Source organism: Primulina huaijiensis, chromosome 11, assembly GCF_012295235.1.
Source record: "Primulina huaijiensis isolate GDHJ02 chromosome 11, ASM1229523v2, whole genome shotgun sequence".
NCBI lineage: Eukaryota > Viridiplantae > Streptophyta > Magnoliopsida > Lamiales > Gesneriaceae > Primulina > Primulina huaijiensis.
Genome location: NC_133316.1, coordinates 1759623 through 1829437, shown reverse-complemented (window position 1 = coordinate 1829437; position 69815 = coordinate 1759623). Strand labels below are relative to the sequence as shown.

The following is a 69815-nucleotide window of genomic DNA, read 5'->3' as shown; positions in this document are numbered from 1 at the left end:
GTTCCGATGATGTTTAAATCATCAACATATACAGCAATAATTACACATCCGGATGTTGTTTTCTTAATGAAAACACAAGGGGATATTGAATTATTTACATATCCCTTTTTCATCAAGTGATCACTTAGCCTATTATACCACATTATGCCGGATTGCTTCAACACATATAATGATCTTAGTAATTTCACATAATAACATTCTCTGGGTTTTGAACTTTGTGCTTCAGGCATCTTAAATCCTTCAGGGATTTTCATATATATATTACTATCAAGTGATCCATATAAGTAGGCTGTAACAACATCCATAAGACGCATTTCTAAATTTTCAGATACTGCCAAGCTAATCAAATACCGAAACGTAATTGCATCCATCACAGGAGAATACGTTTCTTCATAATCAATTCCAGGCCTTTGAGAAAAACCTTGTGCAACAAGTCGAGCTTTATATCTTACTATTTCATTTTTCTCATTTCGCTTTCGAATAAAAACCCATTTGTATCCAACAGGTTTTACACCTTCAGGTGTAAGGACTATAGGTCCAAAAACATTACGTTTATTTAGCGAATCCAATTCAACCTGGATGGCATCTTTCCATTTTATCCAATCCTGCCGATTTTTACATTCACCAAAAGATTTTGGTTCATGATCTTCATTATCATTTATGATGTCGATTGCCACATTATAAGAAAATATATCATCAATTTCTTCTATATCTTTTCGGTTCCATATTTTTCCAGTATTAATATAATTGATAGAGATTTCATGATTCTCGTCAGTTTGTGGTTCTGACAAAACATTTTCATCATCATGTGTTTCTTCAGGAACATCATTCTCTATTTTGTGATCATTATGTGTTTCTTCAGGAACATCATTCTCTATTTTGTGATCATTGTGTTTCTCTATGAATTTTCTTTTTCGAGGATTTTTATCCTTGGAACCAACTGGCCTTCCACGCTTCAGGCGTTTAATGACATCATGACTATCTTCAATTTGTTTCTTCGGAATTTCAATTCGAGCAGGGGCATTTGCAGCATGTATATATGATTTAGTTACCCCTTTTGTGTCTGCAAATGCATCTGGTATTTGATTTGCTATTCTTTGCAAGTGCACAATTTGCTGTACATCTTTTTCACATTGTTTTGTTCTTGGATCCAGATGTAACAATGATGATACATACCATGTAATTTCTTTTTCGGTATGTTTCTGTTCTCCCCCTAACATTGGGAAGATTTCCTCATTAAAATGACAATCAGCAAAACGTGCTGTGAACACGTCGCCTGTCTGTGGTTCAAGATATCGAATGATCGATGGACTATCATAACCAATATAAATTCCAATCTTTCTTTGAGGTCCCATTTTCTTTCGTTGAGGTGGTGCAATAGGCACATACACCATACATCCAAAAATTCTCAGATGAGAAATGTCTGGTTCTTTACCAAATGCAAGCTGCAATGGGGAGTATTTATGATATGCACTTGGTCTGATGCGAATTAATGAAGCAGCATGTAAAATTGCATGTCCCCATATAGAAATAGGGAGCTTTGTTTTCATAATCATTGGTCTAGCAATCATTTGCAGACGTTTAATCAATGATTCAGCCAATCCATTTTGAGTATGTACATGAGCAACAGGATGCTCAACAATGATTCCCATAGACATACAATAATCATTGAAAGTCTGGGAAGTAAATTCACCAGCATTATCAAGTCTAATTTTCTTGATTGTATAATCGGGAAATTGATTCCTCAATTTTATTATTTGAGCAAGTAATCTTGCAAATGCAACATTTCGAGTTGACAATAAACATACATGTGACCATCTGCTGGAGGCATCAATCAATACCATAAAGTATCTGAATGGTCCACATGGTGGATGGATTGGTCCACAAATATCACCCTGAATACGTTCAAGAAACATTGGTGATTCAGTTTGGATTTTGGCTGGTGATGGTCTTATAATAAGTTTTCCAAGAGAACATGCTTTACATTGAAACTTATTATTCTGAAAGATCTTCTGGTCTTTCAATGGATGACCATGTGTATTTTCTATAATTCTTCGCATCATTGTTGAACCAGGATGTCCTAATCGATCATGCCAATTGGTTAATATTGAAGAATTATCAATTACCATGTTTGATTCAATGGGACGTATATGTGTATAATGCAATCCAGTAGGGAGCATTGGTAGTTTTTCAATCACATATTTCTTTCCTGATTTATATGTGGTAAGACACATATATTTCTCATTCCCTTCATTCATTGTTTGAGTATCATACCCATGGGAATATATATCATTAAAACTCAACAAATTTCTTTTCGATTGTGGTGAATATAAAGCATCATTGATCAAAAATTTTGTACCATTAGGTAACAAAAATTGTGCTTTACCACATCCTTTAATCAAGTCTACAGGACCTGATATTGTATTCACCGTTGTTTTTGTTGGTTTTAGTTCCAAGAAATATCTTTTATCTCGGAGGATAGTGTGCGTTGTACCACTATCGGGTATGCAAACTTCAGCTTTGCTCATAGCATTTTCCATATTTGAACTTCAAAAAATATGCAATGAAAAAAAATTAATGACAATACATATTTAAATATAACACATATCATAATTGTACAATAAAACATTATCATATAAATACATGAAAAATAAATTATTGTACATTTATATTCTACCACTATATTGTTCATTTTCAGAGAAATCATTGAGAAAATCTGCAGCATCAATATTGTTCATTTCTATCCCACCAACATATTGATCATTTCCAGAGAAATCATTCATAAAATCAGCAGCATCAAAATGAGTTGAATCACTCAAACGGTCACTTCGCTCAGTGAAGTTGGTCTCCTTTTCTTTCCCCTTTATCGATTCTTTATAAAGTTTGCAAAGATGCTCAGGGGCTCGACAAATACGAGACCAATGTCCTGGAGTGCCGCATCTGAAACAAGAACTTTCAAATCTTTTCGAGTGATTTTCATTAACACTCATGTTTTCTTGATGCCTTTTCTGTGGATGGTTTGGGACGTTATTTTGAGATGAGTTATAGAAATAACTATCTCGATTATTTTCAAAACCACGGCCGCGTCCACGACCACGACCACTTCCTCGTCCACGTCCACGTCCACGACCTCGACCTCGACCTCGACCTCGACCAAAACCTTGTCTTTGAATTTGATTTTGGTTTCCAGGTTTAAATTCATTTTTACTTACAGCATTTACTTCTGGAAATGCTGTTGATCCAGTGGGTCGGGACTGATGATTTCTCATTAATAGCTCGTTGTTCTTTTCCGCCACAAGAAGACAGGCGATGAGTTCAGAATATCTCGCAAATCCACGCACTCTATATTGTTGCTGTAGTGTTATATTTGATGCGTGAAACGTGGAAAATGTTTTTTCAAGCATTTCCGATTCTGTAACCTCATGTCCACAAAATTTTAACTGCGAGATTATTCTATACATCGCTGAATTGTAATCACTGACTTTTTTAAAGTCTTGGAATCTTAACATATTCCATTCATCACGGGCGGTCGGAAGTATAACTTCCCTTATATGTTCAAATCTCTCTTTTAATCCTTTCCACAGAGCCATGGGATCTTTTTCGATGAGATATTCACATTTTAAACCTTCATCAAGGTGTCGTCGTAAAAATATTATAGCTTTTGCTTTTTCTTGTGATGAAGATATACCATTTTCTTTAATGGTCTCGCTTAGACCCAATGACTCAAGATGCATTTCTACATCAAGAGTCCATGGCATATAGTTTTTCCCAGTAATATCAAGAGCGATGAATTCGAGCTTTGCCAAGTTTGCCATGGTGGTACTAAAAATTACGATGCATTTTATTAGTTAATGAATATTGCAATACAAAGTAATGGATAAACAACAAGTACAAGTATTCGTAAAAATAAAGAAAACACACGAGGAGGATATTCTCCGATAAATACAAGACTGGTGAGTATGATAACCAAAATAATTAAAAATAACCTCGTGAAAGCCATCTTCTTTTTTTCTTCGAAAATTTGATGAAGAATAATTTTTAGAGAAGAAGAGAAAGTTGGAGTGATTGAATGTATTTGTGAGATTGTATTTATAGAGCAAAAACTAGCCGTTTTGTTACCGTTTATTACCGTTGGTGTATAAGAAAATAAATGTATGTATTTGTATAATTTTATGGTAATAATATGGTGTATATAGTATTAGTCATATTTAAATAATTATGCNAAGTAAAAATTTACGGTAAAAAGTAAAAATCTCAAACTCTCAAAATTATCACACTACACACTTTATAATATTTTTCTCTCAACTCAATTGTGATTTTCTTCACAAATGAGAGATCTATTTATAGAAAATTTTTACAAATAATCCAAAAATAAAATACATCATTACCTACATCATCACACACTAATTTTCAACATTCAACACCTAATTTTACCTCATTTTCAACATTCAACATTCCCATTTTCAACACAAATATTTAACACATTTTTAAATAATTTTTCAACAGCACACATATTTTATTTATATATATAAATATTATTTATTGTTTATTTGTTTTTATATAATTTTTAATGTTTAAATAATAATTAAATTAAATACGTTAAAAGTGATTTATCAAATATGTAAGAATTAGATGAGAGAAATAAGGAGAATGATTTATGATATGTGTTAAAAAAATATGATAAAATTGAAAAGATTTTTGGTGTGATATGCCATACTAAATTGAAAAGATTTTTGGTGTGATATGCCATACTAAATTGATTAGTGACATCAAACTTTATAGAGTAGGTGTCTTGTGAGATGGTTTCACGAATCTTTATCTGTGAGAAGGGTCAACCCTACTGATATTCACAATAAAAAATAATACTCTTAGCATAAAAAGTAATATTTTTTCATGGTTCACAATAAAAAGTAATACTCTTACAATAAAAAGTGTTGTATATGTTATTATTATTTTTAATTTGATCAAATAATACTAAATAATTAATACAAAATTATTTTCAATTTAGAAGAGTTAAACGATTTAAATGAAAGGTTTTATTTAGATTTTTTCTATGTAAAATATGGAGTGACTTGAGGAGGTTTTAGTAAGGATGTCAATTCGGATAGGTTGGGTCGGGTTGAGCAATAGTACTATTCAATAATTGCTCAACCCGATTAACTTGATTTTGAATTTTTTTAAAAAGAAAATTAAAATTAAAAAAAAATAAAATTTTAATTTAAACACATAATAACAAAATATCCCTGATATATATGATTTAAATTTGAAAGTCTAATTGTAGAAAATTAAAATATATTTACTAAATCAAAAAAAAATTTGTTTAAAAAATAAAAAATGTTCAAAATAAATATTAAATTATGAAAATTTATGATGTAAATATACAATAAATATTTTTTCAGACATACAATATATAAAAATGTAAGCAATATTTATTAATGATATTATTTTGAAAAAAATTTTAAAATTTTCGGGTCAACTCGGGTTGACCCGAATCCAACCCAACCCGATCATTTTTTTCGGGTCAGCTATCGGATCCAACCCGAACCCGAAAAACCCAAACCCAAACATGATTTTTTTCGGGTTGGATCGTGTCGGATGGTGGGTCTTGTATAATTTTGACACCCCTAGTTTTTAGTAGGGTAAGAAAGGTAATTGTGGAATTAAATATTTTTGTGTCATTTAATGTAGTTACTCTAAGGGTCTCACATTTAATAATATAGTATAAATAATTATATGTTTCAAATTTAATAATAATAATATAATAATAATAATAATAATAATAATAATAATAATAAAATAATAATAATAATAATATAGATATTTTTCAATTTAATGATCTAAACACAATAATTTTTATTTTTTTCAATTTAATGATTTTACATATATTTTAAATTAGGAATTATCAAAATTTTGATAACGCAAAGTCCAATTAAACAAAACAATTGAAACGAATTAGAATTTATTTGCTCAATTAATTTAGTCAAATTACTATACCATTCACCATAAATGCCGCTCAGCATTCTTTTAATTTTAGGTTGCGTTTCCATTCATGGATTTCAAATCAATAATTCCAAATGTAATTTTTTAGTTTTGGAAAAAAAATACCATAAAATTCAAACTTGCTCACCCCTTACATGTTTATATAGTGTTTTATATTGATTATTATGAATTTCAAGTTCACCCGATAATGGAGATATTTGAAATACATTCTACTTTGTGTAACTAATATGTAAAATAAGTAATGTGTGTATTAAAGATTTCATCTATCGTTTCATTTCATTGTTGACGATAAAACTATAATAAAAATTCATTTATTTTAAATCCATTCAACCAAACGTAATCTTAAAGTAGTTTACAAAAGATAGAGTAGGTCTCTTGTGAGACAGTCTTATGGATCTTTATCTGTGAGATGAGTCAATCCTACCGATATTCACAATAAAAAGTAATATTCTTAGCATAAAAAGTAATACTTTTTCATGGTTCACAATAAAAAGTAATGAAATAATATTTTTTCATGGATGACCCAAATAAGAGATTTGTCTCACAAAATACGACTCATGAGACCGTCTCACCCAAGTTTTTGCCCAAAAGATAAATGCATTTAATTTCAAACTTGCAATAAATTTGAGAAAGTCATTATTATTATAAATGCAATATTTGACAAAATATATTGGTATCATTAAATTAAATATTACTAAAAATTTTATAAAAAAAAAACGACATGTAAGAGATTCATCCAATATAAATATTCCGTTAGAGAATTCAATTAGTGTTCTAGGATTAAAGAAAACTAAACATATATAATTTCAGTATTCGGCAGGGAAATGGCAAGGCTTTGGCAATCGTTTTTTGTTCTGACGATCTATGTTTTCCTCATTTCAGGTCGATTCGAACTCGATTATTTTTTTTATGTCGCTTAATGATTTAATATAAAATGGAAAAAAATAGATTTTTTTAATAAGATCTTATATTTGACATAAATCGTGTTCATTTTATATTATATATATAGTTTGAATGATTGTTTCACGGGACTTTTTTTGTGTTATTATGTTTCACGGATTTTTTTTTGATTGAAAAGTAGAATGTTATAATCGGGTTTCGAACCTGAGATCTCATCTCAAACTTAAAACTTCGGCGTCGAATGAGCTACAAGTCATCGGTTCAACAAGCTATTTGAATACATCAAAACGTGTTATATATTGAAAATATTTCCAAACTTTTTTAATCCATTTTCTGGGTAAGTGCATTTAAGGCAATGACATTAATCAAAGAGTATGCAAAAGTTTGGTCAATAGTTAGGAGTTTGATACCTCCTATCAACATCTTCTAGGTAAACTTGTCACACAAGGTTTGCCATTGTGGTTTACCTGGATACTGTAGTTTGCAGACTATTGCGTTAGTCCGTGGGCTTACCCAGTGCACATTGAAGTATAGCGACTATGGGTTATCGCGTCATAAAAAAAATTATAATGTACATGTATCAAGGAAAATCATGTATAATTGTTTTTTATTTTTTTATGATTTTGTTTCTATGTTGTTTATAGTTCAAGTTTAGTCCGTTATCTTTTGTTTAAACTCCCAGTTTTGATCCTTGTTTGGGCTTAGTGTTGATATTGATGCCCATGTGACACTCATGTGTACTATGTCACGTCACCGATCCAAATAAAAAAAATGACTAAAATACTGAAAAATTGAAAAATATAAGACTAATACGCAATTTGACAACATATATGATTAAAACACACAAGACTGACGTTTTCCATGACTGTAATAGCATTTATTTATTTTTCACACTATTTTTTTTTTTTTTTCGAAATACAGGATGTTGGGCCGACGAGCAAAGGCCGATATGCCTTAACATTATCGAGCAGCCTTGTGATGTAAATGATTTTCACTCTTGCACGAGCGTTTGCCAACAGCGTGCGGGAAGTCTTCTGGTCAGAGCATTCTGCAGATCCCATGGATTAAGCGGAGGAGGAACAACTACCAATTGTAGTTGCTGGTTCTTCTGTCCCCAGTCACATTAAATATACATACATACATACACACATATATATAAATGTTGAAATAATTCACTTAATAATTGTGATAAATTGTTGTTGCCAATCAATAATAATTATGAAATAATTGGTGTTATTCTATATATATTTTAAGAGTAGGTTTCTTGTGAGAAGGTCTCACGAATCTTTATCTGTGAGACGGGTCATCCCTACCGATATTCACAATAAAAAGTAATACTCTTAACATAAAAAATAATATTTTTTTCATGGATGACCTAAATAAGATATCTGTCTCACAAAATACGACATGTGAGACCGTCTCACAAAAGTTTTTGCCATAATTTAATATTACACTCCTTTCCAGCTGCTTGCTTATCTTGTTCCATGTATATAACTTCACCATGCAACCTGTTAAAATGTTAACTGTTTAAATTATAAAGTAGAGAAAATTACAAATTTGTTATTGTATAATTGTCTCTTTCCGATATTGATAATTTATGTTGTCACTCAAGTGTGGAGCCGAGACAACACTAATGTGACACTCAAGTCTGTAGCGATATATCAACAGTCATGATGAAAAATGATTAAAAATTTAAAAAAATTGAAAGAAGTTAGACGAAGATCCAAATTTTACAGCATAAGCGATTAACGTTACAAAGAAACAAATATAAAGAACCAAAATCGCAATTTTTACCCTAAATTATATGGTATCGTCAAAATTCTTTATTAACTACCTCATGTTATGTACGTATATCTTTGGACTTAAACCTGACATACAGCAACATAGATATTACAAATTTGTGAAATTTATTTTATTTTTACTTTTTAATGAAATTTGAATTCTTGTTTAATTAGGAGTAATCATTAAATATTCACACACACAAAAATGAATCGAGAAAACTGAAATAAATCAATATGAAGGCTTATAATATTCACAGACGTCTGCTGAAACCTCGAAGCACATACCGGTGGGGACGAATCTGTTTTAAGAAAACTGTACACGGTACAGGTCTCGGTTTGGTTTTGTTTTCCTTTGCACAATAATCATGTTGTTAATAACACACTTATTTTGGTTAATGTTTTATTTTTACGAGTTCGTTTCTACGCTACTGTTATTAGCATTTTAACTAACACTTTTTTGCTCGTTCCACTTCACGCTATAAAAATTTTAAGCATATCCAAAAAAATGCATGTTTTTTCAATAAAATATAAAGCCTAATGATGTATAATGTACATCAAAATTACATAAAAATATGATGCCCTAGATTGTCAAATTTCATCATTTCATACCAAAGACATGATAGCTCTTTCAACAAATAGTCAAAATTCCACAACATTTTCATTCCAAATGAAAAAATGACATGTTCTAGCATTGTGATCCAAAATCGCCATCATCGAGGTTTCTAAGCATCCTATAAAAGACACATCCGATTTACAATAGTAATTAACTACTACTCCATGTAATAATAGTATTTACATAATCTAAATTTATACAACACAGACTTGGAAAAGTTATAGTTTGAATTTTGTATCAAATTTTGACTGAATTCGTTAAAGTTGTTATGTAATCCGTGTTCCTTTATAATCATTTTTATGGGTATGATATCAAATAATTTTTTTATGTACATTTACAATAAAAAATAATATTTTACTTCTCGTGTGTATTAGAGAACTCAATGTTGGTGTTGGATGTGCAATTTGAAATGACTAAGGCATAGGAGTAGGAAGGATTTCTTGAGTTCCGATAATTGAAGATTCATCTCTCGCATGTTGAGAGCTTTTGACCACACATGTAGGATTTTTCGCCTTCTTTTCTTAAAAAAAAATATTATTCCAAATAATATTGAGGTTAAGGTGTTATCATTCAAAATAATGTAAAATCAAATATACCACAACATAACTAAAATATAAAATTGAGATAAAGTGGTACATCTTCTTTTCTTCCCTTTTGAATCCCAACGACTTGTCATACAAGAGTTTTTAACTTTCTTTGATTTAACAAAAAAAGGGGATCACTCACAAACATTTGATCCTTGTCATGACTATCTTCACCACCAACTATCTTGATGTGAATTCTTGTATCCATGAAAAGCAAATACGACTTGATGCAATCATGCTCTCAATTTAATAAATAAGAAAAAGAATTAGTGTAGTTTTGTCCCGGTCTTCGAAACAAGTAACACATGATATATACCTCCAGGGACGGATCCAGGAATATGAGTTGAGGGGGGCTTGAAGAAAATTATGAGAAGTTATTGTGGACTATTTGTTTTTCTTTCTTTACGTTATGCTGGAAAACCACCCTCGATTTGCTCTCACCCATAGAAATGGGCTGCGCTGGACTAANAAAAAAAAAAAAAAAAAAAAAAAAAAAAAAAAAAAAAAAAAGTGGGCTGGGCTACAGTCCAGTATAGCCCTCACATACATCCGTCTCTGTATACCTCTAAACAACGTGGTTTAGTAACAAATAGCACAAATAAAATAACTGATTTCAAGATAACCTTCAAAGAACTCATATTTGACAATGCTTGTGAAGAACAATCGACAAACACGACAAAGTATTAAACTTTGATTTGACGAATACACAAAGATGTAAACAAAGCGAAAGCTTTTGGAGAGAAAATATTCTTCAATATACCAATAAACTGAATAATAATGCTTACGACTTTGTTTATATATAATAAAGGCAACAAATTATGTAAATCTCGCAAGTTAGGGTTTTCTTCTTAAAATCAGAGTCGTGGCGCGCAGGTGCGCTATGAAATTGTGTTGTTGCGCGCATACTGCCATTCGTGCATTCCTTGGGTAGACCCAGAAACGCAGCTACACAATATTAGCGCGTTGGTGAGCAAAGTAGCGTGCTGATGTGCGTGCCCCGCTGCTTGGCGTGCACGTACAATACTTTTCTCGGGAACATGGCTACGGGTTCATACTGCGCAAGTGCGCGCCAATTGTTCTCTCCCAAGTCATTTTGCACTCAAATGATTGATAGTTTGATACAATCCCACTAAGTGCTTCCTTGAACTCCTTTAATCACTTGAATATCCTTGATGCTTCATCTTTAAGCACCATCAAGGTCGTACTTTCGAGACAACAACATTTCTTGAAATGCCTTCCAATTATTAGCATGTAATGCTTGAACAGATTCATCTCATACTCTCCTTTAAGATTTTTCATCAAATCTTTGCCACCTACACTAAAATAAAAAAAATTTAGTAGCACAAAGAATTGGTATTACTATCATTATTAAATTTTTATAGTTGCGAGATTAATTTTTTCGTGACATATTATATGAGAGTAGATTTAATACAAAACTATTTTGCTTATATATGCTTTGTTCGTTTACAAAAGTTTCATTTGAATATGCTTCCTTTGATATATGTTACTTTGAAATATACCATGTCTTGACACTATGAGAATTAAACTGAAAATGAGATGAAATTCCAAAGTTATGGCTCTGATACGATAGAATACAATTGTTGGTATGGTCTCGCCCCTTTAACGATTGTATTAAATCTACTCTCATATAAAATGAGATGAAATTCCAAAGTTATTATTATAGTTTTAAAATTAATTTCCATGATATATTATATGAGAGTAGATTTAAGATATGATTATAATTAATAAAAATAATTTGGTTTTTAAAAACTATTCAAATAAGAGCTTTTCAAATAAGTTGGGATACCCTAACTTTTTTTAAAACAATTTATTTTGACCTTTTGTAAAAAATTTATAAAAAACTTTATAAAAATAATTTTTAGAGTAGTCACAAAAATAACCATATCCCCTCGATTTAGAATAATACAAAATGATATTATAAAACATCCGGAAATTTAAAAAATAACCAGTGTTTTAAATTTTAATTGCCAAAAACTCTTATAAAAATCTCCAACAAGATTTATGGTATTAATTTATTCTTTTAGCAGATTCGGAATTAATTTCAGTTAAAATAATATTTTTTTAGGAATTAAAATAATACGTTTATTTATATGATTTCATATTTATTCAGTTTCCATATCTATTCTACTCGTAATCAAGCGACGAGATTTTCCTCCGTAAATAACAACGCCAAACACACACACACACATATATATACACACTATGGTTTACACTTTGGCTCTATACAAAAAAAAATTGCTTGTACAATACATTGATAATTAGAATCAGAAGTATTCATTTAATGATCTAATGGCAAACCTATCGGCATCTTGCTTGGTTTCAGTTATTTGCTTCATTTTAATTTCAGGTATCGACTTTTTATTTACTCTTGATCTTTCACTCGAAGTTGCTATCACTTATGAAGCGCAAAGTACTTTAATTTCATCACAAAAAGTTTTGCGAAACGGTCTCACGAGTTAATTTTGTGTGACAGATCTCCTATTTGGGTAATTCATGAAAAAATATTATTTTTTATGTGAAAATTATTACTTATTATTGTTAATATGAGCATGATTGACATGTCTCAAATATAAACACGTAATCCTTTGATATTTTAGAGACAAATGTTTTTACTGATTTTTAGAATTGATTTCCTAATGTATGTAGGTTGTTGGGGTAAATGGGAGACTTGCCACATGGATATACTATATTCCTGTGCTTCCTCAAGTCCGGGTTCGTGTGTAACTACATGTGCTAACGCTGTAGGTGGACTCGACCTTTTGATCGAGGCTGAATGCGTGAGGCGAGAAGGATCGAGCCGTGGAGCTAATGTATTTTATTGTGCTTGTTACTATTATTGTCGACAAGCTTTGTCGAGTGATACAGATACCCAGAAGTTGGTCATAACTGAGAAGAACAATTCTCGGGTCTAAGTTGTTCGACATTGTAATTTTAGCACCACACATTTGCTTTAATTGTTGGTAAATTCTCAGACGAATTCTAATTTCATTAATGAGAAGTAATAGTTCAATTTATCTAAATGATAAATTTTACATACATATAGTTTGAAAACAATGCTTAAATTTATAACCTTCTCTCCATATCTATTTGAAAAATGACATTCTTTAACAAAAAACCATGATAAACCGTTGCAAATGGTAATTAATGAACTAAATCTTTTTCTTGAATCTTATACACCATTTGATCATAAGTTGTCGAATATCGGCATCCATTCGAGTGCCAACTCCTCCCCAAACCAACATGTGACTCAAATCTTCAAGTGATTCACCCCTCACCTCGTACACTTTCTTGAAACCAAGCCTCGTGTAAAACTTCACAAGCTGCGATTTAGTATCGAACACATTATCATCTTTAAGTACAATACGCAGATTTGAATAAAGAATTCAAAGAAGTCGGTATCTCATGCAGGCATGCTTAACGGACCGGTTCGGGCCGGAACCGGTCCGATAAGCCCGGAACCGGATCCGGTATGTGAGAACCGGACCCGAAACCAAACACAATCCATTAATTTGTGGGTTGAACCGGTTCAGTATTTTCTGAACCGGTTCAACCGGTTCCGGATCCGATTCCAAACCGGTTCCGGGACGTATCCGGAACCGGACCCGGATCCGACAATCGAATTTTAAAAAAAAAAAAAAAGAAAAAAGGCACTTGGGCCAACGGCTGCACATTTGCAGCAGCCAACATTTCAGTAGCCGTTTTTCAACGGCTACTGAAATGGTTTAAATTTTTTTTTTTAAATTTGGCCCCCAATTTTGGGGTCAAATTGCAATATATATTTATTTTTTAACCCTCAAAATCACCTATAAATACAAGTCATTTTTCATATTTCACATATCAATTTTCTCTCAACTTCTCATTTCTCTACAATCAATATATTTCTTTGCTATCATTTCTCCAAATATATTCAATAATTGTGTTATAATTTTATCTATAATCCATATTATTTTTATTGTTATTTATTTAATATTTCGCAATTTACTCATACAAATATTCGAATTTCAATGGCATCGTCTTCAAACCGTCGTGGTGGTCGTGACGAATACGCTCCCGATTTTGGTGAACATTTTGGCTACATCCCCGACTTTGATGAAGTTGAACCTGGTCACGAGGATGAAGAAGCCATGGAACTCCCCAACAAAGATGTAGGGACGCCATCGTCTACTCGAGCAAGCAACACAATGTCAACGAGCACGACGACAGCCCGTGCAAAGCGAAGCAAAGTTTGGGATCACTTTGATATTGAACAACAAGGTACGAATAACTCTTTTGCCGTTTGTAAAATTTGCAAAACGAGGTATTCTTACAAAACGGGTGGTGGTTCCGGTGGTACCGGTACTTTGAAAAAACATTTAGTTAAGGTACATAAACTTGACCCTGATACGCTACAACCATTTGGTAGGGAACCAATACAACAACAAATTAATCCTTTTAGTGGTAAAGCTTTTACAATTACAAAAGAAATTTCTCGGAAAGCTATCGTAAAGTTTGTTACCAAATGTTGTCAACCTTTTATAATAGCTGAACAAGAAGGTTTTGTTGAATTTACTAGTACTATTCAACCTGGTTTTCATAATATTTCTAGGCACACACTTAAAAAATATTGTTTTGATATTTACAAAGAATATAAAGAAACACTAAAATCGCATCTTTCAAATATTTCTTGTAGAGTTAGTTTGACAACTGATATTTGGACTAATTTAAAATATGAATCATATCTTGTTGTTACATGTCATTGGATTGACGAAACTTGGACTATGCAAAAAAGAATTTTAGCGCTAGATCATTTAGAATCGTCTCACAACGCATACACTATAGCTAGATATGTTTTAAATGTTGTTAAGATTTATGGCATACAAAATAAAATANTTTGAATATTATGCTAAATTTCTTGGGAAGAATGTTGACGATCAAAAGAAGTCAATCATGCATTCTCTCCAAGAATTGTTTGATTTGTATGCTAGTGAACAATGTGATGAACCGAGTGCGCAGTCGGAGGAGATGCCGACATATAAGAGCAAAAGTGGAGCACTGAACTTCTTTCAAAGTTTGAAACGACAAAAGTTCAAAGGAAAATCGGTGACAACAACCAATTACAATGAGATCCAAATTTATCTAAGTCAATATATTGAGACTACGGATAATTTCGATGTTCTTGATTGGTGGAAAGTAAATTCTAAACTTTATCCAGTGTTATCTGCAATTGCAAGAGATGTCCTACCCATTCAAAGTTCAAGTGTAGCTTCCGAATCAGCATTTTCAGTATGTGGAAGAATAATTGGTGACCAAAGAACTCATTTAAAGCCAGAAACATTTTCCATGCTAACGTGCCTACAAGATTGGTTTGCAACAGAAAAAAAGAATAGGACCTCTGGCGCGATCGACGAATTCCAAAGCTCAAGCTCTGACGAAGATCCAGAATATTCTAAATATATTTTAATAAATCGTGATGAATTTTAGATTAACAATTGTAAAAGTAAATGTTTAAGTTATCCTGTTAAAATTTTTTTATGTAATCATAATCATTTGCAATCAAAATTCTAAATAAAAAATTCTCCATTAATATGACTAATTTTAATTATATAGTAAAATATAATAAATTAAAGTTCGGAACCGGTTTGAACCGAACCGGAACCGGTTTATTAAAAGCCGAACAGGTCTTGGTTCGGATTGGTTCCAAGTATTTGAACTTGGAACCGGAACCGGTTCGGAACCGGTTCCTAACCGGTTCGGACCGGTTCCAAGTTCACCGGACCGAGAACCGGTAGGAACCGGTCCGAAACCGGTCCGGTGGAACCGATAAGCATGCATGATCTCATGGTCCTAAGACAAAAACTCGTGTGAGACAGTCTCATGGGTTCGTATTTTGTGAGACGGATATTTTATTTGGGTCATCCATGAAAAAGTATTACTTTTTATTGTGAATATCGGTAGGGTTGACCTGTCTCAAGATAAAGATTCGTGAAACTATCTCACAAAAGAGATACTCTGTCCTAAATATTTGATTGAGCACAACAGAAGCAAGAAAGATGAATCATTACTTAAATGAGAGAATAAAATTAAATTATGCACATGATCACTTGAAGGGTATTTTATTTATTCGAAACAAACTTTGATTCTTAAAAAAAAAACATGAATTTTTTGGTTGGCTGGCAATTTTTTAGAGGTCAAAAGATAACCTTGGAGTGGTACAAATCGGTGTCATTGATAGCAAGCAATTCAGCTGTGCTGCAACCACACTCGTATCCATGTCTGATCGCAACTGCTCCAAGGAACAATCCGATCCCGAATATCGATTTCTCCATTCCAATTGTCTCCTTTCGAAGCTTCATGGAATCCAAATGCAGAATCTTCCCTCTAAACCAAACTCTAACCACCCCATCAGCCCTGCCCAGATCCCTGTTCGTCAGCAAACTCGTTGCTGTGATTCTGAAAAAGGGTCCAAATGTTTGCAGCTGAAGGTCGAGATTCTGTACTCTTGATGCCTCAATGATTTCGGACATTGTTGGCAACTCAATCTCATGATTATTGGTGTTCCGATATCGGTTTTGGGTCGAGCTGGATTTGGTTCGGATATGGGGTCGGCCTGGATTGCATTTTTGAATTGGAAATTGTGTGTTTTGGATTGAGATTAGGGTTTTTTGTGGAGGAAAAGGGGAAACGGGATGGTTCAGAGGATTTGTTATCCGCATGGATTGGATTTCACATGTTAGGATGGCTGCGGGACTTACTTCTTGCAAAGTATTTATTAATATCTTATTATGAAATAAATATATAATTTATAAGTAAAATGTGAATTTATTATGTATTGAGGTGTGATGTTTTTAGTTATTTATTTTTTATTGAACATTTTTATACTTTTGTAATTATATTTTCATAATATTTATATATATATATATATATATTTTTAAATGATTAATATCATTATTAAATACATGTGTATGTGACGAAAAAATTAATCACGCAATTACAAAAATTTAATAATGACAGTAATCATTTAATTACATGATTTTGAGAGAAATGACGAAATATCATGACATAATTATAAGATTGTAATTAATTAAATAAAAAAATGTAAAACTAAAAATGTCACAATCCAATATGTATGTAATTAAAAGGCAAAAACTTGTATGAGACGGTCTCACGGGTCGTATTTGTGAGACGGATCTCTTATTTGGATGAAAAAGTATTACTTTTTATGCTAAGAGTATTACTTTTTATTATGAATATGGGTATGGTTGACTCGTTTCACATATTAAGATCCTTGAGACGGTCTCACATGAGACCCACTCTAATTAAAATTGATATTTTGCCTAATTTGTATTTTAAATTATAGCTGCATATAAGGGTGAGCAAGATTTCGGTTAAACCGAATTAATCGACCGAACTGAGCTAATTTGAAAATTCGGTTCGGTTATTTCAGAAATTCGATTTTCAAATTTAAAAAAATTCGTTTATATTGGTTAATTCGGCTCGGTTACGGTTTTCAAAATTTTGAAATTGGTTAACTGAATTAACCGATATAATAAATATTATTATTTAATAAATTTTTATTATTTATCAATTTTTATATATTTTTTAATTTTTAATTTTAAAATCAACCATAATTATAATCTATGATCTTGTTCTCAGTTCTCTAACCGAATTTCTAATTCTCACTTTTCTATTCTCCATTTGTGTAGAATGTAGTGTTCAAGAAAAATTATATATATAATTAAAGTTAAATCAGAAATTTTTTTTTAAAATCGGTTGAATTAACCGATTTTAATTCGGTTCGATTTTCATCGGTTATGAAAATTAATTCGGTCGGTTCGGTTATGTCTAAATATTTCGGTTCGGTTATGGCTAATTCGGTTCGGTTACCCGAATGCTCACCCCTAGCTGCATATTAGCCACAATATTGTTGGATTAATGTCTTTAGACCCAAAAAAATTATATTTTTGGTCCTATAATTTACATTTTTCACTTTTGTTTGTGTTAAAAATATCATCTTGTTCTCTGGTCAAAGACTTGGTTGGACGCGAGATCTACTCTATTAAGAGCGGTACATATGTAAATCTTTATTTTTAGTCATATAGTTTAAATGTTTTTTTATTTTTTGTCATGTTAACGATGTTTTTTGCATTTTTAATCGTTTAACTTGCATGGTTTATTTTCTTTTTTAATCCTTTAACTTGCATGTTCTTTTCTCTTTTTCATCTTTTTTTACCAGAGTATGTCGGAAATTGTTTATGTAGCGAACATGGCTGCTTACATAAATTTTTGAAAGAAATATGCATGTGTCGTGTTTTTTTAGAATATTATTTCAAGGAAACACAATGGATTCGGGTTTAAAAAAGACCAAAAATAAAATTTTTAAAAAAAAACATGCAAATTACATTGTTAAAAATGCAAACTCACCTTTAACATGACCAAAAATAAAAAAAAAAATGCAAGTTACTGGAGTAAAAACGCAAATTCATAGTAAACAGAACCTAAAATGAAAAAAAAAACATGCAAATTTTTATATTGAAAAAAAAATTTAATTTTTAACAAAACCAAAATTAAAAAAAATGTAAATTATATGATCAAAAATATAATTATCTCCTTCTGGCCTTCGATTTTTTAACTAGTCTTTGGTGTGATTTCGGGTAATGAATTTCACAAGTTGGTTGACAGTTTTTCCACTGCATCAAAATTTCAGAATTCACGTAGGAACCTCCAAAATAAGAATTTTTTATTGGTTTGGGTAACCACCAAATTATAGTAATTGTGTTTGCTGGTGCTCTTTCCAGATTTATGAGATCAAAACTTGCAACGCTTGGTGAATTAAAAAATTGATCATATTAAATTATGATTTTTCAAAAAATATTACTTGTAGTTTCTGGTTTCTACAAGACTAGAACCTTTATCTTGTTTTACTATTAAATTCTAAATTATTATATAAATTTGCTTGAGTCTAAATTAGGAAGCAGTTTACAACTGTTTTTTTTACTTAATGATTCAAGGAAGTGCACTTCTTTATGAATCTTATGGAATTAATCAAAATATGTAACCTTAAATGCAATGGAGAATATTTGCAATAATAATAATAATAAATATTCTTGATATACACGATAAAAGTTAATTGTATCATACAATCTCAGAAATTTTGACTTGTCTTAACAAAGAACGTATCAATTGGAATGTGTGTACCTTTCGAAGGACATGCTTTGGACTTCTTTTTCTGTCGGCTGTGGATCACTTTATGGTCATCGTGGATGAGCCTGGAACAGATTCAAAAAAAAAAATTATGAGGGGAAGGGAAATCACTTGGCTCAAGAAAAAGCAATAAAATGGATTAACTACCTCTTCCTAGGTTTGGGAATCCTCAGAACATTGCTTGACTCTTCTTCTTGCAGCCTTTCGGCAAGGTGGAAGTCAAAATGTTCTTGTCTTTCATCGATCAAGCAAGGGGGTAGTTCGATACCGCATATGGAGCACCTGTAATCGTTCAACCAAAGAAAAGGCTCTTTTTCATGTAAAGACACCGGTTCATCATCCTTATAGCCGATTACTCTTCTCTGTCTTTCCAGGCCGCTTTCCTCGTACTGCATAGAAGAAGAAACTCTTTCAGCACAGGTTGGAACCATCTTTATTGCATCATTCTCTGTACTGTGGTCATCAACCTAAGTAACAAGAAAGACTCAGAAAAGTTTTGATTGGACTAAAAAAGTATATTAGGTAAGAGGCAACTTCTTTAACTTTGGTAAAGTTTCAATGCCAAAAACAACCAAAACTAGTTAACATACACGGTGTCTTGAACAATCAATCTGCAGATCAGCACTTTCCCAGGCTTCTGCCACGACCTGGCCCTTCCTGGAGTCAGTATGGCCGAGATTTTTTACTTTCTGGGAGTCTACTAAATCCATTGATTCAAATTTCCAATGTGTATCATCAGAGAAACTGGTTTCTCTGCCTATGGATGAAGTATCATCCTTGAGATTGAACTCCGAAAGCTTTTGATCTGTTAGACCTCTTCCCATAGCATCATCTGTAACGATGAAAGTAGAAAGTTTTTTTTGTTTAGGGTCTACTGCAAAACCTTTGCTGTCTTCACTGAAGTGTGACATTCATAATCCTGAAAGAAGGGGGAAGATTTCAAAGTCCAATGCATCACTTTAGAACAGTACCGTGGATCGATATTTGTATAATGGATGCACAAAAAGGAGTGTCTTACCCATCAGTCGGAGAGATACCGGGAGTTCAGCCTTGAGAAGCGTCATTGCATGCTTCAGAATATCCTCACTTGAGAAAATGTACCGTGGCAAAGTCACTGCCCGAGTTCGAACCTGAAGTCAGAAATTAGTGGGATAAACATGCCAACGAAATCTCTCTTTCAAACGAAGTGGAAGAAGTATATGAACAAGAGGGAACATAAACAAGCAAATCTATTAATAAAGTGTTCAATGACAGATAAAAACAGAGACACGGTTGGAGTCATGTATCCTTTACATGGAATGCAACAGCATGAGAAGGTTCTTTTATATACAAAACACCGCAGGAGTTGGGGGCTTTGGCAAGGACCAGGCTAATAATTTGTTTTTCGGGCGGGGGGGCGCTATGACCGACCTCTGAAGGATACAAGGAAAAACAATTCGTATTTTTGGTTAACGTCATAAGGCAGGATGATGTCATAACTCATAAGTATGGCATGTGTGGACGTACAAACTGATGGGTGAATTAGTTTTAGTTAATTGGTCAAATATTTTGTGCTGAGCTGTTTGACCTTTCAAAGGACATGTTAACACAGAAACTATCGTTGAACGAAATTCGAATCAGACACTGAACTTACAGAAAAAAGTACATTTAGAGACAATCTCTAGAAAGAGAGTCCATTCACCCAAAATTTCAGCGATGCATCAAACAATACCTCAAAACATGAAGTTTTCAACTTCAATGTCAATGTTTTTCTGCACAGGCCTTCTTTCTTCAAGTCGGTAGAAAGATTTTCGGCAAGATCAACTGCAAATCGGAATATTATGGATTAATTTGAGAATGCACAAACATCAAGAAAACAGCAAATAAAAAGTTTGTGCGCCATTCACAAGAGATACCAGCCAGCACAAGAAGCAATTACTTAAAGGCCTTCATCCAGTAAACTCGTTTTAAAATAAATGTTCTTATTCGAATAATTAAATCTTACAAAACATCCATTTAACACCATAAAAGTTTCAAAATGGAACTCTGGATGGATCAAACTGGCATATCTAAAACTCAAGGTTGTAAATGGCGGGAGGCGGTGGCGGGGCAGTGCGGTTGAATTTTTTTAATTAGTTTTATATAGATAATCATGAAATATAATCACAAATAGTCATCATTTTTTTTATGTAAAATGTGTAATTAAATAATGTTCAAACACAAAGAAGTTTCATACACTCTAATATCATTTAGATAATGTGCAATTAATAAAAATTCATCATCGTATTAATGTTATTATGCTAACAAAGTAATATAATTACTTTACCAAAAAACTAAGTTCAAATTTCAAAGTTTCAATCAATTCATTAGAACAAGTAGTAGAATACAGAATATTTAAGTTAGGCATTGCATATTATAAAAAAAAGTATGATAAATAATAAATATGCAATGCCTAATCTAAATATTCTGACTGCTGGCGGCGATCGGTGGTGGGCGGCGGGCTGTGTGTGGTGGTTGAGACTTGAAAGTGAAAATTAAAAATAAAATAAAGAAAGTGAGATGTGGGGTTTCGATATTTAAAATTAGTTGACTCTGACTAAGTTTTAAAAATGTTGACTAGGTTTTTAAAATTGTTGACTACAATTTAAAAATCTTGACTGCCCGCCTCGTCCGCTTGTTCGCCGCCTCGCCCGCCTGCTTGCGGCCTCGACCCGCCTCACTAACGCCGTATAGCTTGGACCGCCTAAAACACCCGTTTCATGCATAGGCGGTGCGGTCGAGGGCCGCCTACCGCCTAGGCACCTCGACCGCCATTTAGAACACTGCTAAAACTTGATGATGAACAGTAAACCAATAAAGCCATGAAGCATAGCGATAGAGGTGTAAACAAACCGAATTGTGTCAAAGATTCGAAGATCGAAAATTTTAATTTTTTTGGCTTGAGTTCGGCTCGAAATGATCGCTCGAAATGTTCGAACATATTCGCGAACTATTTGAAATATTTCCCAGACATTAAAGTTCGAAAGCCCGAAAAGTCTGAAATGATCGAAATGTATATATATTTAATATATAATTATATTCTCGAACTATCAAACAAAATAATTTTGGTTTGAGTTTGGCTCGAAAAAACAAGTTCGAGTTCGGTTCGAGTTCTATAAGTTCGAATACGAACCAAATATTTATCGAGTCGGCTCGATTCGATTACAACGCTATCTAGCGACCACGAAAAAGTAACTGGGCTAGAAGCATATAGTAATTCCCCATAAAATACCCAATCATCACCGAAGGCTGGGTTGAAATTGTGAGGTAACTTTTTTTAATGAAGTTGTTATTATAGTAAGGTAATACCGAAACCAGAATTGTGCTCCTAGTAAGAAGCTGCCGTTGAACTATTTTAAAGAAAATTAAATGAATTATCATGTAATTAAGAATAAGAAAGAAGGGATGGGTCTTATGACTAACACTGAGATAAATAAGGCAAGACGTGTTAATCCAATTACCCAATTTCTGGTAAAGTGAAGTCTCATCTTTGGTGCACAAAAATGTTCTCTCGGTGCTCATACTTTTTCTGTGGGTCACTTCAGGTGTGTCTGTCCTTCCAAGTCCCAGGCCTACAGACAAGAAAAAATCTACAACATCGAAGAAAAACATTCAGTACATATGAAGTAGGAAACTCACATCAGTCTACTCAAGCAATTAGAATCTGACAGTTTTCAGTGCCAGATACTTAGAATCTACAGAGCTTTCGGGCCACGACTGAAAAAAATCCAATCACATCAGAATGAGTAGGAAGAGTTTATAACTTCTATGCACAAACCTGCCGATGAGCGAGAAAATAGTGCAAAGATTAAACTACTCTTCTGCAGCATCTCCGCACAGGTTGTAATTCCAAGCACATCCTTCAAAATATTTTCAGTGACCTTACCAATGCCCCCAATCTACACAAGAAATTCTTCGAATTCAGAATACTTTTTTGTGAATTTGAAACAAGAACCTGCGCATTAAAAAAAACATAAAAACCACCCCTTCAAAAAATTTTAACAGGCATGTAAAAGTACCTTCCTTATTGGTAGCGAAGATATAAAAGTCATGACAGCCATACAGTCGTTTGGCAACAGAAACTGTCCATTCGGTTTATTTATATCAGAACGAACCTGTTTGAGAAAAAGAGTGATTGCCTTTCAGAGAAGGATTGCTCAGTGTTTCAACAGCTGCGTAAAAAGCATCCATGTCAACATGCAGCCAAATCCTAGACAAATCACGCGTGGCCTCTAAATCTACCAACCTTTTATCAGCAATCTGTATAAGATATACAAATGTCAAGTAAAGATGACATGTGCCCGACAGGACAACTTAATCCCTTCACAATTGAAGGAAATACGATCAGCATAACTAAACATAATAAATCATATAAGGAGTGTGCAAAATGACAAAACATATCAAGTTCGAAATCAACCAACTGAACAAATCACTTGTTTCAGTTTTGCTTCATCTTCGGTAAGGATGGACCACACCTTCTGATAATTGTCTATATCAGAGGCAGTGAGCTTCGCAAGCTGCACCCGCATATTCTCGATTTTCTGCTTCATGTAAGCTTCTTTTCTTTCCTCATTCTCGAAATATTTGGACCCTTTGCTCATCTCATACACTATTCTCTGCACTTTTTCCTTATCCACCCCTTCCATCCCTAGAGCAAATTCAATCCCCAAATATTTAGTCAAGTCGCCAATTAATCTTCATAAAAAATTATTCCGAATTGCGTGTGTACATAATTAGCACCAATCCCTGGACTTGATAAAAAAAAAATACCTGCTTTCGCGTTGGTGTAAACAGTGTGATAGGATTGCCATGGACGAGCGATATCGTTACTTGAAATTGAATCTTCCCCATTCTCCATCAGTACTTAATTTTTCAATTAGGGTTTTGCGAATGTTAAGACAAGCAAACACTGATTGAAATTTGGGAACGAGGAACACGCCGCCAAAAATCAAATTACAAATAAATATTTAAAAATTAATCAACTATACATAAATTCATTATAAATAATATCAGTCTTTCTAAACTAATTAATCATACATAAACCATTTCAGATAATATAAATTTTTCAATATACATCAATATATATAAACCATTAGAAAATAATATAATAAAAATAATATATAAATAATTATAAAATATTATAAAATTTTCAAAATTCATCTACCATACATAAACATTATAAATAATACATTAAAAATTGTATTCCGCAATCCAAACGTGCTATCTTGTTTAAAATAAAACAAAATAAATTATTATTATATATCACGCCACATGGTAAATTAATATTTTTTTCCAAATTTTAACTTAGAAACAAATTATTAGAAAATCATAATAATTTTTCCAAAGAAAATATTCTTAATGCTGAATTGTTACGCAAGGATATAATTTATAAATTATAATGTATAGATTTCTAATGTGTATATATATGCCATTAAGAATAACTAATATGAACTTAATATATAATATATTGTTCGATGTTCAATTAATGATTAGAGAAGTAAAATATAAATAAATTAAAAAAAAAAAAAACATTACCACCTAAAACGAATCAGTGCAGCAGTCAAATTTAAATTAATTCGTAGAACCTTTAATTTTTTATTGGCTAATTTGACTCAAATACTTTCCTCCTATTAATTAGGAATTTCGAATAATTTTTTATAAATCCAATGTAAATATCACATAATTATAGATGGAAAATGAATGATCTTATGTCTTTAAGTGCCTATAATTAAGTTAACTTTCAAAATTAATTTTGGAAAATCTACGGGACAGATTCTAGCAGTTAATTTTTCAGCGAATAAATATTGTATGTCATTGTCTCCAAAAAGAAAAAACCAGTTAAGGTTTTATTATCCATGGCAAGATTCTTGAAATATTGTTTGTTCTTCTTTCTTGTTCTTGGTCTCGAGCATGGTAATATGGCGATTCTATTATTCTTTATGTTATAATAATGATTAGGTGTCCCGTGAGATGGTCTCAAGGTTTAACTCAGTTGGATATTCGTCTTTGAAAATTTACTCGTGAAACGATCTCGTAGGAGTTTTTGTGTATAATATTTTTTTATGACAATTATTATATATAATGATATATAGTTCAACTTTATTTTCAAACTAATCGATTGCGATAATTGATTGTGAGAGGTTTGGTATATTTGAGATAAAAAAATTTACATGTTTCTCAAAAAAATATTCATTTAAATTATGATTATATTGGTAAAAACAATAACTACTTTTGTAATATATAGGTCTAAAAATCCATGCTGTGCCTTATGACTACAGCTTCACGAATGAGGTACAAAAACTCGATCATTTGATTTTCAAGAAGAGAAATCTGAATATTATATTTATATTTCATTTTTTTATTGCAATTATATTAATTTGTAGTGTTTGGAAAATCCTCTTGGACCTCAATATGGTGGAGGGATAGTGACGAATCCCGAGATAAATCAAGGATTGGAGGGGTGGACACGATTTGGAGAGTCGAAAATTGAGCATCAAGAATCCAAAGATGGCAACAAATACATCATTGCATTGAATAGAAGTCAGCCATTTCATAGCTTCTCGCAGATATTTCATTTAGAACAAGACAAACTTTACACATTTTCAGGTTTTCGTATTTCCATAATTTATGAAATTTAATAATTAAAAAAACATTATTATAATAATATATATATAATTCTTTATCGGGGACTGATTGCTTGTTGGGTTTTGTAGCATGGCTGCAAGTAAGCCATGGAGAAGCGCACATAGCCGCCATGTTCAAAACAGAGGATAGCTATGAGACTGCTGGTTGGGTTATTGCACACAAGGGGTGTTGGTCCATGCTCAAGGGTGGTTTGCTCGTCAATGCTTCCGGCCCTGCCGAGCTCTACTTTCAGGTTAATCTCTTCACTTCTACGTCATGTTCTTGGCTATTTGCTATCGATATAGAAATCATTTGTTTGCATGATCTACTGTATTGCCATAAAAATCTCAGTTTTAGCATAAGATTTTGACAATCTCCTCCATTGCTTCCTCATATTTTCAGAGCGACAATGCGGATGTAGATATATTGGCAGATAGCATCTCACTCCAGCCATTTACGCATGAAGAATGGAAATCTCACCAAGATCAAAGCGTCGAGAAGGTCGGAGAACTAGCTATCCTATGACATCGAATTTTTCTTTCAAATACTCCATCAGTAATTGATGTAAGAATATTATATATACACTCGCAGATGCGCAAGAAATCGGTGAAATTCCAAGTTTTGGATCAACATGGCCAACCAGTTTCAAATGCCACAGTTTCCATCAAACAGAACGGATCGAGATTCCCAGTGGGGTGCGCCATAAACCAAAACATTCTCCAACACCCCGCGTACCAAAACTGGTTCACGACGAGATTCAAATACAGCGTGTTCGAAAACGAGATGAAATGGTACTCAACCGAGCGATCCCGCGGAGTCGAAGACTATTCGATCGCAGATTCCATGCTTCGATTCACCCAATCCCACGGAATCACGGTTCGTGGACACAATGTCTTCTGGGACAACCCATCTTACCAGCCTGGGTGGGTCGGAGGACTTTCGCCCAATGACCTGCGGGCAGCTTCGGACAGGAGGATAAAGTCCGTGGTGGGAAGGTATAGGGGGCAACTTATTCATTGGGACGTTGTGAACGAGAACTTACACTATTCGTTCTTTGAGAGTAAGATTGGCGGGAGTGCATCAACCAACTTTTACCAGCAGGCGAACGGTATTGACTCGAGGGCCACGCCATTCTTGAACGAGTACAACACGATTGAGGAGAGTGGAGATCCATCGTCCTCGCCGCCAAAGTATCTGCAGAAGATCTCGGAGTTGCGGCGGGAGGGGTATAATGGCCCTCTAGGGATCGGGCTTCAAGGCCATTTCGGGAATCTCAATTTGCCTTATTTGAGGTCTTCGCTCGATCAGCTCGCTTCCGCTAGATTGCCCATCTGGGTCACTGAATTGGATGTCAAGTCAGGGCCGAACCAGGTAAATGTAGTAAACAATCTAGCAAATTTACATTTGACCAAATCCCACCATTAATGATTCTAACAAGATATCACTCATTGGTTGAACAGGCTAATTACTTGGATCAAGTTCTAAGGGAAATTCACGCGCATGCCTCAGTACAAGGCATAATGATTTGGTCGGCATGGAGTCCTGGAGGATGCTATGCCATGTGTTTAACAGACAACAGCTTCAAGAATTTACCCACCGGCGATGTCGTCGACAGGTTCTTGCGGACATTGACTGTAGCAGATGGTGTTCAAGAAACCACGGACGCTAATGGCGCATTTGAAACGTCGTTGTTCCACGGCGAATATGAAGCGGAAATCAGCCATCCCCGGGGAGTAAAAAGCCACAAGTTCAGTGTTGTGCCAAACGAGGAACGGGAAGAAGAGGAAGGTGGATTGGTGTATAAGATTAGAGTGTGAGAGATCGAAGGGTGTTTTGCATTTCATATTGTGTTTCTTCTCATTTTTGTAGGCCTAAGGTTCGGTTTAAACCATAATGATCCAAAAAAGTCCTATAGAATTATGAAATAATTTTTTATAATTTAATCTCTCGTGTTAGATTTTGAAATTAATGATTTAAATGACATGAATATTGAATTTTTGAACTTTTATTTATTGCTTTTTAGTTTAAATATTTCATTAGAAATTTTCAAATGATATATATAATGATTTTATGATTGTTATTTGTTTTGTAAGACTTTATATATGACACAAAATAATATCCTGTAACGATAATTGTAACGCCCGATCGAACAATTTTGGTTTTGTCGATGCTGCCTTAGGGGGCACTGCCCTTAACCATTATCTAGCTGCCAAGTGACAATTATTTCCAGCCTTTTAAATAAATAAAAATTATGAAAACTTATGTATTGTCTCAAATTTAAAAGCAATTGACTAACTATAGTTCGTTTTTTTACATTTTAAAATGATTTCAGCTTTATTCAAATTTATTTGAGGCCCAATCATTTACGGAATTGTTCCATTTTACGATCGCTTCTTTCTGCCCAATATCAGTTTTTTTAAATCCTTGTTAGTCCAGTGTTGAACCACGAACAATGAGATTTATTGTCCAAATCTTATCACGGTGAACATTGTCACAGACCCACTACATCGGTAACTCTTTTTTTCGAGCCAGATCTACACCATGACTTAAACTCCTGCCCTAGGTGAAATATCTTCTTCATTGGTGACCCGTTGTTGCCGCCCAGATCTCTCATGTCGACCCTGAAATTTACTTAAATGGTACAACTCATATTTCTTGAAAATAAAATTTGTTATGATGAATATTAGATTTCTTCTCCTTTTTTTTCCCAAAGAAACTGTTGGGTGTTTATATTCATGATTAAAAAGGGATTTCAAAATATATTTCCTAAAGAATTAAGGATATTTATTTAAAAATATACATATAACAAAGAATAAGAATGTAACAAAATAAGCATTAGGGTTGATAGAATATATCATATGAAAGTTTATTATTCAAATGGAAAAAATTTGAAGATTTGAACGATAAATCTCATTCTGTAGGAAAACTAAGGATCATTTGATGAATCAAAACAAAAATAAAAAAAGATTAGAACATATAAAAAGAAATAATTGCATAAAAAATCATAAAGACGTGAATCTTGAGAGTAGAAATGTTTTCAATGAGTTATATTCTAACTTGAATGGTAAAACTCATATCTATTTATTTATATGGTGAGTAATTCAAATTTAAGTTATTTTTTTATGTGTCTGGTGTATGCGGATAAACACCAGTGTCCGAATACAAATATGTTAGTATGATATATTTCTATTTAGTTAAATAGTGAGGCATTCAAATTTAAGTTATTTTTGTTATAATGTCATTGTTTTTTTATGGAATGATGAATTTTCAAATTTTCATATAATACAGGGAAAAACGTTTTCAAATGAGAAAAAACTAGTGTTTTTGGAACTGGATAGAAACACATGCTAAAGTTGATGGATATAAATGTGTTTAAATGTGAGACAACACATAAGTTTTTATTTATTTAAAAGGCTGAAAAATAATTGCCACTTGAGAGCTAGATAATGGTTAAGGGCAGTGCCCTCTGGGTCAACATCGACAAGACCAATTTGTACAAAATCGACCCTTATGTATGAGGAAAGAAATTTGAATTCTTGAGTTTATTATCTAAAAAATAAGTTGCTAAAAATTTAACTGTTAAATGAAATAGCACTTTTAAAATTAAGGTTGGGCACTTTAAAACTAGTAGCCTTTTATTATTGAGTTAACAATTTGATTGGTGAATTAACACATTTATTATTGGATTAACATTTTTAAAGCTCAATAATAATCGGATAGAACTCTTCCCAGCAATCATCAATCACGTTAAAAATTTTCAAAAAATAGAGAGGAAGGGGCTGCTAGGGTTTTCATAACGGGCCAAATTTTTGTGCCAAATTTGAGGGATTCTGAGGTGTCCGTGGTGTCTTCTCATTGTCGGAATCATCTCCAAACCATCTACGATAAAGTAAAATTTCATTCTTTTGACATATTGATGAAATCGTATTAAGTTTTGAATTTTGATGTGGTTTATAAATTTTAAAAGAGTTATGCTATTGTCCTCCAACAAGTGAAGTTATAGACTTTGAGAATACAATGTTGTCAAAATTGAGAATAATATATAAGGTTTGAACTCTTTAAGCAAGTGTGTTTGAATCCAAATTCAACAATATATAAAATCTTGAATTTGAATTTCTAAGTTATGACTAGGGATGGTGATGGGGCGGGACGGGACGGGGGCGGGTTTTTCATCCTCATTCTCATCTCTGAATTTCATTCTCACCCCTATACTCATCCCGATCACCGTTTTTTCGGGTTCGGGGACCGCAGGGATCAACTTCCCATCCCCGCCCCCATTCCCGTTTCAAAAATATTAATGGGACAAGACGATGGCGGGTTTAGGGATTTTCTCAAACTAAAACTTATTATTATCTATTATTATTAGTGATAATATTAATATTAATATCAGTATTAATAATAATAATATTATTAATATTTTAAAAAATAATATTATTATTATATTATCAATAATGATATTATTTTATTATTGATATTACTTTCGGGATGAGTTCGAGGATGGGGATAGTAATCTCATACCTGTCCCGAACCCGAATCCAAATCCGAAAAAATTGAATATCCCTGTTTCCGTTTTTGGTTTTTCTCGCGGGGTCTCAAACCTGTGGGAAATGTTGTCATCCATAGTTTGACTCTTAGAATTGATAAAATTATGCTTGCCCAAATTTTTGGTGGGAAACCTTTGACAACTGTAAATGAATTACATCATTTTCGATTATCTTTTCTTTCTAATCTAATTTTACATGCGAATTTTTTAAGTTTTCAATTCACGTTTAAAATCCAAAATGTACAAGATATAAACTCTCGAGTTTGTATTTTCTAAAGTTGTGCGCTTAAAATTCAAACTTTAGAATTATATTAGAGAGTTGTTTCGAATTCTTTTCAATTACGCTTAAATCCAAGTTTGCGGGAAACAACTATTGAATTTGGATTTATAAGTTTTAGCGCTTATAATTCAGATTAATAGTGTACTAAACATTTCAAAATTTGTACAACTTCAAAATGTCATGTAGTCATATTAAGAATCTGAAGTATAGAGGTGCCTTATTTAAGGTAGAAATGTCATGTTAAAATACGATACAAAATTGAATAAATTGTTGTAGGTTTGGACGTGTACGTCGAATACATAATACCATGTAAACTTGATCTCCAGTCATGTTATAATTTTTGATTGAGTGAAATCATAGGATAATTAACGGATTCGTTATAAAAATATTAGGATGGAGATCAAGTCTGTAGCTTCTCAAGATGAATGAGCTTAAAATATACATAATAAAGTTTTCATAGTGACAACCGAACCTTATTGGTTAGAGATCCCAAGATTTTGGTTCAACAAGACAAATAAATTATGAGGACTAGCGCTATCACTTGAGAATTACTCTCTTCTCATTCCTAAGATGGAAAATGATGTTCCTACAAATGTAGTGAGGATAAGTTTATGCTTTTAATAGTTCATTTGCTTGTAAAAAGTAGAGTATTGTAAGATACTCTTCAAAAAGAAGACCATATATGTAAGTATGAGGACGGACCTCCTCAAATAAACAATTATGAAGCCAATATTATTCCATGGCCAAAACGGACACAACCAAAAAACCGAAAGAAAATGGTAGGGAAGTTATTGTGTAGATAGAGTTGTTTGGTCTTACACAAATTTCCAAGAAGTTAAAGACGTCATGTATAATTTGTGGCCTAATAAATCCGATAGTATTCTACTAAGGAGGGTTGAAAGCCAAAAACCACTTGTCCTGATGCGATCATTTTCTAAGTATATTTTCTTTCGACGTCATGTGCATTCATGTAGGAGATTGTTAGATAAATTTAAATCTTAATGAATGAAAATTAAGATAAGAAGTATATGAAACTTGAAACGAATTGTTCCATATGCAAGGGGAGGCGTTGAGGTGCCCCATATGCAGCCTAGAACAATCCAGGCTACATGGGAGCCTCCTGTTGTGTAGAGGAGCCGCCTAGTGCCCTGGATTTTTCTCGGACCATAGGCAAGGCGCCTAAGCACCTCCTCTATGCCCTGGAATTTTCCAGGGCCATGAGAAGGTGCCTAGGTGCCCATTAAGCAGTGCCCAGGCGTCTGACGGTGCTGTTTAACAAAATTTGTGAGTTTAATGAATCTTTGGCATTAAATGTGTCTTTTGGTCAGATTTTTTTAGATTTGTGACTTAAATATCAATCCATCTAAATGAATTAACACAATGAGAGACAAAATAACATCATCTTCAAGATGATCAAACAAAAGAATATTATTTTTGCATTTATTTTAAACTTCTTCTTCTTCTTTTTATTTCTTTTCAAAACAAAGTTTGCCTAATTCTCTAGTGATAGAACTTGTGATTTGTCACAAGTTAATTAAAGTTGTTGTATCTTAAGAGACGATTTTTATATCACTTGAGCATCATGTGTGGGACAAATTCGTCTTAAGGACAAAGAATTCTCTTTTGCTTCGACTTCGAATTTGCTAACATACTTTCTGATTTTTGCTGTCTTCAAGTTGCATATCCAATGAAGGTGTTCTTGGAGAATCCACATCAACAAATGACATGATTGAAACATCGTTGTATCATGGCTAATATGAAGCAGAAAGCAGCCATCTCCTGGGGAAGGAGAATAAAAAGGCAAATTGGTGTATTAGAAGGGATGTAAACGAAATAAGCCGCGCGCAAACTATCTGAAGCTCGCTCGGTAAAAATTCTGTTTAAGTTCTTTTTTAATCTTATTATTCTTATCGAGCTGAGCTCAAGCTTAAGGATATTCGCCTTGGGAGCTCGCGAGCCGAGTCTATTCGTGATCTCGAGTTCGGCTCGTTTATATTCGTGAACATGTTGTTTATGACTTGCAAACTCCGAATAGCTCGCGAATGACTTTATTTGTTTATATAATTAATAAATAAATTATTATTTAAATCTTATAATGTCATTTTTGCATTGGAATATTTAGAAAAATTAATTAAATAATCAAGATAATTCGATGAATAATAATATAACTTTATAAGTTTAGTAATGAAATTAGTCTTATCATTAATCAAATAAATTGTAAAAACAAATAATCTTATTATGATTTATGAATCATTGACAGTAAATTACTTGCAATCGATACATTTGTTACAACTAAGATATTTTATATATAATAAATTTATATTGATAATAAAACTAAAATCTAAATTCTATGATGATATATTGTGACAGTTAAATAAAAATTTTATATACTAAATTGATATGTCATTCAACATTAACAAATATTTTAAGTTAATGATATCGAACTTATTATGATTAAAACTTAGAATTATAAATTCAATTTTGTTAACAAGATGAAATTTGTTATGTGACGATTGGAATGAATAAAAATAAAACAAAGATAAGAAATAAATTGTATCATAATATAATAATATTTCTATGTCTAATGTTTAATTAATGATGTTTTGATCACTAAATTTTCTAATGAAATGAAATAACAATTCAAATCAAAATATCTAAAATTAATTAGAACTATGATGAATGATTGTGTAGACTTGTTGATGTATTAAAATTTAATTACTATGATCATACTTATATTTTTATTTATGAATGAAAATATACCAAAAGAATTTGAATCATATACAATGATTATCTTGGTAATTAAAATCAAAATATTAAATAAAATAGTTAAAGTACTAAAAACAAAATGAACAATTAATTCATTATCTTTAAAATTTTCACCAACAAAAATGCGAAAATAAGAATTAGATCAGGGATGTTCATTATTTAGATATAACCGCAAAAACCAACCTAAATTTGTTTTTTGTTGTTAGATTTGTCATTTTGGTTATTTATAAAAGAATTTACTATTTTATGTCTTAATTTAGAATTAGTTTATAAAGATACATTATATTGTATGTGTTTGATCTCGATTGTTTCTTTAACGAGCTCGAATCAAGTTAAAACTCGAGTTCAATTATATATGACGAGCTCAATTGGTGCTAGTTTTCATGATAACTCTTTGAACAAAGCATTAAAAAATACTAGCTTTCTTGGCAACTCTTTCAACAAAGTATTAAAAAATGTTCTTTTGCATTTCATATGGTATTTCTTTTCATTTTGGTACGCGTCAGGTTCGGTTTAAACATTAATCGAAATTAGTAGTATTTCTAAAAAATAGTTTCGATTTCACTTTCTCAAAAAGAAGAAAAAGAAAATATGTTCTTTGACAATCAAGTTAGATATTAAAAATAAATAGGTGCCATGTGTTATGATTAATAAATGATTAAACACTCAAATATGATATCTATTAAGAAAAGGAGTTCTCTTGCTAGACGATCTGACATATTTTTATTTGTGAGATGAGTTAACTATGCTCATATTTACAATAAAAAATGATATTTTTTTTCATGGAAACCCAAATAAAATATTCGTCTCACAAAATTGATCAGTGTGACCTTCCATATAAGTTTTTGTATATAAAGAAGTCACTATCAACATTTTGATTTGGGCATATCTAGTTCGAGACGATCAAGGAGCTAAGATCACCTCGTAAATCATGAGGTTGCTCCATAGAAAATGTTGTAATTCATAGCATGTGCTATGGATCTTTAATAAGGGTATAAACGAATTGAATCGAGCTGAATATGACGAAAATTTGTTGGCTCGAATTAGTTTTATTTGAGTTCGAGCTCGATTCGAAGTTCGAAAATTTTAAAACTTTGACTCGAAGTCGGTTCGAATTAAAGTTCGAGTTATGATCGAATGATTCAAATACGTTCACGAACTATTTGAATTATTACTCGAAAATAAGTACTCGAAATACTCAAAATTTATTTATTTATTTATTATATAATTATATTATATTAATAAAATTTATGAACTATCGAACAAAATAATTTGAGCTCGAGTTTGTCTGATGACACATGATGAAGCTTGCCTATAGGCTTTGTATTATGGATAGATTTATGTTCTTATGAGGGGCTGAAATATGGGCTTTACTAATTGGGCTAAACCCGATTTCCACGAGACATCATGGACTATGACTCATTTGTTGCGATTTTAGAACAAGCAAGAGGTTCGATAATTTGTAGACTGCGATGGTTTCGAAGTCGAAGGCAGTACTTGAAAATATTTATTGATTCAACCAACTAGTGTTCAAACACTTCACTTCGAACAATCCGCAAAAAACAAACTACTCAATTTTCCACCTCTTCTCTCTGTGCAAATTTTAAAAATATTCTTAAAATTATTGTTTAAATTACTCTGTCTCTGTTTTCGTGGAGCAATTTCAGGGAGAACCAGCTATATGAGGTGAAATTAAATGCTAGTTGTGTAATAATGTTCGCTTGGAGTTTGCTTGGTATGACTTGTCTCTTGTTGTTCAATTCGTGCTCATAATAGTGCTAAGATTTATATGAATAGCTGTGTAGTTAAATTTTTTTCTGGGTTATTAATTTTTTTTTATAGCTATTATTGCGTTGATTAGAAGCTATTTATTGTCTGTTGTGTCAAACTCGTTTATTCTTGGAATTATTGAACAAGATGCTTGTTTATTTGTTTATTTAAGTCTACTTGTGTAGGTGTTTCTTTATTTTATATAATATTTTAAAATTGTGAGAGAAGAGATCGTGGATGAATGTGGGATATTCTGGTCTAGGGTTAAGTGGCTTGCTTGAATTTTTAAATGTTGTGAAAAGTAGAAAATATATATGAGAGATATCATACTTTGCCACTGACAGTCGATGTTTTGAAAATAATATTGAGGTCCTGGACAAAAAAATATGTAAATTGTGAAGGATCAAACTTTATCAATGAAGGTTGGTTATTGGTAGATACTAAAAATACGAGGGGCATTCCGAGAATTGAACTCGGGACTTCTCGCACCCAAAGAGAGAATCATACCACTAGACCAATTGTCCTGTTGCTCAGGCACAGTCTGTATTTCCCTTTTTTATGCATTATAGCCTAAGTGTGAATGTAGATACATATAGATGGGAGATGAATTTGTTGTTGGTGCTTTGAACTGCATTATGTCTCTAGGTTTGATGTTGCATTTTGTAACAATGGCATAGCAAGCTTGGGAAAAAGCCACTATATGAAACTAATGGAAAACAGATACATTCCTGAACATGTATATATTTTTAAAATGCACTAGTCTCTGACAAATCTATAGCCATGATATGAATCATAATATGTTTGCTCTCAAAAATGTGTAACTGACTTTGTGTTGCTTCGTTGTATGAACAGTTTTTTTTTTCTGGATTATTCGATTCTCCAATAAAAGGTGCATTACTTTTTGTGAATTCATCAAAATTCATCATGTGTTTCATAAGCCATAAATTTTTCTTTTCTTGGAATAACAGAAACCATAAATTAGAAGGATAACAAATATCTGCTATGAAGAGTTTTTACTTAGTTCTGAAATTAAGATTTGATTGGCGGTATCTCTTAATTCGATTCACATGATCCTGTTGTTCGCTTCATTTTTATTGAGTAGAGAGAATCAGAAGGTTCAACTTGTTTGACTCTGGAATTTTTCAGATGTTATTTTTCATTAAATAAGTGAACAAAAACATCCAAGTATATAAAGATAAAACCTACTATCCGTGCTAACAATCCATAAAGGCAACCCAGTGGAAAATCTAGAGATGCAGATTCAATTCATCTCTTAGACTCTTAGTATTTCATTTTTTCCTGATTAATTCCTCCGTATAAATGCAATCTTTAAACTGATGTTACTGTAATCCATTTAAAGTCAGTTCTAACCTTTCAGTTCAGTTTTACTGCTGGACTTTATTATAGCTACTAAATCATTAGATCGAAAGTGGACTGTGTTCATTCAAGATAATTCTTTCTGGTTTACTTAATAATAAACATATATGAATTTCAAAGGTTGACTAAAGAACTAGATCTTGAATCCATGACATGAAAGGTGGAAAATAAAAGAACGCTAATTACTGAAATCTGTATAATGTATGCCTTGTACTGATTAAGTTGGTGGAAAATGCTATCTAGATTCATGACTTTTTACCTAGTCTTTGTCGCTAGTTGCTATTTAGTGGCTTTTTTTGAGCTCTCAGTTTGATTTGGAGCCGAAGGTGATTCGCTGAAGTTTTTCGGTCTTTTCCATGATAAGTCGATAAAAAATTTACGAGGATGTGTTAAAAATGTAGGCTACTAGGAGAAGAAATAATCAAGGAAAAAGGGCCTTAAAATTCTGAATAATGGGGCATTCCGAGAATCGAACTCGGGACCTCTCGCACCCAAAGCGAGAATCATACCACTAGACCAAATGCCCTATTGTTAAGGCTCAGTCTGTATGCTCCCCCTTTTATGCATTATGGCCTAAGTGTGAATCTAGATACATATAGATGGGAGATGAAGTTGACTTGGGTGCTTTAAACAACATTATGTCTCTAGGTTTGATGTTTCATTTTGTGATATTTGCATAGCAAGCTCGGCAAAAAGCCGCTATATGAAACTAATGGAACACGGATACATTCTTGAACATGTTTTTATTTTTAATATGCACTAGGCTCTGACATATCGATAGCCGTGATATGAATCATAATGATGTTTAACTGACTTTGTGTGAACAAATTTTTTTCTGGAGTATTAAATTATCCAATAACAGGTGCATTGCTTTTTGTGAATTCATCAAAATTCGTTGTGTTCTTCATAAACCATAATTCTTTTTGGAATAAAAGAAACCATAAATTAAATGGATAACGTATATCTGCTATGAAAACTTTTTGCTTAGTTATGACATTAAGATTTGATTGTCGATATTTCTTAATAATAATATTGGGTTCACGAGATCCTGTTGTTCACTTCATTTTTATTGAGTAGAGAGGATCAGAAGTTTCAATTTTTTTTTACGCTGGAATTTTGCAAATGTTGTTTTTCATTGAATATTTGAATAAAAGCATCCAAGTATAAAAAGATAAAACCTACTATCCAAGCTGACAATCCATGAAGACAACCTATTAAATTGATGTCACATTAATCCATTTACCACTGGACTTTATTATAGATACTAAATCATTAGATTGAAACTGGACATGTTTATTCAAGATAATTCTTTCTGTTTTAGATAATAAACATATATGAATTTCAAAGGTTGACTAAAGAACTAGATCTTGATTCCATGACATTAAGTGTGGAAATAAAATAATGCAAGTGCTGAAATCTACGTTGATAGAGTTTGCTATCTAGATTTTGCGGCTTTTTAGCTGGTCTTTGTCGCTAGTAGCTGTTTAGTGGCTTTTTTTTAGCTTTCTTTTTAATTTGGAGCCGAGGGTGATTCGCTCAAGTTTTTTGGTATTTTTCCATGGTGAGCTGATAAAAAAATTTATGATGATGTGTTAAAACGCGGGCTGCTAGGAGAAGAAACAAACAAGGAGAAAAGGCCTTAAAATTTATGAATGGGGCATTCCGAGAATCGAACTCGGGACCTCTCGCACCCAAAGCGAGAATCATACCACTAGACCAAATGCCCTGATGTTTAGGCTCAGTCTGTATTTTTCAGTTTTTATGCATTATGGCCTAAGTGTGAATCTATATACATATAGATGGGAGATGAAGTTGACTTGGGTGCTTTAAACAGCATTATGTCTCTAGGTTTGATGTTGCATTTTGTAATATTTGTGTAGCAAGCCCGGCAAAAAGCAAGCTCAGTATTTTCCATGATAAGTTAATAAAAATTTTACGGTGATGTGTTAAAAATGCGGGATGCTAGGAGAAGAAATAATCAAGGAAAAAAGGCCTTAAAATTATTGAATGGGGCATTCCGAGAATCGAACTCAGGACCTCTGCACCCAAAGCGAGAATCATACCACTATACCAAATGTCCTGTTGTTTAGGCTCAGTCTGTATTTTCCACTTTTTATCCATTATGGCCTAAGTGTGAATCTAGAAACATATAGATGGGAGATGAAGTTGTCTAGGGTGCTTTAAACAGCATTATGTCTCTAAGTTTGATGTTGCATTTTGTAATATTTGCATAGCAAGCTCGGCAAAAAGCAAGCTTGGTATTTTCCATGATAAGTTGATAAAAAATTTACGACTATCTGTTAAAAATGCGGGCTGCTAGGAGAAGAAATAATCAAGGAAATAAGGCCTCAAAATTATTGAATGGGTATTACGAGAATCGAACTTGGGACTCTCGCACCCAAAGCGAGAATCATACCACTAGACCAAATGCCCTGTTGTTTAGGCTCAGTCTCTATTTTCTCTTTTTTATGCATCATGGCCTAAGTGTGAATCTAGATACATATAGTTGGGAGATGAAGTTGACTTGGGTGCTTTAAACAGCATTATGTCTCTAGGTTTGATGTTGCGTTTTGTAATATTTGCATAGCAAGCTCGGCAAAAAGCAAGCTCAGTATTTTCCATGATAAGTTGATAAAAAGGAAAAAAAGGCCTTAAAATTATTGAATGGGGCATTCCGAGAATCGAACTCGGGACCTCTCGCACCCAAAGCGAGAATCATACCACTAGACCAAATGCCCTGTTGTTTAGGCTCAGTCTCTATTTTCCTGTTTTTATGCATTATGGCCTAAGTGTGAATCTAGATACATATGGATGGTAGATGAAGTTGACTTGGGTCTTTAAACAGCATTATGTCACTATGTTTGATGTTACATTTTGTAATATTTGCATGGGAAGCTTGGAAAAAAGTAGCTATAAGAAACTAATGGAACACAGATGCATTCTTGAAATTGTATGTATTTTTTAAATTCACTAGGATCTGACAGATTGATAACCGTGATATGAATCACAATGATGCTTGCTCTAAAATTTTTTTAACTGAGTTTGTGTTCCTTGATTGTATGAACAAATCTTTTCTTCGACTTTTAAATTCTCCAATAATAGGTGCATTACTTTTTGTGAATTCATCAAAATTCATCATGTTTTCATAAACCATTTTTTTAATAACAAAATCCATATACTAGAAGGATATCAAATAACTTCTATGAAGACTTTTGCTTAGTTATGAGATTAAGATTTGACTGTCGATATCTCCTACAGCTTTTTAGCTGGTCTTTCTCACTAGTAGCTATTTAGTGCCTTTATTGAGCTCTCGGTTTGATTTGGAGCCGAGGGTGATTCACTGAAATCTTTTGGTCTTTTCCATGATAAGTTGATCAAAAAATTACGATGACGTGCTAAAAAATGTGGGCTGCTAGGAGAAGAAATAATCAAGGAAATATTCAGCCTGGACAATATACTAATTTCTTGGTAATTAGTATTCCTGCAATTATTTCCTACTAGCGAGAGACTGCAATATCTAAACATTGCGTATACACCATAAATCTGTATGGAATTGACGACTTAGTGTAGAAATTCAATGAAAGATTCAGCCTGGACAATATATGTGCCAAAAAGTGAGACTGGAGGTTTTAGATAAAAATGTTACTCCTTTCCTCCCAGTTTGATGTCAAAATGCTTCTTTTTGTTTTTGTTGGAACCTTTAACATTTTGTTCATGTGCCTTTTCTGACCACAGTGCTGTTTCTCTGAGCTTGATTTGGCTTCTCTAAAGGTAATCTACTCCTGTTTCTATTTGACTTTAAGTCAGATAATCCTGAAATTAAACTGATTGGAGCAACAAAGAAAATGTATTGACTAATTTGTATGAGCCATTCAAAGAAGTGAACTCAGTGGTCAGTACCTCTCATACCGAAAGTGAGAATATACCACTTGACCGAATCCAATTCTATATGCCAAAATATTTTCTTTAAGTTTAGCCATTTATTTACTCAGATCTTAGCCCCGTGAATTTTTTTTTCAATGAGAAATTGGCATGCATCGGGAAGTCGAATTATTTACGTGTATTCTACAATCACAGGATGGTTTTTAAACGTATATATTCTATCTTTTCTTTGGAGAAACATATGATGGTCTTGAATTCATTTCTTGCTATTGTGTCATCTGATAGTGTTTTGAGTTTTGACTATTGATCTGGACAATATCTGGACAACCAAATGAAATAAGGCTGAAAATGTAAAATGTATGTAGGATCTGTGAGATCCTACATTTTGCAAAAGAATTCTAAAAATCGAACTTGGGTCCTTCACACGCCAAAGTGTGAGCCATATTCATTTTCCACTGATTGGCGACTTTTTGGTTGCTTTATCCTAAGTAGTTTTAGATCATTGGTAAACATTAATTGCTTCTACATTTTTGGAGCCTAGTTTACTCTTGCTTGTTTGTGTGTTTCCTACCTTTTTCTTTTTTCTCTTTCTTAAGTGATAGACAACCCCTTAAATCAATTGATTTGTGTTCATCATTAAGTCAGTAATATCATTTGAGTAAATGACTATTCTATAAAATTAATTACTCCATCAAGAATTTTTAATTTTGTTTCTGCTATGCATGATTCAGTTGACTTTTTGTGACTTGTCTATCATCCCTGTTCCCGTCCAACATGGCTATATAAAAAAATTTGTTGAGTTTCATTTCATTTATTCAGCTGGGCATTCCGAGGATCGTACTCGGGACCTCTCGCACCGCCCAAAGCGAGAATCATACCACCAGACCAAATGCCCAATTGCTGATAAACTTTTCGTTGTTCTTGTAGTTAGATTTTGTAATGTCCTGCTACTCTATTAACCCAACACTTCTTGTTTTGAATTAACTGAAGAAATTTGGTTTATTAGTCTTAGTATCAATTGGCTGGCTAGGTTTGATTAGTCCATGGTGGATTTCAAAACGAAAGGAAACAGCCATAACATGAAATTCATTGGAATGAATCAACATCAGTTTTAGATTGCTTCTTGTAGCCTGAGATGTGCCATAGCCATTTAATTTTTACAGTGGTTTTAGTGCTCAGCGATCCTTAGATGATGAGATATTTCCTGCATACCTTGTCATATTTTTTTCCGGTATGTAGAGCATGTGGCCAATATGCTGTTGATACAGCAGAGGATGTATCAAGTCTTATGTATGATCTACTCAAGTTTTTCTTACCTACTTGCTGTGGTTCCACATGCTCGTTTGACTTTGGATCTCAAAACTTCAGCTTTGATCATTAATAGAATTAATTACTGGAAAACTCTAAATTGAGGTAAATGAATGTTGTATATTTACAGCCTCCATCGGGTCAATAATGTTGATGTTTAGTTGGTCATAATACATCTGGCTTTCCTACAATAATAATACGGATGGCTCACTCTGTTATTGCTGCATAATATCATTTGATAATTGCCTAAATTATGTTCATTTTTAGCTTGTTTATTGATTGATAGCAGATCTTTCTAAGTTGACTTGACCATGAGACGAGCCTTGGGGCAAGAAAAGAAAAACAGCTAGGCGTAAAAGGGAATGCATTCCGAGAATCGAACTTGGGACTTAACTCAGGACTTCTCGCACCCGAAGCGAGAATCATACCACTAGCCAAATGCCCTCCTGTGGTAGGATTTTGAATTATATTTTTAAAATAAGCATGGTTATTTATATGCAACGGAACAATAACTCGTGCTCTAGTTTCTGTTAATTGCGATATTGACTAAATTGAATTTTTTGAAAAAATCGAATATAATTAGATATCATAATCTATTCGACGGATCTTCATTTGCTTTAACATAAAAATACTAAACAAATTATAATATAAGATTTTTGCTGGTCTTATGATCTCCGAGCGATCTTGCTAGTGATCTGTGCCACATCAAATGGATGCAAATATTGGCATTTGCATCTCTTCTCTAATTTAAAATGGTCAGCAACACACCATGCATTTACAGGTAGTCGAGTATCTGTCAACGACCTGTTGGTCGAATTGGAACTATCCCTTCCATGCAGATTCAAGTCTGAAAAAAAATTAAAGTCACTGTCCATTCCAAAGTAACTAAAAAAGCAGCAGCATCAGCTGCTGACAAGAATCTGTTTTAACTAATAAACTACTTGGTCAGTGATCAAGGATTTCACTGATTCCCATATACCGAATTAACTATACGCATTTTTCATATCTCAACGTCACATGGTGCAACAGTACAATAGTCTTCATGTTTCGTTGATCGGCTTAGGGTCACATTCTCCCTGATCTTGATGAGAAATATGTTCTTTCAGGACATGAGCAGCAAAGATTAAGAGATCAACTATCTCAAATCCAGCAGCAGAAACAAAATCAAATTTCTCGAGACCAGGATCTGATCCACCATCATTTATCTCACTGTGAGATCCATCTGTTTCTGCGGGAAGAGAGCTGCCGAGGGCAATCTTCGCTAGTCTTGATTCAGCGATAATTTTATCCAGCGAGTCATAGCAGTTCTTGTGTTCGGCTTTATCTGCAGCTGAATCTTTAACCTGCACCACAGAATTCAGGCAGGGCAGCAAATTCACTTCAAGGTTATATGATAGAAAAGGCAGTCATAGCCATAGCTACCATGCTAAAAAAACGCTTCTCATTTATTCTACTAGTTTATCTAAGAAGAATGTAGGATGAGGACAACCAAGAATTCAGACGTCATAACACATTTGTCAACTCGCCCATCTCACAAAAATAGTCATAGGCCGCCTTTCATCTTTGAGATTTAACAAAGACAACAAAATTGCAAAATATCATAACCTTCAAAAGTGAGAATCGAAGTCTCCGAATGGAAGAAAGCAGATGCTCCATACTTTCCAAGCTTTCCTTAAATGTTGCATTTTCAATTTTCATCCTGCACATTAAGCAGGCTAAGAACATAACAAGGATAAGATCATATTACTTCATTTTTCCTACCATTTTTCCTACCCCATAGAGACACGAAAAATAGCCAGGCCTATGACAACTCCCAATCATATATGCAACAACTAAACATTTCTGAGATGTGATATTTTAAGCAAACAGCAGGTGAACTTGAATGAAAATATGGATCGAGAAAGAGAACCCACCCACATACAAAGTCTACAGAAGAAATACCAGGGCTCAAAAGGAAGGAAGAGAAAGTTAGTCACGGTATATGGGGACAGTAAAATAAACAGGGGAGGGGAAGTAGGAGGAAGTTAGGAAATATTCTTATACTCGAGATAGTGGGGCTAGAGAGGAGAGAATGTGATTTTTATTCCTTGTCATGTAGTTTTATTGCAAACGTTCTTCATTCCAGATATATAAAATTAAAGTTAGATTCAATTCTCTTTTGTTATTTATTGTTTTATTGGTCGTATCAGATATGCTGAAATTATGTAAAAGAAAAGGATAACATGTAGTCAATGACAAATTTTTACGCGCCTCGCAAAATCCATTTGAAAATGGGGCTTTTCATAATTCAGACATGCTTCAGCATCATTTCCTTCGGAACCTCCAACCCAGCGGCTTAGATAATTTCTCTTCAGGAAATTTTTTAATTTCCCATCTTTCTCCGGTCTTTGTTCACCAGACTCACTCAAATGCTTTCCTCGGATAATATCCTGACTGATCTTTCTGCAGGAAATTTCTCAAGATTGGTATAAATAATAAACAAAAATGGTGGGGAAAAACTCGAGCGAAAAGGGTACGTGACAATAAAGACAGATCAAGTAAAGCACAGAGAGTTGATAAATTCAAAATCAAAGTTTAACAACAAATGGTTTAGTGGAAAGGGGAAAGCAAGCATTTTAACCATTCAAGAAAATGCAGTCGTCCGCTACACCATCCCGAGCCTCAAAGGCAAAAACAACCCAGTTTCAGTGAAACCAATATTCTAACATTCCAAATCAAGCAAAGGCATTTCGGTAGAACTAAAAACAGCACTGTATTTACCTCCACACAACACCATCACTTTTACCGGATGGTTCATGAACAGTCAAAGAGGATTAAAAAGTGCTATTTGAAGTCTAGCAATTCCGTAGATCACTTCATCATGTCGCCAAAGGTAGTAAACCCAAAAATTGAGATAAAAATGTAGAAAAGGTAAAACTGGAAGTGCCAGGTTTGAGTAAGAAATAACTATTGTCAATGCCAAAATAATAATGATAGAAAGCTTTGCACAAAGTTGATGGCTCCAAAATGCATTGCATCAAGGACACCGTTCAATAAAAGCTTGTCAAAAACACTTGAGAACACAAAACATGCAGTTCTTCAGATCAGGTAATGTAGGCAAGGATCGAATAAAATAAGATACTCTGGGGGGGGGGGGGGGGCGCTGTTATAATCTATTAAGAAACTTTATATGGTAAATAAGGAGAACCAAGAGATGACAACGAAAAAACTCGGCAGATATATTGCAACATCCCCCATGCCATCTTATACGTATCCTTCATATTATAAGCTATTAAGAATCACATGGGGTATCTTCATAATGAAACAAAAAGGAGAACATACTCTTGCAGTACATATTTTTCCTGCTTCAACTGTGCCAACTCCATTAGAGCTTTTACCTTTTCATTTGTAACCTGAACTAACAAAAGATAATCATACTACATATAACAGGCAGAACTGGAAAGACCATTTTACAAGGTGCCAAAAAAAGTTGCAGTTGCAAGCTATGCAAATGCCTAAATCTAAAGATATAGAAGAAGATAACCTGTAATAAATTTCTCTGAAGCTCCTCTATCTTTTTTTGTAGAGCTGCATTCACGTTTCTCTCCAGTAGGTGTCTTTCGTCTTGTTGTGATAAGAGTAACAATGCTTCAACCTGCATAACAAGAAAAAATATCAACACGTGTATGCTCTCAGAATGTAAAAATAAAGGGAGGGATTTTCTATCAACCTTCTCTTGCAATGCCTGAGCAAGGGCCTTGGAGGTATCACCAGTTCCAGAAGCATTTGGACTTTGCAAGTCCGGATGAATACTCTTAAAAATGTTGAGAAAAGAAAGTTCGATTTATATTTTTTTGAAAAAATAAGCCATTTCTCGCATTGAATGCTAAAACGATAGAAACAGAAATTCGACTATGAGAGACGCCTCATCAAAGTAGAGAAAAAGAATGAAGAAAAACTGCATGAGATAATCCATGCAATGACAAGACCTGAGTCAACACAAGGCAAAACAGTCAGAACAAACCTTAGTACTAGATGTTCCATCGGAGTCGGTATTGATATGAACATCTCTGCATTCGCTCCCAGTTAATTTTACATCTTTTATCAGAGAAGATTTCAGATTTTGTTCACCACTAAGCTCAAACTCCCTCACCTTCTCAACCACCATATCACTGATTGATTTTAGCTCCATACGCCACTCATCTAGTAAGTTTGTAATACTAATTTTGTACTGAGAATAGAAACAAATTAATGCTGACATCTGCTTCCTCATCTTCTCTTCAGAAAGACTCTGCGCAATCAGTTGCTTTGCAATTAGTACCAAACTAATGCAACTCGTGTTTCCTATACCTAGAACAAAAGATACTAACTTTACTTTTCTGCATTTCTTTAAATTTCTTCTTTAAATGGGACTCGATTTCCACTCCCTAATTAGATTTTGGCAGAAGGATGATCAATAAAGAATTAGCAGTATTATGTACAACAAAAATGAAAGAGAACAACATAGAAGCATACCATACGAAGCTTGCTTTGTAGATTATCCACACCTTTCTTCAAAATGTCAATTTCTGATTCCAGAGAGCTCTGTCTGAAGAAAAGTTAATCGAGTTGCTGACAGTAATTAAATGAAGTTTTTTGAATTCTTCTCTGCTGAACTACAAACCTAAGGAAGTTTCATCACTAAGTAAAAAACTGAACATAGCAATATTTAAACAAACATGCTAACATTTTATGTCAGAAGCAGTAAAATTTTGTGCATGTTAGGAACCCGTAATTAGACACATCAATAAAAAGGTGCCAAACTTCAAGCATCAAAATGACACAAAGAATGCCAAGAAAGAAGGGGGAGGACAGCACACCAACAAGCGGAATCTTAATAAAAACAACAGTATCTCCAATCAGGTAAAAGCATAAATTAAATAAAATTAGCATGAGTAGGATTCAGACATTGGGCTAATAAACTTTTGAATGTTCAAGTAAAACGACCTCACAACGTACAATGTAATTAGAGGTCGAAGTTTCCTCATCATTTTCAAACCTCCACATTTCAGCTGAATCGCTTAAAAGGCAGTCACATTTATCTTCCAAGCTCGTATCAACTATGTTTTCAAGGTAACCCTCTCTGATACTGTAAAATTTATAAATGACCTGCCATCAAAAAATGATTATTAACATGAAGAACAGGCAATTTACATGTTCAAACAAGATTGTGATTTTTATTTGCACCAATACTTAGCAAGTGGCGGGACCATAATACCAGGAAATGTATTAAATTCAAGTGTGATGCACAATTACATGCAAAAGATTTTCTCAAAAGAATAAGTCAGCCTAACTATCCAATATGTAAACTCCCAAGTATATGCCAAAACTTAATACCAATATTCTAACAAAGAAAAGCCTATAATTTTCTTTGCGGGTGATTATCTATAATCATTTGCACATTCACTTGTCAGTGATAATCTTAAGTCTTAACCTAAAAATAGAATTAACACAACAGACTATAGTTTTGACCCCCTAAGGGCACCCACCTTCGCAACTGTCTTCCCTTCCTCGCCTCCATTTGAGCATCCTACTTTTGCAAATCAGACTTAAAACTAAAGCTCAACTCCTAAGTCTTCAGGTGGTTGAGCAGTTTTTTTCATTTTTAACTAGAAGTCAAGAAACTCCTGCATTTCTTCAGAGAGATTTGCATTTCATTATGTTATTTATAGAAGTGGATTAAAATTTAGTATCGAAATTATTCAGTGGTAGATGGATGCTACACTATTTTGAAGTATAGATTTGAAACATAACTCTTCATGGAAAACCCGAAATGTCATATCCATTTTATTATACAAACTCAAATCAATACAATTGCACAGGCATAAATTATGTCAGCAGCTACTCGATAATAAGTCATCATCCAAAAATCTAAATGGAATCATTCACATGTCAGTGCAATTTAGGTGCAATTGTTTGGTGTAAATTCAATATCTATTATTTAAACTAGCGGTTGTGCATTGCTTGTGCATAACATAATACATAAATATAATAAGAGTATTAAAGACAAATATTTAACTAAAAGAAGTTCAAATGAAGAAATTAAGAATTTTGACAATTTTGATGTGATTTATTTCAACTTTAATCAGCAATATAATTAAAATATTTATCAAAACTATCTCATCATGGAATATACCAAAATAGAAAGCACATAAATATTAATAGAGAAGCAATAGAAAACTATAGCAACAAAAGTTTGGTAATTAAAAGAATTAGTAATAGGATTAAAGAAGAAAAAATATCAATTGAAACAACACATTTTTTTTCAAAAAATAAAACCCATCTAATAATTGAAAGATTTTTTTTTTTATTTTGCATGTCAAAAGAGGGAAAAAAATATTTTCTAATAGGGAAAGGAGTATGATTCAGAATATGGGATAATACCTTTTGGAAAATCTCATGTTGAATTTTTTGCTTTTCTACATCGATTTGGAGGGTGGTGAGTAGTTTCTTTTCATCAAGAAGTTCAGAGGTCAGTTCTTCAATCCTGTAGTGTCAGAAGGACATAGTTTTAATTTACTGCACCAGCAAAAACATAATTTTATTCCATGTTAAATTAGATAGATGGCAGTATCACACATAAAACAAAGTTAAAGAAATTACAAGCAGGAAATATTGTGTGGATTTTTAGTTCTACTACACAGTTTAGCCTCGTACAAAGATAATTCCGTAAAATACCTTTTCTTAGATTTGTGCAGCTCATCTGGCATGAGCTCCTCTCTCTCTTTAGCTTTCTCAGCCTGTTAACAGAAATAAATCAACATCAACCGGTTTACACAGCTAGGCATTCAAATCCTTTAAGCCAAAAATGAGTAAAAGAAGAAGAACCACCGATTTCGCCATATAATTTGATGTCAGAAGTGGTTAGTTTGCACCTCACATCCCAGGATTTAAATGTTGAACAAAGGGTAATAGAAAATAAATCGAGCACAGAAAATGGACAAGTGGAGTAGAAGGTGGGGTTGGGAAGAGGAGAAGGAAAATGTAAAGAGAAATTAACCTCCATAATTGCATTATCTCGCTCAGCAAAAGCAGAAGCAACACAAGCTTGGAAAAATTTAAGCTGTTTCTCAGCTTCAATATTCTGGGAAAATGGGAAAAAAGGAAAAGAAAAAAATCTGAATAAAAAACAGACATCTGATCAATCCTAAATCCTAGACTTTCAGCAATTTTTGTCAGTTTCATTAGCAACTATACTTGGCCTGATAAGAAATGCATCGAAAAGGCTGTGCCAATTACCGTTGACACATTTCAAAAAGCGAAAATTTTTACAGCTACTCTAAATAAGAGAGAGAGAGAGAGAGAGAGAGAGAGAGACCTGTAAAACTTCGGCACTATGTAAATCTGCCAATTGGCTCTGAGAACACCATGCATGTCAGATTGGAGTTCAATAAAAGATTAACAAATGATCATGCAAGTGACACTAGATAAATTGCAGCTGATCTCACGACTCACTTTAATGCGATAAGCCTCTGATATCTCATCTTGTAGATTCTGATTTTCTCTTGTGCAAACAACCAATTTTGCTTTCAAGTTTTCAATTTCCTGCTCCAACCCAGCCGTCCTAGTGTGACAGTTCAGATTCTATCATTTACTATGAAAAACGAGAACAATACATTCTCCAGTCTTCCCATCCAAGGGACCAAAGGTCCAAAACACAGGTACCGATGGGAGAGGACTAGTAATAGGATATCATCCTCAAAGTATTAAAAAGTTCTCTCTACCTCTGAAAATGCATTCGAGTTGCCACTCCCAGATAACCAGGTCCAGCTTGCTGCATACACAACTGTTCAACATCTTTATGAAGCTCATCGCGTTCTGCCAGATGGATCAGTTGCATTTGAGATCAGTGACAAGGACATAAATTATTCAAAACTTGAAGCCAACATAAAGCAAATGCCAAGAATAAAAAAAAACGCATCAGCAATATCACCACTCCAGTATTCTTAACATTTACCCAAGGGCCTAAACAAGAGTATCTTTCCCAAATCTTAACTTCAATTTATCAAACATATTCGTAGAACGTAAAAATTCATTTTGGAGAAAGAAACTCCTTATTAATAGAAAAATCCTCCGATATGCATAGATGATTGACATTTGTTTTTTGAGAAAGAAACTATCTTTCAACTTCCACTGGTTCAATTACACTGAAATCTACTTTGTGAACTCGTATTGAATCACAAAAAGTAAAGTATTACCGCAGTTTAGAGTATATAATATCACACGATTTGTCCTCGTAATAACTTAACAAATTCAATTCAAGATCATACCAGACACACAATCAATCACGCCTGGAAATTGAAGTACTACTTCAGCAGGCTTTCCGAACAAACAAAGAACATTAGAAGCAGATAAAAAGGCGCGTCCTCATCTAAGGAACCAAACACGAATGCATACATACCCTTCTCCAACTGTTCAATGCGAGCGATCAACGACTCGTTGCTTGTTGAATTTTGCTCCATTGCTGAAATGCAAACAAAAACAAACGCCATTGCAAATATATAAATATTGAATACAGCTTCGAAAAAAAATTAATAGATCAACACAGAAGAATTCATATATAATTCAAACCACATAAAATCAAAATCAAAACTTCAGAATCGGGGAAAACATTAAAGATTGAACTTTTATTGGCACCCTATAACAATTATAGAAAGGGATCCGTTTTACTATTTTTATAAATCCAAAGCAAATGTTCAGAATATCCCGCAGTTGAAACAAATGTCTTGCAAACATATGAGTGATAATCGAACACGAAATCCATGCACGCTGTCACCTCCATCATCAGTGACTCTCAAAGAATGCACATGAAATCGATGAATTTTAAGGTTCAGATCAGAATAATTACCGGAAAATCCTCAAGAATCTAGAACAAGGGATTGATATAATCCTCTATCGCCTTTGTTTCCCCGAGGTAGCCTTTAGGATTGTGTACTATATCATCTTCATTTAATACTAATTAATATTAAGAATTATTTATATTTATTATTACTATTATTTGTTTATTGTTTTTGTTTATTTATGTTATTTGGAAAAATTATGATTTTGATTTTGTATATTGTCAATTTTATTCTATAATGTTTTTTGCAATTTTTTATTTTAGTTTTTTTTTCCGATGTAACATTTTATACAGCAATTGATGTATACACGGACTAAATTACAATTTCTCCTATATTTTATTGTTTATTTATATTTATTATTTATACTAATAACTAACACATGCGATAATTTGTGTGCATGGATTTTTAAATTAATTAATTATTTTTTAAATATTTAAGTTATTAATTATGATTAACAAATAATTTAACGGGGAATTGACCTTCAGTCCTCAGCCGTCGTTTTTTTTTTGTGTTCAGTCTCTGGGTACTTTTTTAGTACCACATTTCCACATGAAGTGTACCACATTTCCACATGAAGTGTACCACAATTTGTAGGACATAGTACCACAATTTTGTGGGTAGGGAGTGAACCCAAAGAAATGTTTTGATTGGGGATTTTTCACCAACTTCCCCATAATTTAACTATTTTTAAACTTTATTAAATAAGTTCGAATAATAATTTTTATTGAATGAAAGAAGATGTAGTTTTGTGTATCTATTAAAATGACCAAAATAGTGACTAATTAAGGATCAATATATTATTNTATGTATATAATTCAATGTCCCGAATAATAATTTCATAATTTTTTTTAGAAAAATAGTTCATTAAATTATAATATAAAAATTTCATGAACTTCTTAAAGTGCAGAAAACATAAGGTATGGTAGTGAAGAGAGAAATTATTTTTCTTAATTGTAAAGTCATTCAAAGAGTACATTTAAATATCCAAATATAATAAAATCAAATCCCTGCAGATTAAGAAAATAATCATTCCTAATATGTCAAATTTTATTCCATCAAATCTAATCTAAACTAAATTAAAAAATATCTTATCATTGATACTTCTCCTCAAGTTGATGCGAAGATATCAGTCATGCTCAATTTGCTAACTTGGTCTTCAAAGGATTGTCTAGACAAGCCCTTAGTTAAGACATCCGCAATTGCTAGATGGTTGGAACAAACGGGATACATATTGTTTCTTTCTCAAGTTTTTCTTTTATAAAGCGTTTGTCAATTTCAACGTGTTTCTCTTACTCATGTAAAACTGAATTATGAGTAATATCCATTACTACCTTATTATCACAGTACAACCATATGAGAGCACTTATCGGTCTTCTCAATTCATCAATGACTCTCTTAAGCCAAAGAACTTCACATACGCACTCAGTCATTAAGCCAAAGAACTTCACATACGCACTCAGTCATTGATCTAAAATCAGCTTCTACACTTCTTCTTTTCAAAATATCTTTTTTTCCCTCTTCCATGTCGCTAGATTACCCCCATAAAAATGTATAATATCCACAAGTTGATCTTCGATCAGCTATAGAGTCTACCCAGTACGCATCTGTGTGTGTTTCAATTTCTCTTTTGTTACTTTTATCAAAGAAAAGTCATTTCCCTAATGTTCCCTTCAAGTATATGAGGATTCGATATACAACTTCAAGATGTTATTCATGTGGTGAGAATTGACTCACTAAGCTCACTAAAAAAGTAATACCTGATCGTGTGCGTGGCATATAAATCATTATCCCAACCAATATTTGACTTCCAATGGAGTGTCTCTGGCACCATAATTCATTTCTTAGACCTTGCTACTTCTATTCTAATAACGTACTTCAACTATCCTAGATATTTAATCTCGAACTTCTTTTCCAAGTAAAATCCAATTCTTGCCAAATAGTCAACAATTCTTTATATAATAAGACGTCACGTCTCGATTTCCTTCTTGTTGTCACTATATTCGAGTATTCAGATAATATAACTGAGAGTAGTTTTCCAAATCAGAGTACGTTTCTTGAACCGCCTCTCAAACATCACGGGTAGGAAGTAAAAACATAAAGAGTTTACCTATTGCAGGTTTCATGGAATTAATTAACCAAGCAGTAACCATAGAGTTTTCCGATCTCCATAGTTAGTATTTTGGATCTGTATTCATCCATTATTCACACACATGAAAATATATACATAAAACATCGAATGAACATTAAATAAGAGAAATTTTGAACTAAAATAAACTAATGAGTTCAATGAAGCATAGACGACTCCTAGTCAGTTACAACGACAATTAGCAAACAAAGAGAGAAATGTTTTTTTTCTCCCCCCTGGGATCCTTGTAACATCTTTCACATTTCTTCCAATAATAAACGAACAAAAAGCACTGAACAGCATCATGAAACATCTCTTAAAATTTGTTGATCTAGTTACATCAGCTTCAAGAATACAAGCAACAATGGCATCTACAGTTAACTAGCCAAGCTAAATCTGCAAATCGTGCCAACTACATTAGGTCATGATCGTCGTACAAATCTTAATCCCAAACCATCTAAGTCGACTATATAAATAAGTTGTTAGACAGTCCATATTGTATGTACAGTCACAAAGAAAGTCTGTAGAAGAATATGAAGTTAGCATCAGTTCGACAGAAGTTCACTTCATAAGCATTGCGCCAATCTCCATCATGCCTGAATCATCTGTACATTCTGCAAAGAACAAATTCATACAGGAAACAAGCACATTATTTCCCTGAAGTGGAATAAAATCGATATTGACTTAAAAATCACCACCAGGTACTGATACTTTACATCGTATCATACAGTGAAATAGCATCTGACTTGAGCAATTTGAGATTTATGGTGCTTTTTATTAGATAAGTGGCAACGCTCAAGTAGCATGATGAAATCAATTTCAGCTTCTGAATGACTGTACCAAGAAATTCTAACTCAGTCATTGTTGGTAGGTTTTATTTTAAAAGGAAACAAATTATTCCATTTTACTCTCTCATTTATTGAAACGAGCCTTCAACTAGGAAGCAAGCAGAGGATCTATTTTTTTCACAACAGGGCACAATTTCAATTAGGTTGTAAGCTAAAAAGGGAAAGATGGTATCACCTAACTTTCCCGGTGATATTATAGTTTTATATAGGAAACAGGGCAGCAGAAAGATCATATATCATACCATTCCAGACGTGCTTCTTCCTTTAAGCGTCTTCACTGCAGCCTCCGCAAAAGCCTGCGCTGCTTCAGCATCAGCTTCTGCTGCATCAGCTTCTGCTGCTGCTGCTTCAGCTTCAGCCATCGCAGCTTCTGCTTCAGCAACTGCTCGAGCAGCGGCTGCAGAAGCTTCTTGTGGAGTCATATTACTCATATCAACTAACTCTAAATCAATCTGAGATTTAGAGAAATTATTAATATCATCACGATCAATTTTCGAAGAAATTTTCTGTCTTCCTTCCAGAGCAGGTGCGGCAGGATTTCTTCTTTCAGATAAATTGGAAATTGCAGCAATCCTATACTTGCGCTTCATCTGCATGAGACAACAGCCTCCAAAATTAAGCCATCTAAATGAAATTCTCGAGGATGCCAATAAAACTAGCAAATAAATTCTCGATCTTAAGCAACTATCAGATCATGCCAGGGTAAAAAAGTCAAGTGTTGGGTTGACACCTTGATAAGTTTTCCAGTTGCAGCCAAATGCTTCAACTTTGCTGACAATATCCTCTTAAAGTTTGGAGGAGCCCAATATTGATCCTGTATTGCACTGTAAGATTAGAATATTGCTAATTGTAACTGTGTCACCAAGTAACAGGATAAAAAGTCAGTATATGTATAAGTAATACAAAAAGAATTGCTTTCCAAGTTCATAACATTCTGCAAGTACCAAGAACGTAACAGAATGCATGTCCCAAATTATTGAGAGTAAAGGTTCCACTTTTGACAGAAGAGATGCTTGAAGTCAGATAACAGGATTGTGAAATTAAATAGAATTCGTTGCCAGGTTTTAGGCGATTCTAGTAAATCTGTATAGTCGTTTTCTTCGAAAGATCTTGGTATAGTTCCCCTCTCCTTTATCGTCTTTTTCCTTTCTAATAAACAGTTATGAGTCATACACACCGCGCCTAAACAAGAAAAGAAAAAGAAGAATGTAATGAAACACAATAATTAAACTGTAATTACTAGCACAAAATTATGCAACATTGGAAATATCAATAAAACTTTGGAATATAAAGAGCTAATAATCTTGATCAGTTTTTGGATAAATGCTAGAGAATACTGCAGGAGAGACCTGAATATGCAGATTATTGATTTATTCATACAGGCGTGCCCCTTAAATCTCATTCACAATGAAATACCAAAGTTTACAAGGCAGGTCACCTTTACTCAACTATCGATTATTACAGATATCACCGTAATTCAACAGGTTGATAAATCCCAACTCATTGGAGGAATGCACTGTGAATAGCAAGTGACCAGCACAATCAAAAAGGACTCCCTTTCAAAACCATGAAGTTCGCTATGGTTTAAAAAGAAATGAAAGATCAAGAAACTTGTATAGATTGGTTTCTGATCAAAGAGGTGATTGTTCTCATCAAGCATTTATTATTTTAAACTCGGAATTTCAAGAAATTCACAACTTCTCTCACCAAAATATCAACCAATGAGATAAAATATGACAGCTTGCGTCTTTTTTCCATTCTCATGTTATCCCCATTCCCATTCACAAACACGTGCAACTCTGATGAAACCTTCAAAAGGTAATCGCTGTGCAATGACGAGAATGTGAATAAAAGAAGATAAGCCTATTCTAAATTTCTCCATGGCAACTGCACAAAGTTTTTATGCACAAAATTATTAATGTACTAATTAATATTTTCAAATTATACTTGATAGCTTCAACAAACAAAAAGAAGTTGCTCTGTACATAATTTTTATTATTTCTTATGATAGTTCCCTCTTGCATAATTAAACTATGTTTACAAAAGATACTGTTTCCATAAGAAAAACATGGTTTATCGAGTAATGTCTGCAATGTAAATTAAATTATTGTCACAGAGTAGTAGTTTCATTGTAGTATAAGTTAATAACGTGTAACTGATCATATACCAAAAATAAAGCACTTTTCATAGTTTCTAAATCATTTAGAGTACATGAACAAAAAATTATCCAGTTCATGTATGGACTCGAATAGAAATGCCACCTCTATGTATGATGCTATGGTTGTCTTGTTCGAACCACCAGGCTCCCTCAGGTTATTTATTGCCTCCATAATGAGATTGTCCAGTCTTGAATAAAGTAAATGCAAACATTCTATGTTAGTGATCACCAGCAGTTCAAACAATACAAGCATAGCAACCATCGAACAACCACTCAGTATCTTTGTGTGGATGTTAAACACAAAAATAGAACTAAAGTATCAAAATGTGATTATGCTCTTTGAAAAATTTAAAAGACATGCACATCAAAATCAACTCAACCATTTATGGGTGTAAGGATCTTGTGCTTCGCTCTAGCAGTAAGGGAAAAGTCACCAAAAAATATATTAATATCGATACCGGTCCGATTATATTGAGCCCATACCAAGACTGGCCCAAGGGTCATAGGCTAGGGGAGCAATTTCATTGCTTGTACAGAGATTCATCTCTTGGAAATACTTCATTTTATTTCAATCAATACAATAAATATTATATATAACAGCATTATCAAATATCAATTGTGTTTGATCGATCATTATTCCTGCTATATTTAATCTGTGTGGCTTAGAATCAGCATCTCCTAACACAAGGGTATCAGGCAGCTCATTCGAAGCTAACAAACATGATAACCCACGTCTCACAAGCTCAGCTTGAAGGCGCAGTACAAAGCACCACAAAAATTGAATTTAGGAAACCTGAAAAATGTGGGCCTTCTAATAAATGTTTATATGAAAATGCATAATGTCTTGTAGCTTTCAGGTTAAATGAGTTTACAGATTTCCACAATATGTCTAACCTCATGACACATCTCTTTGGACCATCGTTTGGTGAAGAACCACCTGACGTAGCAAGAGGCCGTGAACTGGGTAATTCCTCATCGCTCTGACTTAAGCTTGAAAGAGCCGCAGTGCTCTCTCCATGCTTATGGGTAGGATGCGTCCTTTTCAGTGCTGGCCTGGTCCTTTCACGAGACCCCCATCCATTCGTCATAACACTCAGGTTCCGCCACTTGTCCTAATCAAAACGGACCAACAAAGTCGTGTAAAAACACAAGCAATTGTATTACCAGAACCCAAAATCCAATCGACATGATTGATGATTCTGATAACGGTACTAGAATACAAATTCTACCTTGAGATCAACATTAGATCGCAGATACAAAACTCCACTAAATTGCGGGTCTTTAAGAATTGTACGCCATTTGCCAGGCCCATGCTTAAGGACTCCAGCTTTAAGAGCAGCTTCTTCTTCTGGAGTCCACTTCTGTTTTGGTGCTCCCATTGACAATCAAGAACAAATAGACTCAAGCCCGAGATCAACTGCGTAAAAAAAGTAAACATCAGCTAAGAAATAGAGTTTACGACATTTCAATCAATTCATTAAAACTCGAACAGCATAACATTGATACAGTATCCTGCAATGACAATGCTGGAAGTAAAAACACAAAAGATCGTGGGAGCTGATCTATCCTAGCTTTTGAAAAATAAAAATTTGATACCGGCAATATATTTAAACCAAGAGAACAATATATCCCTTTAAATTTCTATACCAAAAAAAAAAAAAAAACAGAGCTGCAAAATGAAACTAGTTTATAGTTCTCCGAGCCGAAATGCCTATTAAAATACCAACCTTGGGGCAAATTAAAGTATATGGATCAAAACCCAGTTAATGTAAGATGGAAAAATGAAAATCAGGATTGATTAACAGCAGATACCGAACCCTAACCCTAATTTCATGAACCCAATTAAAAATATATAAAATTTGAGATTAATGCGCCACTAGAAACGGGACAGCAATTGTAGAGGGAGAATTGTCTGTTACGCAGAGATTGGAGTTTTGATTTGACCATCCAATTGCAATTGTTGCGTCGGAAATCCAGACACCAAACGGTTCCCCATTTTCTTTGATTTAAGGTTATTTGCTCATTGAGCTATTTGCCACCGAGTCCAAGATCGTCTAAATAAATGGATTGACAGGCATATTTATAAAAATAAAAAAAATAATTTTAATATAAAAAATAATATTTTTTATCGGATCAAATTAAAAAATGTATCATAAAATTAATATAATAAAAAATCTCATAAAAATTTATTTACTTTTTCTTTTATTTTTGGGAAAGTTAGTGAAAAATCCCCAATCAAAACATTTCTTTAGGTTCACTCCCTACCCACAAAATTGTGGTACTATGTCATACAAATTGTGGTACACTTCATGTGAAAATGTGGTACACTTCGTGTGGTACTAAAAAAATACCCGAGGACTGAACACAAAAAAAACGACGACCGAGGACTGAAGGCCAATTTCTCGTTTATCTTTCACATGGATTGAGTAGGTTGTGTTGATGTCGATCCGACGTATCGCATTCGTCAATACAACTAATAGTACATTTTATTTATTTATTTATTTAGGGTTAATTACATGTATATGTTAGAAGATCTGCAATAATTATAAAAATATCTATCTAATTTTGAAAATTATACATTTCTACTTTGATATTTGCATATGTCTGTATTTATTTATATTTATGCTCGATTTGATCCCTTGTGTAAGAGGGGATATACATATACTTTTAAAATTTAGTTAGAATAAAGGTAAGATCGATATAACTCTTGTAACTGAGTTTTTTGTAATTATTATAAATTAATTAATTTAATTATATCATTGGTGGCGAACGTTTAACTTAACATAGTAACAGCATATTTGGGAAACATTTATTTTAAAAAAAAATAGATATATGATCATAATAAAAATATATTTAATAAAAGATTATATATATATATATCTATTTTTTTTTAAAAAAATAAATTATTTATTAAAATATTTTCGTAATTAATGGATATGTATCCATATTGTCCGCGGTGGCTAAATATACCTCATTTTGATTAGACTTTGGTGAACCTTTCATCAATCTTACTTCAAACCGTTTGGTTGATATGGAACTAAAGATTTCAAATCCATTAATGTAACAAATATATTGATTTGTTTAGACCATTTCAGTTTAATTTCTGGACAAAAACTTGTGTGAGACGCTCTCACGGGTCGTATTTTGTGAGACAGATCTCTTATTTGAGTCATCCATGAAAAAGTATTACTTTTTATGCTAAGAGTATTCTCTTCTTTGGGTCATCCATAAAAAAGTATTACTTTTTATGCTAAGAGTATTACTTTTTATTGTGAATATCGGTAGGGTTGACCCGTCTCACAGATAAAGATTAATGATACCGTCTCACAAGAGACCTACTCTAATTTATGTGACGTTTAAATTGGTTGATATGAAATTAATATATCGATTTGTCTATACCAATTCAGTTTACAGCAGATTTATTGCCTAACAAATTAGAAGGGGAAAAAAACTAAATTTTATATGTTACTTTTTATAATATGTTTTTCAGATGTATTTATCAATCTGCATTTCATATGAAGTTTTGAATAGATCATTACAACACCAACCAGCTCAAACACCTGATAATGTTTCGACTCAATGTACATAAGAGAAGAAACCATCCAAGAATCTGAAGCATTGTCAGAATATACACAAACTGAAAACATAGAAATCTAATTAGAAAACAGAACATATATATAAAACTAATTCTTGATGGGAAAACCATAGACATCGTTGACAAGAATCAAGATCCCTTAAATGAATGTAAAAATAGGAGGACGTCGATTTTTTTTAAATTATTTTTCTGGATGAACAACCAACCAAAGAAGTTCTCCTCCAGTGTTTCTTCATCAGAAGCATGCATCAAGGAGGCAACAGCAGCATAGTGCAGCCAAACTGTACAAATAAGAGCAAGAATATCAAATTTTGTTCTCACTTTGCTAAAGATATGAAGACAATTTTTTTGGCTACAAATACTATAGGAGCCACTCAGTTAACTTGCTCGAAAATTAGAAGAAACAATGATGAGTACGCAGTATTACTCGAAAACAAGACTTATAATAATCAATAAGTGTGTTTGCCATGGCTGTGTTCTTAAATTCAAGTAAAGCCCATGTAATAACTGCATGTGATAGTTTTTACGTCCCATGATGATAGAAATGCAAATACTTCTAAATTATTTCGAAGGATAAAATATTAGTTGATTGACGACATCGAATATTGTTTCGAATTTATCATCAATCCATGCACGTATCTAACCTGAAGAGCATAAAAAGGGCAGCAACATTGTCATCTAAGTATTAAGAAAGGTAGAAAAAACTCTTGAAAAAGAAGAAAAACGTTTGAAGAATATAACCCACAAAAAGGGAGGAAAAGACAAACATTGTTTATAAAGCCTCACAGAAGAGGACAACGTGCTAGAAAACAGTATTTTAGACCTTTATATATATATACACACACTCTCTGTGTGTGTGTGTGTCTGTGTGTGTGAAGGGGCCAACATTACACGTGAAAAAAAGGTCTCCCGGGAACCCAATTCTTGCCCGGAAAGACACACTGAGGAGGGGAAGAAATTCATCCGAGATCAATCCAACAAAAAAAAACCCCAAAATTTAAAATTTTATATATAAAATCGCAGATGATCCCCAGATCTGCATGGATGTAGATTATCTACCGTAAATTTTATAACACGTAAACGTAATAATGTACATTCATCCTGCAACAAATAGACAGAATAAAACTACTTTGATCGGAGCGGATGCTTACCATCCTTCCATAAAGCCAGAACCAGATTGCTTCTGAGGAGGCGGCGGTGCGTATTGTGGGGCGTACTGCGGAGGATATCCTTGGGGTGGGTATCCCTGTGGTGGGTAGCCCTGCTGTGGGTAGCCCTGCGGTGGGTACCCTTGCGGCGGGTAGCCCGGCGGCGGATACGCATCCTTTCCATACCCCTCCGGTGGATATCCTGTAAATAAAAATAAAATAAAATAAAACAAAGGCCAAATCGTTACCACCCAAAAAATTTAAATCAATGACAATCAAGAAAAAGCTATACGGAAATCGAATCAAAGAACTCGCCTTGAGGAGGAGGAACACCAACAGGGGGTTGATTCTGGTTGTAGTAACTCATGATCTGTTCTTGATTCCTCCCTTCTTCTCTAAGATTTCTTTTATTTTGATGGGAAAAGGGAGATTTGGATTTGGAAATATGATCGCCAGCGAGATAGAAATCTGAAGGCGAGAGGGACAAGTTTCTTTTGGTTGGTTATGCTGTTTTAATCCGGTGGCCAATGAAACATGTAGGATGCATGCGTCTTTGTAATTTTCAAAAAATATAAAAGAATATATTGAAAATGGCCATCTTATAATTGTCGAAGACTAAATTACATTATATTACATAGATAATACCTATTTTCGTTTTTATTGTTTACCGTTTTTCCCATTTCAGTACCTCTTCATTATTGACTGTTTAATTAATCCTTCATGTATTTAAAATGTTTCCTTTTTAAATGTGATGACTTTGTGGATAAATTTATTGAGATTTATCACATTTACGGGATGTTAACATTCTGTTTGTTAGGCTGGATGCGAGAACCTACTCTTGTTACATTTAAATTGTACTACAATGATTCAATGGAAACCAATAGCAAGAGGAATGTACAAAGGTCGGAGTACTGAATTCTTTGATTTTGTGGACATGGATAAGATATGCTTGATTGAACTATGGGGTTATGCTAAGGAAGTAGGATGCTTGGACAAAGATAGGTTCATATTTTGGCACAAAATCGGTAAATCTTTGACCGATGGTAGATATTTGGAAAGTGATGCTGATGTGGTTGAAATTAGGAACCGTGTCCCCAAAAACTATCAAGTGGAAATTTATATTGAACATGATGAATGTGTTTCAATAAATCAGATATATGCATCATGTGTTTTAGAGAAATCGAATGAAGTTGAACCGAAAACAAGGGTTGGAATCAATGGTGAAGATGATGTAGAATTTAACGATAGTGAATTTGATTTCGAAGAAGAAGAAAATTATAAGGGAAATGAGAAAAATATAGTCATTGATGGTGATATTTCCAATGATTTGTTTGAGAGAATGCAAGGTGATGAAGGAGATGATGATTGTGCAAAAAGTGATGAATTAGAGAGTGCATTTGATTATGAAGAGGAAGATCCACAAAAATTCCAAATGTATGAATATTCGGAAAATCCTGATTTGAAGCTTGGTATGATATTTGATTCAAAAAAAGAGGCAAATTTTGCTATAGAAAGTCATTGTATCAGACAAGGGATGGTAGTTAACTTTGTGAAGAATGACAAAAGTAGGCTTAGAGGTGTGTGCAAAAATGAAGGATGTAAATGGGTTATTCATGTGTCACCAATGAGTAAGGACAGCTGCTGGCAGATAAAGACTTTTGAATCTGAGCACAAAAACTGCTATTGGAATGTTAAGAACAAAAACATCAAGTCAAGCTGGTTAGGTGAAACTTTCGTGAATAAATTGAAATCAAATCCTAAGTTAGGTACCAGAGAGTTTAGAGAAGAGGTTAAATCTACTTTGAATGTAGCCTCACATATAAACAAGATTATTTGGGTCGGAAAAAAGCATTGAAGGTAGTTGATGGTAGCATAGCGGAACAATTTAGCCGAATAAGAAATTATTGTGCTGAACTGAAAAGGTCCGATGAAGATGCTTCTGTGATTCTGAAACTGACTGATGAAGATGATGGGCCAAGATTGCAGAGGTTGTATGTGTGCTTTTCGGCCTATAAACAAGGTTTTAAAGAGTCTTGTAGACCTGTGGTTGGAGTTGATGGATGTTTTTTGAAAACCAATAGTGGTGGACAGTTGTTGACAGCAGTTGGCCTAGATCCAAATAACAACATTTTTCCTATTGCTTATCATTGGTGGAAGGAGAGACAAAGGATACTTGGATGTGGTTTCTGCGGTTGTTGGATAATGATATTGGCTTTGAGAATCAAGACGGTTGGACCTTCATGTCTGATAAGCAAAAATGCTTGATTCCTGCATTTGACAATTTGTTTCCAAATGCTGAAAATAGATTTTGTGTTAGGCATATGTACACCAACATGAAATATGATGGATTCAGAGGCGTGGCGATAAAAAATGCTCTTTGGGCTACGGCTAGGGCGACAAGAGTTAAAGAGTTCAAACGGCGGATGGAAGACTTGAAGAAGATTAATCATGATGCCTATATATGGTTGGCAAAAAAACCAGAACAACACTGGTCCAAGGCATACTTTAGCACAATTCCAAAATGTGATATGCTTCTTAACAACAAGTGTGAGTGTTTCTACAACATGATTTTAGATGCAAGAGAAAAACCAATCATCTCAATGTTCGAAACAATAAGAAATTTGTTGATGGCCAGGTTTCAAACCAACTGAGAGAAGGCCGAGAAATGGGATGGTGTGATGTGTCCGAATATTAAAGTTGTCTTGGCAAAGAATAGCAAGGAATCAACTGCTTTTAGTCCTTTGATGGCTGATGAGACACATTTTCAGATCACAGGATTACACCAGCAGCACTCTGTTGTCATGTGTAGGATGAGTTGCAGTTGTAGGTAATGGGATTTGACTGGAATTCCATGTCCACATGCTGTTTGTGCTATTTGGTGTAAGCAAGAGAACCCGGAGGCTTATGTACATCGTTTTTATAGTGTTTTGAAATACAAGCAGTGTTACTCGCGATCCATCATGCCCATTAATAGACCAGCATTGTGGCCTGAATGCCAGTTAGTTCCTCCATTACCACCAATTTACAAAGAAAAAGTTGGTAGGCCAGCAAAGTTGAGAAGGCGACAACCTGATGAAGTTCCAGCTTCAAGACAATCAAAGCTGAAAGGTGTGAAATGAAATAACAAATGTCCGACATGTGGTGGGTTTGGACACAATCAAAGGAGTTGCAACATATATAAAGCAAGTGGTTTAGATAGGGCAACACAAGAGAACAATGAAATGGACAGAGGTGAAACCGAAACACCACAAAATTACAACGAAATGGATATAGGTGATGTTGTGGAATTACTTTTGTTTTATTTTATACTCTTATTTCAATATTTTACCATGATAATATTTAGAATTTAATAGGTGACATAGAATCTGCACCACAAACATACAATGAAGTCGAGCTTGGTGCGACTACACAGGGCGACGCACTGTCAGATGAAAGCGAAAGATTCATATCCAACAAAAGCGCAGAACGTGCTGAGGCAGCATTCAAAAAAAGGAAAAAACTGCAGGTTATAAACTATATGTTGTGTATTTATGTTCGTTTAAAGTGACAGAAATTTTTTTACAAGTTTTGGTGTTAAATGATTATTTTCATGTAATACGACAATGAGCAACTGGAGTAACAATTAGTGGCAGCTCCAACAAAATCTCATCTGTTAATGTAAGTGCAACTAAACATGTCACATTTATTTTTGCGAGTTGGATATGTGTCAATTTTTTGTATCTTCTTCTCAGATACATAAAGTACTCAACAAACAAACGCATGTCATTGCGAAAGGCGGAAGGAACTTCGTAACTGTGTCTAATTTGAGAGCTTCAGTGGATGATCAAAGGAAAAAAACACCGATAGAATCAAGTGGAACTGGTGGTTGACGAAGTAAATGTTGATGAAAGTAGTGGTTGTGGACATGATCACATAAAACAAAAAAAACATGTTATTGTTTTGTTGGATTTTAATGCTTGTGGACATGTTATTTATTTCTTGTTGGATTTTAATGGTTGTGGAAGTGAATGTTGTGGTTATGAAATTAGTAATTTTAAGGAATCATTGTGTTGTCTGTCTTTTTTTTTTTTTTCCTGGAATTAGTGGTTGTGGACACCTTTTTTCTTTGTAATGGTATGCATCTTCCTTCTTTTTTATTCATGGAATGGTTCTCTGCTTTTGTTATGAATGGGGCCACCACTAAATTGTGCCAAGCTTCCAAAGAATGGTTCTTGTCTTCTTGAAGGTTCCAGTAAATTATGCTTCCAATATATTAAACATTGGAGACAATTGTGCATTTGGACACAAGATGAAAATGAACAATTGGACACAGTTGCAAACACAAGATGAATATTAAACATCTTACTCAAGTCAATGTTAAAGACAGATTGTTGCATTCTTAATTCAAATCCCATAATCCAGAAAACACATTTAGTTTTAACACAAGTGCAACATAATTGAAAATGATAGAAACACATGCATCATCACTCTCCTCCTCTTCTTTCCTTTCCTCACTTAGATGTGCCTCATTAGCTGCGCCACCAATAGAAGCAATAACTACTCTATTTATCTTCACCAAGGTGTAGAGACTCTATTATTTCTTTGAGCTCTGTAGATAACTCTTCCATTTTCAGTGCATTTTGGCGACTTTGACGTTCCAATTCCATTTGAGCCGCTACTAAGTGGGCTATTCTTTCATACTCTTTTGGTTTTTTACTCGAACTTCCATCAGATGTTGAACTTAAACATTTTGCCTCGTTACAGTTATAAGTAGCAGCTCCAACAGATTTTTTCTTCATATAATCATCGAATGATTTCAATGCCTCTTCTCTAGTGCAATAGGATTTGTGAGAAGCTCCACTGTATTTACTCACTTGCACTTGAGCCTCCTCCCAATTGTCGTAAACACCGGGTTTTCGCCAAAAAATACAACATATGTTTTTCCCTACAATAAATAAGAATTTTCAAATTTCGAAAAAATATTCATACAAAAACGCAGGTGAAGTTACAAAATACACACTAAATTAGTAATCATGCTACTAATCTGTTGAAAAATTTCGCAAAAATCAAAAAGTAAATATACATATGTAGGAAAATTACATAAAACTACACCAAATAAAATAAATCCAAGTATTATAATTATGATACCATGCTGTGCCTGACAAATTAGAAAAATAGTGCTAACCCACCTTCGAAATTTATACTCCAAAATGTTGAGATACAGTACATACATATATATTTCATTAACGATTTAGGATCAACTCATATCCACTTCAAAATGACATAAAAGATCACAAAATAAGAATGCTACGAACATACTAATTGCGAACCTACAGCTAAACCATGGAAAATAATGAAAAGCCTTCACCATTGCAGATGTTGTAGTAGATTGAATCTGGAATTGCTGAATTTTCTTCTAGTTCGCCGTGGGTTTCGAATTAGGATTCTTTGATTTGGGGATTTAGGGTTGTCGTGGGGGCTGGCAAGTAAACTGATTTGGGGAGAAATCGACTGCCTTCAAAAATAAAAGATCACGTGAGAGGCACATGATGTGAGTCAACGTTAATCTTAACGTCAACATAATGACAGGGACCAATTCGGGAAGATTTTAAATACATGAAGGATTACTTAAGCAGTCAATAATGAAGAGGTACTGAAATGGGAAAAGCAGTAAACAATAAGGACGAAAATGGGTATTATACCTTATATTATGTATACAACTTTTGATAATTTTAATATTTTTTATTGAACATTATGTTGATATCACATCAGTGTTGCACCAGCGTCATGTTGAGAAAAAAATATGGATGATAAAACTTACAAAGAAATATATATAATCAAATCTGATTTTTTCTGTAATTTTATTTAACATGAGTGGCCTAACATTTTTTTAATCGATAAGATATTCGCAAAAATTAGGTTTTTTGAAAAATAAAATCAAACAAATATTTTATTCTCAAAAATAGTTTCCAAAAATATTATTGAAAGAACATCGGGTTTCTTAGAAGACAAAAACTTGTGTGAGACGATATCACGGGTCGTATTTTATGAGATAGATATCTTATTTGGGTCATCCATGAAAAAGTATATTACTTTTTATGCTAAGAGTATTACTTTTTATTGTGAATATCGATAGGGTTGACCCGTCTCACATATAAAGATTCGTGAGACCGTCTCACAAGAGACCTACTCTTCTTAGTATTGGGTCAACTTTGGTCACCAATTATAGTTTCTAATAATGTAGGAGTTGGAAATGGTGGAAAGTGTCATTAACGGTGTGAATATATTAAATAATTAATGATTTTTAAATAATGAAATATGATATATTTTAGTCATAAAAAATTCAAACGATTTGAAATTTGGAGATGACGTGGTAAACTCAAAAATATAAAAGTTTCGTGTTTTGAGTTTTGAAAATTTTGATCATTTAACTGATCCAAACGGATATATCGATGTTAAAAATGTTGAATATATTATATTATATTATATTATTAATATAATATAATATAAAAATAATAATAATAAAAATTTGATTTGAGTCGAATGCAAATAAGAATTCCATCGACTCAAATGTACAGAGAATAGAAACAGACGACAGAGGAGAAGAAAATATGTTTCAGATTTCTTTTCAATCTTGCAACTTATCGGTTTATCTAATCGACGAATCGACTTCAGTTCTGAGATCGTTGACATGAGGTCTTCGATTTGAGGTATAATTTTTCTATGTTTTGTGATATTTGAAATTCGTCGATTTCTGGAATAAATTCGATAAATTGTTAAATCATACAGAAATTGAATATTGTGGAATATTATATGATTTTAACGAATTAGAGAAGATTATAGTGATATTATTTTTAATTTATTATAATTAGAGATTTTAATCGTTGGATTGAAATTGAAGAGTTGTTTGTCAGTTGTTATTAATTATGATTATATATTCGGAGTTTACAAAGTATAGGTTATCTGTTGATATGAAATTTTTGTAGTTTAGTGGGTGTTTTTATATAGTCTATTAATTGAAGTTAATTTATTAGGGTGTATTCGATGTTAGTATTGATAACTAAATACACTAGAATATTAATTGTTAAACGATGAAGATGTATACTCGAGTTTTATATTTTTGTTGAAATAATTGTTGTTGGGCTATTTGATGTTATATATTGAGGTTGTTATGATTGTGTTGATACGGTGATAATTATCTGATAATTTTTATTGAGTTATTTAGACACGTCGCAAGCCTCATAATCAAAGAAGTTGCCAGATATATATATATATATATATACACACACTCGATTATCATGTATGTGTTGACGTACGAACATATGCTGTTATTGTTTAGTATTGTAAAATACTATTGTGTTGAACGATGATAAATCACCGGAAATGGGTGATTTGATATTATATTTGTTATTGTTGATGTTGTTGGCTGTCGGTGATTGGGCAGCGATTTGCTGTTGTTGTCGCAGTAGCAGGAGAGCAACATTTTGATGATATTGTTGTCGCCGGAGTTGGGGTGCGACGTATCGTTCATGTTGTTTGTCACAGTAGTCGGAGAGCGACGTATTGACGATATTGTTGTCACCTGAGTCGAGGTGCGACGTATCATTGATGTTAATGATGTAGTGACGATATAGTTGTCGCCGGAGTAGGGGTGCGACGTATCGTTGATGTTGTTGCTACAGTGGGATGAGAGTGATGTTTGTTGATATTGTTGGTTGGATTGGTTGTCCAGAAACAGCGAATGGATTATTCTTATTATGATATCAGTTATATCTTGTTGTTGTTAATATAATTGTTATGTATTACGATAATGATTATTATGTATGTTTACCTTTCAGGGGCTGTTTCTGTTAGACTAGTTACAGGACTATACCGTGAAACATAATAGAGGTGAAGGACTTGGTGTCTCTAGTTAAATAGTCCTGTAATTGATAGTGGATAGAGTTAGTATAATTCGCTGTCTTATTTGAGTTATATATATGTACTTATTATACTGTTTCTGCTACACTTATGTAAATAGTATGATGATTGTACTATTTTGTCGTATATGCATTCTATTATTACGTCGTTGAAAAAGAAATTTTTTATGTACATGATGTCACATATTATATGATTATGTGGCGAAATTTGGGCTTCACAAATGAGACTGTATATGATGTTAGACTGTGGGTAGGTGATTATTCAATTCGACTTCGGATTTAAAGCAAGTTGTTCATGTTTTAAAATGAAGTCAAACTAGTTAACAAAATAATTAACTAAATGTGTTAGTTGGTAGGTATGTACTCGAGTTCGACTGATTTAAGATATATATAGACTTGAGCTCAACTCAAGCTCGATTTGAACTTTTATAAACTTGGGTGACATGAGATAAATAATAAAAAAAATTACGGTACTGTTCTTGTCAAGTAGTGGGTGTCATGAGCTGTTCATAAACAACATTTAGACTGCAGCATGTTCCGAGCCTCGGTTAAAACATTTTGTGCAAGTCAACATTATTACCGTTCCAATTGAACCACTCGTTAAATCTATTTGAGACCATCTAAATTGCAAAACGCCTTACTATATAAGTTCACATACAAAAACTCATGTGAGACTGTCTCACATGTCCATTTTGTTATACAGATATTCTATTTAGATCACCCGTGAAAAAATATTATTTTTTATGTAAAAAAATATTATATTTTATTGTAAATATGAGTAGAGCTGATTCGTCTTACGAATAAAGAGTTGTAAAACTGTATCACAAGATACCGACTCCGCATGCACATTTTACACATATTGAAAATATTTTAACATTTAAAATATAATAATATATACTACGTTTTATAATTGATATAATAAAATTTACAAAATATAGAAGAAAAACACATTAGATAATCTTCGAGGTAGAGATGAGGATTCGTCGAGATATTTGGTTAAATTTTAAGTTATAGTTATCAAAATAAATACATTTAAACTTTAAACAAAAAAAATAGTAATATAGTAGCACCATCAACTAGATATTTTTTTTTAATCGGGTACCCGAGAATTACTACCCGATACCCCAATCTGATAGATAATAACAAGAGTAAGTCTCTTGTTAAACCGTCTCACTGGTCTATATCCATGAGACGAGTCGAATTAACATATATCTATATTGAGGAAAAAATATTTTTAGCATAAAAAGTAATATTCTTTCATTAGTTGAGTCGAATTGGAGATTCGTTTCACAAAATTGACATGTGAAATGATTTTAAAAAAATTGTGTAACAATCCAACTATGAATAAAGTTAGGTTTCGAACCAAAATGGGCCTAGAATAAGCCCAAAAGATGTAATCAATTAGGCCGATGAGGGAAACATGGATTGGGCTCAATTATTTCCAATAAGCTTTTATAAAACACATATTTTTGTTTGGCACATAGGAATCCGTACGATTATATTAACAAATAAAGTAGGACCCAAGCGGAGGCCACCTC

At 33.3% G+C, this 69815-nt stretch overlaps 4 protein-coding genes, 4 long non-coding RNA genes, 3 other non-coding genes and 1 pseudogene across 13 annotated transcripts; 3 read left to right on the top strand and 9 right to left on the bottom strand.

Annotated features, from left to right (window-relative positions):
* The first annotated feature begins 12127 nt into the window (after positions 1-12127).
* On the top strand, positions 12128-12709 carry LOC140988258 (uncharacterized). The gene is made up of 2 exons (XR_012177323.1): positions 12128-12246; positions 12546-12709. It is a non-coding gene; the product is annotated as an uncharacterized lncRNA (long non-coding RNA).
* Positions 12710-13040: 331 nt separating this feature from the next.
* On the bottom strand, positions 13041-16698 carry LOC140988257 (uncharacterized). The gene is made up of 2 exons (XR_012177322.1): positions 16079-16698; positions 13041-13219 (listed from the first exon to the last, which is right to left on the bottom strand). It is a non-coding gene; the product is annotated as an uncharacterized lncRNA (long non-coding RNA).
* Positions 16699-18969: 2271 nt separating this feature from the next.
* On the bottom strand, positions 18970-24041 carry LOC140987430 (DNA polymerase kappa-like; annotated as a pseudogene).
* A 911-nt stretch (positions 24042-24952) lies between these two features.
* LOC140987714 (endo-1,4-beta-xylanase 5-like) lies at positions 24953-27538 on the top strand. The gene is made up of 7 exons (XM_073456350.1): positions 24953-25010; positions 25342-25388; positions 25481-25703; positions 25811-25974; positions 26124-26222; positions 26313-27092; positions 27182-27538. Exons 1-7 carry the CDS (start codon positions 24953-24955, stop codon positions 27536-27538), a joined length of 1728 nt encoding a protein of 575 aa, XP_073312451.1.
* Positions 27539-34831: 7293 nt separating this feature from the next.
* LOC140988832 (uncharacterized) lies at positions 34832-44962 on the top strand. 2 transcript variants are annotated; one of them, XR_012177372.1, is made up of 5 exons: positions 34832-35045; positions 41937-42098; positions 42754-43032; positions 44096-44159; positions 44315-44962. It is a non-coding gene; the product is annotated as an uncharacterized lncRNA (long non-coding RNA). The 2 variants fall into 2 exon arrangements; XR_012177371.1 differs by having other exon boundaries at positions 44096-44962.
* Positions 35599-40228, bottom strand: LOC140988833 (uncharacterized). The gene is made up of 2 exons (XR_012177373.1): positions 39152-40228; positions 35599-38494 (listed from the first exon to the last, which is right to left on the bottom strand). It is a non-coding gene; the product is annotated as an uncharacterized lncRNA (long non-coding RNA).
* On the bottom strand, positions 36912-36983 carry TRNAP-UGG (transfer RNA proline (anticodon UGG)). Its single transcript has one exon. It is a non-coding gene; the product is annotated as a tRNA-Pro (tRNA).
* Positions 38112-38183, bottom strand: TRNAP-UGG (transfer RNA proline (anticodon UGG)). Its single transcript has one exon. It is a non-coding gene; the product is annotated as a tRNA-Pro (tRNA).
* Positions 39124-39195, bottom strand: TRNAP-UGG (transfer RNA proline (anticodon UGG)). Its single transcript has one exon. It is a non-coding gene; the product is annotated as a tRNA-Pro (tRNA).
* On the bottom strand, positions 42498-50620 carry LOC140988831 (uncharacterized). Of its 2 annotated transcripts, XM_073457908.1 has the most exons (18): positions 50514-50620; positions 50067-50129; positions 49390-49483; positions 49121-49229; positions 48984-49022; positions 48666-48749; positions 48344-48405; positions 48050-48152; positions 46625-46774; positions 46142-46210; positions 45997-46053; positions 45651-45917; positions 45357-45440; positions 45171-45281; positions 44969-45039; positions 43898-44089; positions 43253-43346; positions 42498-42990 (listed from the first exon to the last, which is right to left on the bottom strand). In XM_073457908.1, the coding sequence occupies exons 2-18, from the start codon at positions 50125-50127 to the stop codon at positions 42688-42690; spliced, it is 1950 nt and encodes a 649-aa protein (XP_073314009.1). In that variant the 5' UTR covers positions 50128-50129; positions 50514-50620; the 3' UTR covers positions 42498-42687. The 2 variants fall into 2 exon arrangements, with proteins under 2 accessions (XP_073314009.1, XP_073314010.1); XM_073457909.1 differs by lacking the exon at positions 45997-46053.
* Positions 50621-52923: 2303 nt separating this feature from the next.
* Positions 52924-57686, bottom strand: LOC140988690 (telomere repeat-binding factor 1-like). The gene is made up of 7 exons (XM_073457733.1): positions 57556-57686; positions 56866-57053; positions 56531-56748; positions 55740-55824; positions 54209-54292; positions 53721-54068; positions 52924-53244 (listed from the first exon to the last, which is right to left on the bottom strand). Exons 2-7 carry the CDS (start codon positions 57013-57015, stop codon positions 53221-53223), a joined length of 909 nt encoding a protein of 302 aa, XP_073313834.1. The 5' UTR covers positions 57016-57053; positions 57556-57686; the 3' UTR covers positions 52924-53220.
* A 1729-nt stretch (positions 57687-59415) lies between these two features.
* Positions 59416-60932, bottom strand: LOC140988852 (protein CYSTEINE-RICH TRANSMEMBRANE MODULE 13-like). Its single transcript, XM_073457927.1, has 3 exons — positions 60695-60932; positions 60383-60581; positions 59416-59512 (listed from the first exon to the last, which is right to left on the bottom strand). The coding sequence occupies exons 1-3, from the start codon at positions 60744-60746 to the stop codon at positions 59467-59469; spliced, it is 297 nt and encodes a 98-aa protein (XP_073314028.1). The 5' UTR covers positions 60747-60932; the 3' UTR covers positions 59416-59466.
* Between the last annotated feature and the right edge of the window lie 8883 nt (positions 60933-69815).

Excerpts from the sequence above, each read along its gene's own strand:
- LOC140988831 (XM_073457908.1), bottom strand. The coding sequence starts at position 50,127 with ATGGAGCAAAATTCAACAAGCAACGAGTCGTTGATCGCTCGCATTGAA. Across the intron at positions 46,211-46,624 it reads CTTCGACCTCTAATTACATT|AGCTCTCTGGAATCAGAAAT; the intron begins GTACGTTGTGAG and ends TTCTTCAGACAG. Across the intron at positions 46,054-46,141 it reads TACAAAGCAAGCTTCGTATG|GGAGTGGAAATCGAGTCCCA; the intron begins GTATGCTTCTAT and ends AAATCTAATTAG.
- LOC140988690 (XM_073457733.1), bottom strand. The coding sequence starts at position 57,015 with ATGGGAGCACCAAAACAGAAGTGGACTCCAGAAGAAGAAGCTGCTCTT. Across the intron at positions 55,825-56,530 it reads CCAAAGAGATGTGTCATGAG|ACTGGACAATCTCATTATGG; the intron begins GTTAGACATATT and ends ACTTTATTCAAG. Across the intron at positions 54,293-55,739 it reads CCATAGCATCATACATAGAG|GATCAATATTGGGCTCCTCC; the intron begins GTGGCATTTCTA and ends AGTGCAATACAG.
- LOC140988852 (XM_073457927.1), bottom strand. The coding sequence starts at position 60,746 with ATGAGTTACTACAACCAGAATCAACCCCCTGTTGGTGTTCCTCCTCCT. Across the intron at positions 60,582-60,694 it reads TGGTGTTCCTCCTCCTCAAG|GATATCCACCGGAGGGGTAT; the intron begins GCGAGTTCTTTG and ends TTTTATTTACAG. Across the intron at positions 59,513-60,382 it reads TCTGGCTTTATGGAAGGATG|TTTGGCTGCACTATGCTGCT; the intron begins GTAAGCATCCGC and ends TTATTTGTACAG.
- LOC140987714 (XM_073456350.1), top strand. The coding sequence starts at position 24,953 with ATGGCAAGATTCTTGAAATATTGTTTGTTCTTCTTTCTTGTTCTTGGT. Across the intron at positions 25,389-25,480 it reads ACTACAGCTTCACGAATGAG|TGTTTGGAAAATCCTCTTGG; the intron begins GTACAAAAACTC and ends ATTAATTTGTAG. Across the intron at positions 26,223-26,312 it reads AAGATCAAAGCGTCGAGAAG|ATGCGCAAGAAATCGGTGAA; the intron begins GTCGGAGAACTA and ends ATACACTCGCAG.